Here is a 71,559-nt window from a genome sequence, read left to right as displayed (position 1 = left end):
ACTGCACGTTGTGCTGCTTTCTGTCAGTCAGTATCACACTGATGATCACCATGGCTCCGGTTCAGCAAAAAAATAAAAAGTTCGACTTGAAATTCAAACTTTCTGTCGTAAAATATGCAGAGGAAAACTCGGGAGAGGCATCTGCTAGACGTTTCGTTGTCGACCAGAAGAGAGTGAGAGAAACGGAGCTTCAGCGTCTGTCTGAGGAGGACAGCAACAGGGCCAGGCTGCCTGCTGGAGGGAGGAAGAAGGCGAGCGAGGAGCCTGAGATAAACATGCGGGGATGAGCAATCGGCAAACGGGCACGCCACGAGAGTTTGCAGTGAGTGCTGGTCGGCTGAATCGTTTCCTCCGCCGCAACAACTTCACTTGCAGAAGACAACTATTGCCCAGAAGGATGCCGGAGAATTCACAGAGAAGCTGGAGAAGTTTGTGACATTTTCATCCCGGATTTTTGAGAGGGAGGAATTAATCGCCTGTCCCAAATTGCCGATTGGTCTCACAACACGTTCTTCCTGGCATTACTGAACAGCATACGAACAAAAAAAAAAAGAAATATAAGAACATTTTCGCATCTACAGCTAACGTCTTCAACAACCGCTACGTGACCAACACGCTACCTCCTTGGCAGCAAAGCACCGCGACGCTGCTTTACTTCCGTGTTTCGCCGGATTTGTGTATATGAGCTGACGAGCCCTGGTGAGAAAATACAGTGCAGAAGCCACACAATGATTATAAATCCCTATGAATCATATAACTACCCGGTCGCTTGCTTCTTAGGAACAAGTCTTTTGTATTATGCTGGATGAGAGGAGCCGCTTCACTGTGTGAGCCCCCTGAGTTAGAGAACTCCGGTAAGCGTGGCTGCTACATCCTAAGAGGCTAGGCCTCGTTGTTAGCTTGTTGATGTAGCTTGTTGTGTGAAAAACCCTTCTATTGAGATACTTTTCTTAAACCACTCGGAGTTACAGGAGTGTTTCCTAATGTTTGAACCCACCGTGGTACTCTCTGTATCATTGTGAACCATGTAAACTGACCTTAAAAAGATCGCTAGCTAAGTTAGCGCGATGCTAACGCTAATTGTGAGCGGTGCCGCTACTAGCGCTAGCGGCAGCTCAGGCATTACCTGTAAGGTGTAACGTCAGTGCTAACGGGTAGCTGGGTAAGCTAACGTGCTGCTACTGCGATTTATGAGAGAAAGAGACAGTGGATGATGATATTTGTGTTGATTAGATGCCAGGTTGTGATAATTGTTTTCTGATAACTGAGATATGTATAATGTGTTTATTGCACTGAAGTTGTTTAAATATTCATGTTGGTTAAAAAAGATTTCGTACTGTTCATTTATGGTTAAGGTTAAAAGAAGAAATGAGTTGCAGTTGAAAATATGAATAGTGATTAAACTGTTCAGAAATATAAATAGTGCTTTAGGAAGATAAATAAGTGCATTTATGTTAAATTTAAGTTCATGGTGTATCTGTCATGGTAAAAATACTTATACTGTACTGTAAAAGTATACAGACTCATTTAAATTGATTTGAATACTGTATATCCTGCATCTGGGTATAGATATGGAAGCTATTTAGAGTGAAACGTGAAAGCAGAATTATGTCATGTGATTGAATAGAGATTAATGGTTATGTTTCTACACTCTATGTGTAGATTGTTTTTTTATTTGCCAGAATAGGAACTGATTCAGATTCCGAGCCCGTGGAGGTTCGGTGGCGAGCTAGGAAGGATGAGCGACTCGGGCGGAGTGGAGAGCAGTGTGGCCAGCTGTGAGACTTACTCCGAAGAACCCATGACATCATCCCATTTCACTTGTTGACACAGATAAGAAAATAATACAGAATGGAACTGAACTCTTAACTTCTAATACAGAAGAAAGGACACTTTTATTTGAACTTTTCCTTTTTATTTTCTTTATAATTCTTTTGATGAAAGAGCTCTATTTGTTTGTATCCTTTTTTTCTTTTCATACATTGCCAGAACTAAGCATGTGAATGGCAATAAATTGTCAACTTTCAACTTCACGTTCCCTCATTTGAATAATTCAGAGGTCCAACGGTCCAAACCTAGAAAGAGTGTAAGTGTCATTAGTGTGTTCTTCTAGTCAGGCTAAGGGCGCTACACAAGTCAAATTAATTATAACAATTTGACCCAGCCTTATTTAGTGGTCGAATAGGTCACACTATTATGCTTTCCAGCACAATGAAAATAAACACACACACACACAATGACCTCTAATACTCGAAGACACTCACACACACATCTTCAAAACTATAGATGTTTAAACCTGATTTCATCTCAACTTCTGATCAACCTACATGGCGCTTTACACATATACAAACACACAACCACACATATGGACACACACACGTGCACAAAGCGACAGATGTGTAAACTTGATTTCATCGCAACGTCTGATCTGCCTACATGCGGCTACAACCACGCACACCATGACCACTAACTCTCTCTCTCTCTCTCTCTCTCTCTCTCTCTCTCTCTCTCTCTCTCTCTCTCTCTCTCTCTCTCTCTCTCTCTCTCTCACACACATACACACAAAGCTACAGACGTGTAAACCTGATCAACCTACATGGGCTATAGACACACAAGCATAAAGACCTCTAACACTCACTCACACGCTCTCTCACACACACACATTCACAAAACTACAGATCTACAGATGTGTAAACCTGATGTCATCACAACCTCTGATCTATACATGGAGCTACACACACACAATTACAAAGCAACAGATTTGTAAACCTGATTGCATCACAATTTCAGATCTACCTACATACACACGCACACACGTGTACACACCCACAACTACAAAGCTACAAATGTGTAAGCCTGATTTCATCACAAACTGGTCTACTTACATGGGACTACACACACACTAATGTGCATGCACAAACACACACACAAACACACGCTTGCATGCATGCACACACACACAGACTCATACACACATACATATGTGCACGCACACACACAGTTTCTCTGTTTGTTTTTCTCTTTGCGATTCATATTTATTTGTCATCTCTTATTAATAAATTATATTGCATCAGTCAATTTTGACCTGGGTATATCCTGGCTAATGGTTATCCAAAATGATTAGTTAATTTTGCGTATATTATTAAAAAACATGGTATAATTTCATATAAATGAGGATTTATTGTTCATAAATTAAGCATAATAAAAAGAATAAGAGGTGCAAAAGAAGTTTAAAATATGTGTTAATGAGGTCAATGAAGTTGGTTAAAAATATGTAACAAAGATTGGTTTGATAATTTTACACTATAGTCAAAGTAATTCATAATTCTTTTTACTCAAAAATGGGTATAATTTCATGGAAATTAGGCATATTATACCATACATTGCACAAATGAATGTAAAATTTGTGGTAAAGTGTTGGAAACAAGTTGACTAAAAGGTGTAACAGAATTGTGTTTTTTTTTTATAGTTCATGCTTTATAAAATAGTCGAACAGATGTGACTATTTGCTCCCATTCAAAAAAATGAAATGGTTTTAAAAAAAATCCTATCTAAACTTTGACATATACCAGTCTGTGATATTCCATCGACTTTTGTGCCTGTGATCATAACCATAGTGAAAATAATTCAGAATATCTGCTTATTTTTACTCAAAAATTAGGTGTAACTTTATGTAAATGAGGTCTATCATACCATAAATTACACAAATAAGTGTAAAATATATGTTAGATATGTAAGATATATGTTCACCAAAAAGGGAAAACACAAAAATTTGGTCATCATTTTATACCTCATGCATTATTAGCAGTCAAAACAGACCGGGTCAATTTGACCAGAACATTATACATTATACATTATACAAGATCAATTAAATTATTGTGTTACAGTAGCTAGTTACAGCATGGAGTTGGATATAATAAAGGAGCAAAATTCACATTAAATAGAATCTAAAAAAACATGAGCGCTCTGTACACTATCACTAAATATGGAGATTTGTCTTTTTCTAGATAGTTGTTTTACGTAATGCGGTTGACAGGACTGATTATCAGAGGGGCAGAGTTTTTGCCCCCCTGATTAGAGGAGGGGCAGAAGAATGGGAGGAGTCTCTCAGTGAAGCAGCAGCCAGTAAAGGCGTAGATAAGATTGGCAGCATTCACATCATAGAAGGAGACCAGACCCTCCTCATAATCCACAAACACCCCCACCTTCTCAGGATTTGACTTCAAATACAAACGGAATGCAGGCGCGTGGTACTCATTTTCATTCTTCAAAACAAGAGTCCAGAAACCATTCTGAGGTTTATTAGCGACTGGCCCCTTCTTATTGAATGACTCGTTGGCAACTCCTAAAATCCACCCAGTCTTCCCTTTAACCTGAACCTCAAAGTAAAATCTCCCTGTAGAAATGACCTGCTTCCCCAAGACAGAGGGACTACCAGAAAGACTCTTCTTGGCATCACCATGTTGTACCTGTTTCCCATCTGCAGACAGGATGAGTTGGGGATTTGCTGTATCAGGATCAAGAGTCACATCCACTGCAAACTGCTGGGCAGTTTTGAGATCAGTCTTTGGTAGCAGTTTCTTCAATTCAATTTTGAGCATCTCCACCAATGGAGCAAGAGCTGCCCTCACATTTCCCTCATATGACAGAGAACGGACTCTGACGTCTGTCCAGTCCTTGGTGGGTGGAGCAGCATTCAGGGACGGGAGGTTTTGGAGGACGTGGAGGTGGTCTTCAGAGAGTGAGAGCTGCTCCAGCTCAGCACTTTTCTTCTTCAGCTCAGTGATTTCTTGTTCCAACCTTTTGATAAAGCCTTCAGCTTGTTTCTCTATCAGTTCGTGCTTTGATTTAATCACCTTAATGACTTCGGCCTGCTTTCGCTCAATAGCATCTCTCAGGCTAGTCAACACCTGAACACCATCTGTGATCTGTCTGTCTGCATTTTCCCTGCTGACCTTGACAGAATGTTTGAACTCTTCAATCTTCAGTTGTCTCTGCTGGATCATCTGCTGAAGTTCTGCCTTTCTTCCTTCACATTCGTCTTTCAGAGGAACAACTTCATGTTGTTTGTGGTCTGAAATAGTGCAGAGCATGCAGACACATGTCTGGTCATCTTTGCAGAACAGCTCTAGCAGTTTATCATGCTGCATACACATCCTGCCTTCCAGGTTCTCCACAGGGTCGATCAGCTGATGTCTTTTCAGGACTGACACTGTCAGATGAGTCTGTAGGTGAGTCTCACAGTAGGACACCAGACACACCAGGCAGGACTTCAGGGCCTTCAGTTTGGTTCCAGTGCAGACGTCACAGGGAACTTCTCCTGGTTTGGCAGCTTGTTGCTCTGAGCTGCTGCTGGCTCTCTGTTGCTCTGACTCTCTAAAGCAAGAAACCATCTCAGTGATGAAAGTGTTGACCTGTAACACAGGTCTTCTTTTGAAATGTTTTTTACAGTTGGGACACTCACAAGGGAAATTAATATCCCAGTGTTGAGTGATGCAGTTTTTGCAGAAGTTGTGTCCACATGGTGTGCTGACAGGATCGGTGAACACATGCTGACAGATGGTGCACAGAAACTGATCCTCAGAGAACAGACTGCTGGCAGCTGACATATTCACTGAAAACAAAAGTGAAAGTGTGAAGAAGCAGAACGTTCATTATTTTTTCATTTTTCTAAAGTATCACCTTATGATTACCAAAATGTTAGGAGATCATTTTGTATCAGAGTATATTTCGCCTAAGTGCACGTTTTATTTGACAAGTTTCTTTCATTAAATGACATAAGAAGCACACATCAAAGTGGACAGCTCGTGTAAATGTTACTGTGAGGCCAGCAGCTGACATATTCACCAAAAACAAAAGGGAAAGTGTGAAGAAGCAGAACGACAGAATGTTTTCTAATAAACATCAAAGAATCATTACCAGAATGTCAGGAGACAGTTTTGTATTTTATGCTTACATTTTATATATGTGAGAGTTTCATTTTACAGTTATTTAAATGTAAAAAAAACAACAACAAAAAAAACACGCCCTGATTGAAAACAGCTCCAATGTGTCTTAATGCAGGTATCATAACCACATCAGATATGATCTGCTGTACTCACCGCTGTTTGGCAGAGACAGTTGTAAAAAATGAGATGAACTGAGTTTGATTCTCACTGTTAAGAGAGAAACAACAAGGTGTGTCTCAGCTGCAACACTCTTCTTACTTGAATGATTTCTCACTCCCAGTTAAGGAATCTGATGTTGGAGCTCACCTGTTTTTCCACTTTTGCTCCACCTCTAGTTTCAGTTCTTGATTCTGATTGGCTGCAAAGTGTAATAATCCTGATATGCAGAAACATCTGGATTTACTCAGTTGGCGGATTCAGATGTTTTCTCATGTCTCTCAATGTGCTGTTCTCACCAGGGTTTAACAGAGACTGCTGTTTAGCTGAAAAAAGACAGGATGAACTGAATTTGTCTCAGTGATGTGTCTGAACTGCATCTCTCTCTTACTCTGACAAAGTTTCAGATTCATTTATCTGTCTTGTTGCTGTTGCTCAATCTCTCAAGATATGTTTAACAGGGAGTGTAGTATTATAAAGTATAAGTAATTAAACTAACTACTACTGTAGTTGCTCGATACTTTTTAAAGTCCTCTTTGTTTTAAAATGGGAGTCTATAGCAGGAAAGAGAAAAGACACTGAAGTCTCTGGGATCCAAGAACAACCTGTATTTTTTAGTAAACATATCTCTCCCACAGCAGACTATTATGTGTATGGTTGATTGATCATGCTTGTTTTGTAGTTTGTTTGTTTTTGTAAATATGGACCATAAAAGCACCATGAATACTGAAATGTTAAAAGTCTCAAGGTTGGTTTGTTTTTCAAGGGACAGTTCACTCCAAGATTAAAACTCAGTCATCATTTCATCCTGAGTCAGGTGAAGTTTTATAGTCTACCTAAGATTTCTAAATCACACACACAAATGATCACAATGATGTGAGTCATAATAATCTCTCTGTATACTGACCTCTGTGGCTGAAGAGCTGTTAGAAGAGGTCTGAAGCAGGTTTACCTGAGATAGGGTGACCTCTAGTGGACGTTTTCTGCAGCACATAGATATTATTAATGTTATCAGCTGTGTTCTGGTGGAGGTCGCTGCAACATGACTGCATTTATTCTCTTTAAATAAGTGTCAACATGTATTTGCAATATAATATTTAGTGTTAGTTGTGATTTAGCTCAACAGAACAGCAGCACTGTTACTTATTGTTGTCATGAAACTTAGAAGTTAATCACAGAGCTGAACATTAAATTTGTTGTCAAATGTTACTATAATAGTTTAAATCCAACTTTTTAAATGTGAATGTTTTCTGGTTTCTTTCCCCCTTGATGACAGAAAACTGAAAAAAAACTTTTAGCAGTTCATCCTTCTGGGCCATTTTTTTAATGTATTCTCAAATTTTCTATGTTTCATCCTGGACCGTGGCCTTGACGCTCACTAGCCCTCGGCCTCCCTCTTTCCGCTTAGTGTATAGTCCCAGGGTGCTGGACTTGGGGTGGAACCCTCCGTGCACGGTGAGGAGCTTTCTAGTCTTGATATCTGTGGCTTCTATCTCCTCCTTTGGCCAGCTTATGATACCAGCGGGATATCTGATGACTGGTAGTGCGTACATGTTGATGGCTCTGATCTTGTTCTTACCATTCAGCTGACTTTTCAGGACCTGCCTTACTCTCTGGAGGTATTTGGCTGTGGTTGACTTCCTTGAGGCCTCTTCATGGTTTCCATTAGCCTGTGGGATGCCAAGGTTTTTTGGAGCTGTCTTGGATATCACCTATGTTGCCCTCTTGTAGGTCAATCTCCTCAGTCCTGATCATCTTGCCTCTCTTTGAGACCATCCGGCCACACTTGTCCAATCCGAATGACATCCCTATGTCATCGCTGTAGATCCTGGTGGTGTGGATCAGTGAGTCTATTTCTCGCTCGCTCCTGGCATACAGCGTAATGTCATCCATGTAGAGCAGGTGGCTGATTGTTGCCCCACTACGGAATCGGTACCCGTAGCCGCTCTTCGTGATGATCTGACTGAGGGGGTTAAGGCCTATGCAGAACAGCAGTGGAAATAGCGCATCTCCTTGGTATATGCCACACTTGATGTTGACTTGGGCAATCAGCTTTGAATTGGCCTCTAGGGTTGTCTTCCACAATTCCATCAAGTTCTGGATGAAGGCCCTTAGGTTCCTGTTGATCTTATACAGTTCCAGATGTTCTAGTATCCATGTGTGCGGCATTGAGTTGTAGGCTTTCTTGTAGTCAATCCAGGCAGTGCACAGGTTGGTCTGTCTCTTCCTGGATATAGCCATTTTAAAACATTTCGATTATTTTCCTGTGGATAGAAACCATGAAATGTATTTTGACTCAATGGGTCACATGTAAAGAAATTTAATGACAAAATACAGATTTTTAATTTCAACATAAAATGTATAATAATATAAATACAAAATGTGAAGAAAGAGGTGTGTCCTCGTCATCTAGAGCAGGGGTTCTCAACCTTTTGCAAGCTGGGCCCCCCCTAAGCTGGTTCATTGCAGTTGCCCCCCCCAATAATATGAAGTACTTTTACTGTGTACTTTTCGAGTAATTCTGTGTCAAAATCCTTAACAGAGAAAAAGAATAAGGACATTTCGCCCAACTTTTATGTGTTATTAAAAAACGTATTTTCTATTAGTAGACCAAGATTCATATACTGCTGAACTAAGTACTCCCTATTGTGTAACTATAATTAAGTACTTCTACTGTGTACTATTTAAGTAATCCTCTGACAAAATCCTTATCCTCGTATGCTTCATGGGTCTGACTGAGAGACTGCAGTCTGACCCACACAGTCACCACCAGCCGCTCATCAGAGCGGCTTCAGTACGATTACTGTAAATGTTATTCACAATCAACGACGCACCTTTCCTTATCTCATAATTACTAGATCTTTTCTCATAATTACGAGATTTTTTTCTCATAATTACGAGATCCTGATCTCGTAATTACGAGATCTTTTCTCGTAATTACGAGATCTTTTCTCGTAATTACGAGATAAGGTGGCTAATTTTTTTTTATCCAGTGAATGCAATGCGCTTCCGTACCACAGGCCCTGTTTTGGTGAATGAAATATCTGGAGGCGGGTCGGTAAGGTGACGCTGAGTGGCCTTGATGCCTGTCAGTCATGATGAGTCACGTCTCGTCACCTCTCTGATGTGTCTGCAGCTGAGCACTGTGATCTATGTCTCTCTCCCCGGCCGGGAGCGTTATCATACCGTAAAATACCAAATAATAGCAGGGGCATTTCTTTGTTTCAATCACTGAACAGACCAGGCGGCACTTTGGGACAGGCATTTAATTCCTTCCTCACAAAAATACGGGATGAAAATGTCACAAACTTCGCCAGCTTCTCGGTGAATTCTCTGGCATCCTTCTGCAAGTGAAGTTGTTGCGGCGGAGGAAACGATTCAGCCAACCAGCACTCGCTGCAAACTCCTCGTCTCTGCTGTCACTCACGGTGGCGTACATTTATTTCGCCCTGATCATTTTGCGGGACACTCTCTCGTGTCGTGCCCGTTTGCTGATAACTCATCCCCGCATGTTTATCTCAGGCTCCTCGCTAGCCTTCTTCCTCCCTCCAGCAGGCAGCCTGGTCCTGTTGCTGTCCTCCTCGGACAGACGCTGCAGCTCAGTTTGATTTTTTCGCCCATCTCTCGCTCTCTTGGGGCCGACAGAGAAACATGTAGCGGCTGCTTCTCCCGAGTTTTCCTCTGCATATTTTACGACAGAAAGTTTGAATTTCAAGTCGTACTTTTTATTTTTTGCTGCATCGGAGCCATGGAGATCATTAATGTGATACTGACTGACAGAAAGCAAGCACAATATGTGAAGAAGGCAAAGAAGCAAAACGTGCAGTGTCAGTGGACACGTCTTCTTCCTTGATTTAAAAAAATAAAAATAATTTGACCCAGCATTTATTTGGTTATTTATCAAAATATCAAAAATCTTTTTTTTTTTCCCAGATTTTTTTTTCCTCCCATCCCGTAGCCTACTCGCGCCCCCCCGGGAGAGTGTCCGCGCCCCCCCAGGGGGGCGGGCCCCACCGGTTAAGAACCACTGATCTAGAATATTAGTACAATTCGTCACTGGTATGAAATAACTGGGTCACATGACAATTATTTCTGAAAAATATTTCTGTAAAATCAATTCATCACACATTAGCAACAAAATGTGTTATAGGAAACCAATTGTGTTCAACTTTTAACAATAATTGTAATATTTGTGGTTAATTTATCTTTTTTCATTTATTATTATACAATCTCGTCACTGTTTGTTGCCCCTCACTGGATTTAAACATACCACTAGATATAGTCTTACAAAATCTGTTTATTTCAGTATAAAAACAGCATAAAAACTAGTTTACGTGAATAACAACAGAGAGACAACAATCCCACTTTTTCCACTCTTCAATATTTTTTTTTACAAACATATTAGTAATTTGGAAACCAGTATAAAACAGATATCAAGAGGCAAAGCATGCGTGTATTCTCCACATATGTTGTGACAGATTTTCGTTGTTGTTCTGTTGTTCTGTCGACTGAAGGTCATTTTACAAACTCTCTAAAATATTAAAATGAGAAGTTAGAGATCAAAACAGAGACATAAATATCTGCTGCAAAATAAAGTCAAAAAAAGGTTGCCTGCTGTGTTAAAGCAATTTACATAACTGTCATAAAATCATAAAAACTCAAATCACATGAAATTATACAAACAACTTAAGGTTAGGCCTGTGACTATTGGACTGCTATTTTGATATTTACAGTCAGTGTAACACTTGATTAAACTACATTATACAGATCAATTAAATTATTGCTTTACAGTGGTTAGTTGCAGCGTGGAGTTCAATATAATAAAGAAGCAAAAATCCACATGAAATGGAATCTAAACAAAACAAAAGCGCTCTGTATGCCATCACTAAATATGGAGATTTGTCTTTTTCTTGATAGTTATTTTACGTAGTACGGTTGACAGGACAGATGATCAGAGGGGCGAAGTTTTTGCCACCCTGATTAAAGGAGGGGCAGAAGACAGGCAGGAGTTTCTCAGTGAAGCAGCAGCCAGTAAAGGCGTAGATAAGATTGGCAGCATCCACATCATAAAACAAGACCAGACCCTCCTCATAATCCACAAACACCCCCACCTTCTCTGGATTTGACTTTGAATCGAGACGTAATGCAGCAGCCCAGTACTCATTTTCTTTCCTCAAAGCAAGAGTCCAGAAACCATTCTGAGGATCAATATCGAGTGGCCCCTTCCTATTGATTGACTCTTTGGCAACTCCTATAAACCACTGAGTCTTCCCTTTAACCTGAACCTCAAAATAAAATTGTCCTGTAGAAATGACCTGCTTCCCTACAACACACAGACCAGTAGAAAACCTCTTTCGGTTATCTTGGAGCTTCTTCTTGACATCAGCATGATGAACCTGTTTACCATCTTCAGACAGGATGAGTTGGGGATGTGCTGTATCAGGATCAAGAGTCACATCCTCTGCAAACTTCTGGGCAGTTTTGAGCTCAGTCTTTGGTAGCAGTTTCTTCAATTCAGTTATGAGCTCATCTACCAATGGAGCAGAAGCCACCCTGAAAATACCCTCATAAGATGGAGAACGGACTCTGACCTCCGACCAGTCCTTGGTGGGTGGAGCAGCATTCAGGGACGGGAGGTTTTGGAGGAGGTGGAGGTGGTCTTCAGAGAGTGAGAGCTGCTGTAGCTCAGCACTTTTCTTCTTCAGCTCACAGAGTTCTTGTTCCAGCTCTTTGATGAAGCCTTCAGCTTGTTTCTCTATCAGCGTGTGCTTCGATTTAATCACCTCACTGGCTAAGGTCTGCTTTCTATCAATAGCATCTCTCAGCTTAGTCAACACCTGAACACCTTCTGCTATTTCCCTGTCTGCATTTTCCCTGCTGACCTTGACAGAATGTTTGAACTCTTCAATCTTCAGTTGTCTCTGCTGGATCATCTGCTGACGTTCAGCCTCTGTCTCCTCCAGTTCTGCCTTTCTCCCTTCACATTCTTCTTTCAGAGCAACAACTTTATGTTGTTTGTGGTCTGAAATAGTGCAGATCATGCAGACACATGTCTGGTCATCTTTGCAGAACAGCTCCAGCAGTTTATGATGCTTCTTACACATCCTGCCTTCCAGGTTCTCCACAGGGTCGATCAGCTGATGTCTTTTCAGGCCTGACACTGTCAGATGATGCTGTAGGTGAGTCTCACAGTAGGACACCAGACACACCATGCAGGACTTCAGGGCCTTCAGTTTGGTTCCAGTGCAGACGTCACAGGGAACTTCTCCTGGTTTGGCAGCTTGTTGCTTAAAGCTGCTGCTGGCTCTCTGTCGAGCTACCTCTTTAAAGTGAGAAACCATCTCAGTGATTAAACTATTGACCTGCAACACAGGTCTTTTTTTGAAGCGTTTTTTACAGTTGGGACACTCACAAGGGACATTAATATCCCAGTGTTCAGAGATGCAGTTTTTGCAGAAGGTGTGTCCACATGGTGTGCTGACAGGATCGGTGAACACATTCTTACAGATGGAGCACAGAAACTGATCCTTGGGGAACAGGCTTCTGGCAGCTGACATATTCACTGAAAACAAAAGTGAAAGAGTGTGAGGAAGCAAAACGTTAATTAAATAATTATCTAAAAGTATCAAATTACAGGTTGCCACAGGGACCCAGTTGGTGGAGAGGCTGTGTCCTCGCTGCAGAGGCCCAGGGCACGAGTCTGACCTCTGGCCCTTTGCTGCATGTCATCCTCCCTCTCTCTCATCCCATCTTTTTTCAACTCACAAGCTGTCCTATCTAATAAAACCATGAAAATGAATGCCAAAAGAATACTTCAAAAAATATTATGATAACTTAATGTTAGCAGACAAATAAGTGAAAGTTTCATTTGACAAGTTTCTTTTCATTAACTAACAAAAGCAGCACACATTGACTGAGGACAGCTCATGTAAATGTTACTGTGAGGCCGGCAGCTGACATTTCCAGGGAAAACAAAAGTGAAAGTGTGAAGAAACAGAACGACAGAATCTTTCATTGTTAAACATCAAAGAATCATTACCAGAATCTCAGGAGACAGTTTTGTATGATATGCTTTCATTTTACATTTGTCAAAGTTTCATTTGGCAAGTTATTTAACTGTGAAAAATACAAAGGAAAATAAAAACACGCCTTGATTGAAAACAGCTCCAGTATGTGTTAATGCTGGTATTATAACCACATCTGATATAATCTGCTGTACTCACCGCTGTTTGGCAGAGACTTTTGTAAAAGATGAGATGAACTGAGTTTGATTCTCGCTGTTCAGAGAGAAACAACAAGGTGTGTCTCAGCTGCAACACTCTTCTTACTCAAATGATTTCTCAGTTCTTGTTGAGGAATCTGACGTTAAAGCTCACCTGATTTTCCTGTGTTGCTCCGCCTCTTTTTCCAGCTCTGTTCCTGACTGTTTGTTTCCTCCCTCGGGTTCATAACAGTGACGTATTCATGACACATGGATAAAATATTAGGGAAGTACTGAAGCTGTCTATGTGCACTGAGAGCAATTTGGAGATCATTTAATTTCAAAATGTTCTGCAGTGAGAATCTACAGCAGTCAACTGTAAATACATTTATAAAAAGACAACAGAAGAGGCCAGTTTAAGACATCCAGAGAATATTGCACTTTTGGATTTACACCATGGTCTCAGTGAATACTTGATTCTGATAGGCTGCAGGGTGTTAGAGCTTGTGATGGGTCAACACCATGAGAGGCGCTGTTTTACATATTTGAGGAGAGTCAGGAGCAATAGGGAAACAGCTGTTCATACACAGCATAGAGACAACAATGGAACAAGGAGTGTCTCTTTATGGTGATCGAAATTTGAATAGCAAGGCTTTTTTTTTCAAATCCTCTTTCAGTTCTTTCTATGCTTTTGTTTTATGACAGTGTTTGTGGTTGATCTATCTATTTTTATTCATTATTATTCAATAATATCACTGTGATATTATTTCTTATTGTCTTGTATAGATGTTGTATCTGTGTTGGATTTAAAGGAAAACACTAGATGTAGTCTTACAAAATCTGTTTATTTCAGTATAAAATAGCATAAAAACTAGTTTACCTCATTAACAACAAATATCAAGAGGCAAAAAATAAGTGTATTCACCACATATTTTGTGACAGATTTTCATGGTTGTTGTTCTGTTGTTCTGTCGACTACAAGTCATTTTACAAACTCTATAAAATATTCAAATGAAAAGTTAGAGATCAGAGCAGAGACATGAATGTCTCCTGCAAAAGTCAAACAAAGGTTGCCTGCTGTTGTATATCAATTTACATTATGATCATGAAACCATAAAAACTCAACTTACATAAAAATATACAAGCAACTTAAGGTTAGGTCTGTGACTATCGGACTGCTTTTTTGATATTTACAGACAGTTTAACACTTAAATCAACTTCGTTATACAAGATCAATTAGTTATTTGCAGCATGGAGTTCAATATAATAAAGAAGCAAAAATCCACATGAAATAGAATCTAAACAAAACAAAGCACTCTGTACACTATCACTAAATATGGAGATTTGTTACATCCAAAAAGTTGTGAGTCTTTGTCTTGATAGTTCTTCTACTTGGTAGGATTGACAGGACAGATGATCAGAGGGGCAGAGTTTTTAACCCACTGATTAAAACAGGGGCAGAAGAATGGGAGGAGTCTCTCAGTGAAGCAGCAGCCACTAAAGGCGTGGACAAGATTGGCAGCATCCACATCATAGAACAAGACCAGACCCTCCTCATAATCCACAATCACCCCCACCTTTTCAGGCTATTTGTTTGGAAATATATGGACTGGGCCAGCGTTTTCATTGCCGAAACCAAGAATCCAGAAACCATTCTGAGGATTGATACTGATTTCCCCCTTCCTATTGATTGACTTTCTGGCAACTCCTCAAGTCCACTCAGCCTTCCCCTTAAGACAAACCTAGTGGAAAATCTCTCCGGGTTATCTTTGAGATTCTTCTTCAGAAGACCATAACGTATTTGTTTACCATCTTCAGACAGGATGAGTTCGGGATGTGCTGTATCAGGATCAAGAGTCACATCCACTGCAAACTGCTGGACCGTCTTCAGCTCAGTCTTTGGGAAAAGCTTCCTCATCTCATCTCTGAGTACCTCCTTTAATGGAGCAAGAGCTGACGTCATATTTCCCTCATAAGATGGAGAGCGGACTCTGACCTCTGTCCAGTCTTTGAGGGGTGGAGCAGCATTCAGGGACTGGGAGGTTTTGGAGGAGGTGGAGGTGGTCTTCAGAGAGTGAGAGCTGCTCCAGCTCAGCACTTTTCTTCTTCAGCCCAGAAAGTTCTTGTTCCAGCTCTTTGATGAAGCCTTCAGCTTGTTCCTCTATCAGTGTGTGCTTTGATTCAATCACCTTAATGGCTTCAGACTGCTTTCTATCAATAGCATTTCTCAGGCTAGTCAACACCTGAACACCTTCTGCTATTTCCCTGTCTGCATTTTCCCTGCTGACCTTGACAGAATGTTTGATCTCTTCAATCTTCAGTTGTCTCTGCTGGATCATCTGCTGAAGTTCAGCCTCTGTCTCCTCCAGTTCTGCCTTTCTTCCTTCACATTCTTCTTTCAGAGGAACAACTTCATGTTGTTTGTGGTCTGAAATAGTGCAGATCATGCAGACACATGTCTGGTCATCTTTGCAGAACAGCTCCAGCAGTTTATAATGCTGCATACACATCCTGCCTTCCAGGTTCTCCACAGGGTCAATCAGCTGATGTCTTTTCAGGCCTGACACTGTCAGATGAGGCTGTAGGTGAGTCTCACAGTAGGACACCAGACACACCAGGCAGGACTTCAGGGCCTTCAGTTTGGTTCCAGTGCAGACGTCACAGGGAACTTCTCCTGGTTTGGCAGCTTGTTGCTCTGAGCTGCTGCTGGCTCTCTGTTGCTCTGACTCTCTCAAGTGAGAAACCATCTTAGAGATTAAACTATTGACCTGCAGCACAGGTCTTATGTTGAAAAGCTTTTTACAGTTGGGACACTCACAATGGGCTCTACTATCCCAGTGTTCAGAGATGCAGTTTTTGCAGAAGTTGTGTCCACATGGTGTGCTGACAGGATCAGTGAAAACATTTTGACAGATGAAGCACAGAAGCTGATCCTCAGAGAACAGGCGGCTGACAGCTGACATATTCACTGAAAACAAAAGTGAAAGTGTGACAAAGCAGAACGACAGAATCATTTTTTATTAAACATCATAAAATCGTTATCAGAATGTCAGGAGACAGTTTTGTATTATATAATTTCATTTTACATCCTTGAAAGTTTCATTTGACAAGTTATTCAAAAATGGAGGCAGCTGTAGCTCAGTGGGTAGAGCTGGTTGACTAGTGATCAGAAGATCGCTGGTTTGAATCCCGGCTCCCCGGGGCGGAACTGATGTACATGTCGAAGTATCCTTGAGCAAGATACTGAACCCCAAAGTTGCTCCTGATGTGCAGTTAGCACCTTGCAGCCACTGCCATCAGTAAGGGTCCTGCGACGAGCTAGCGACTCATTCAGCGTGTACCCTGGCCCAGCCCTTCGAGTAAACTGGATTTGGCCCCAGTAAGCCCCGCAACCCCTTAAAGAGAAACTCTCGCCAAAAAGCAACCAAGGCTTTATTTGGGACTGAATATGAGTCAAACCTTCGTGTAAAAGCATAATTATGATGAAAGAGGCACTTTTAAGATTTATTGTAGTTTCGGTTTTGGCCACGTTAATTTTGAACGGGAGTGCATGGGGCATGATACGCTAGCATCAAAATCGCTATTTTTAGAACACTAAGAAGGCTCGACACAACATGAAACTTTGCTCGTAGCTTCACCAGGGTCTCTACACATGAACACGAGCATTGAGAACATTGTTTGTGTACACAGAGTTTATGAAAAAGAAGGTTTTTGAACTACTCACGTTAGCTGCTGCATCTGCTGCGCGTCGCCGTCATGGCAGACAAAAAGTAGCAATTTTTATGCTAGCGTATCATGCCCCTAGCACTCCCGTTCAAAATTAACGTGCCCAAAACCGAAACTACAATAAATCTTAAAAGTGCCTCTCTCATCGTAATTATGCTTTTACACGTTTAAGGTTTAACTCATATTCAATCCCAAATAAAGCCGTGGTCCTTGGAGTTTCGCTTTAAGGGGAAAAAAGCGGATTAGCGGAAAGAGAACGGAAAGTTATTCAAATGTAGTAAAAAAAAAAAGAAAGATGAAAAAAGACACACCCTGATTGAAACAGGTGCACGTCTTGCTGGTCTTATAAACGCTTCTGAAATTATCGGCTGTACTCGCCGCTATTTGGCAGAGACTGTTATAAAAGATGAGATGAACTGAGTTTGATTCTCGCTGTTCAGAGAGAAACAACAAGGTGTGTCTCAGCTGCAACACTCTTCTTACTCGAATGATTTCTCAATCCCAGTTAAGGAATCTGATGTTGGAGCTATCCTGATTTTCCAAATAATCAAATAATCATTACCAGAATGTTAGGAGACAGATTTGTATTATATGCTCACATTTTACAGTTATTTCAATGTAAAAAAAATGTTAAAAGGAGAAAATAAAAACACACCATGACTGAAAACAGGTGTGTGTGTGTGTGTGATAATGTTGGTATTATAAAGACATCTGATATAATCTGCTGTACTCACCTGTGTTTGGCAGAGACGGTTTGATTCTCGCTGTTCAGAGAGAAACAACAAGGTGTGTCTAACCTGCAACACTCTTCTTACTCAAATGATTTCTCAGTTCCTGTTGAGTAATCTGATGTTGGAGCTCACCTGATTTTCCTATTTTGCTCCGCCTCTTGTTCCAGCTCTGTTCCTGAGTGTTTGTTTCCTCCCTCTGGTTAACAATGGTGACATATTTGTGACAATATTGCATTTTTAGATTTTGGTCTCAGTGAATACTTGATTCTGATAGGCTGCAGGGTGTTAGAGCTTGTAAAGGGTCAACGCCATGAGACGCGCTGTTTTACATATTTGAGGAGAGTCAGGAAACAGCTGTTCATACACAGCATAGAAACAACAATGGAACAAGGAGTGTCTCTTTATGGTGATCGAAATTTGAATAGCAAATAGCTTTTTTTTCCAAATCCTCTTTCAGTTCTTTCTATGCTTTTGTTTTATGAAAGTGTTGGTGCTTGATCTATCTATTTTTATTCATTGTTATTCCATACCTGTCAACATTGGGATTTGAAAATAAGGGAAATCCTCTGCGAATCATCTGTGGGGGGTAGTACTGCCCGGGTCCCCCCCCACCCACCCACACACACACACACACACACACATACACACACACACACACACACACACACACACACACACACCCGAAACAAAAAAAACTACAACTAAGATGATCTGTAACTGTATACATTAAGTGTTTGGTAAAGGCTATGGTGATTGAGTGTGTGAGAGAGAGATAGGTAACAATAAGTACAGTAATACCATAGCTGACAAGAAGTATTACCATTTTCTTCATCAGAGCAGTGACGCTGGCCTTTGTATGTAGCTGGTCATGGGCTGATAATGGACCTGACTCCACATGCATCTCACTGGTTCCTTCTCCTGCTCTTTCTCTCTCCTCTCCTCCTGTCTCTGTCCCTTCAACCTCTTCATCTCTCTCTCCTGTCACATCCTCTGTTGAATTTTTAAAGTGAAAAGTCTAAGTATACTACTGAGTCATGATTACTATAATGTGACTAATATTTTAATGCCATGTTTAGTCACATTATTACTTATCCATCCAAACATCCAAATAATATCATTGATGGATAATTCATACTGTGACTGAACATGGCCTTAAAATATTCTGATTCACTGCATGTCCTTTCATTTTTAGCCTAGGCTACATTTGCAGTAGGTTAGAGGTTAGCATATCTGTTGCATCTGTCGGCTAGTTCACTATTTTTCTCATTCTCTTAGCTTATTACAATTCTCACCTTTCCTCCTCCTTGCCTGATCATCCTCTGCCTTTCTTGCTGCAACAAATGCATGGATTAGAGCAAAATATCTTTTGACTGAAAAGTTTTTTGGAGCTGTTGCCAAGTCATATTCCCAATTTGTAATTTGTGAAACATGTTACGGGGCACGTTACTTGACATGTGCAAAAAAAGATAAGATAAGATTTACAGCCTCACCACACACCATGTCCTCTAATGCAAACATCAGGTTTAAATATTTGACCAACGGTGTTTTACAGGAAGAGGGTCTGGACAGCTGTTCTATTCACACTTAAAATGTTTTTTGTCTTTTCAATGTAATGTTCAATCAATGAAATCAAACTGGGCCTTTTTTTTGCCAAGCTTCTCTCAAGTTTTACTCTTTCAAATAATCAACCATCTACAGAACTTTTCAGTATGCTATTTTTCTACTTCTTCTTCTTCTCATCATCATTATCATTAATTATTAGGGGGCCGAGGGTACACGTATGCAAAAAAACTCAACTTACATAAAAATATACAAACAACTTAAGGTTAGGCCTGTTATTATTGGACTGCTATTTTAATATTTACAGACAGTTTAACACTTAATTAAACTACATTATACAAGATCAATAAATTATTGTGTTACGGTAGTTAGTTATGGTGTGGAGTTGGATATAATAAAGAAGCAAAAATCTAAATTAAAAAGAATCTAAACAAAACATAAGCGCTCTGTACGCTATCACTAAATGTGGAGATTTGTTATATCCAAAAAATAGTAAGTCTTTTTCTAGAAAGTTATTCTACTCAGTACGGTTGACAGGACAGATGTTCAGAGTGGCGGAGTGTTTGCCACCCTGATAAGAGGAGAGGCAGAATAATGGGAGCAGTGTCTAAGTGAAGCAGCAGCCAGTAAAGGCGTAGATAAGATAGGCAGCATCCACATCATAAAACAAGACCAAACACTCCTCATAATCCACAAACACCCCCACCTTCTCAGGCTGTGACTTTGAATACAGATGGCGTGCAGAAGCGTAGCACTCATTTGCATTCACCAAACCAAGAGTCCAGTAACCATTCTGAGGATCAATACTTAGTGGCCCCTTCCTATTGATTGACTCATTGGTAACTCCTATAACCCACTGAGTCTTCCCTTTAACCTGAACCTCAAAATAAAATCTTCCTGTAAAAATGACCTGCTTCCCAACGACGCTCAGAGCAGTAGAAAACCTCTTTGGGGTATCTGGGAGCTTCTTCCTGACATCATTGCATTTGGGATGACATACTTGTTCACCATCTCCAGACAGAAGGAGTTTGGGATGTGCTGTATCAGGATCAAGAGTCACATCCACTGCAAAATGCTGGGCAGTTTTGAGATCAGTCTTTGGTAGCAGTTTCTCCAATTCAATTATGAGTATCTCTGCCAACAACTCAAGAGCTGCCCTCACATTTCCCTCATATGATAGAGAACGGACTCTGAGGCTTTACATTTGTTCTATATGTTATAATGCAAGATTTCAGCATTGAGCTCTACAATCAGGATACATTCAGGATTTTGTACAGCCAAACTTACCAAAAATGTCTTGTTGATCAACATTATAAAGTTTCAGTAACCATGGTAACTCAAGGAGCCAGAGGGGAGGGAGAGACGCTGAATGAAACCGTTTACACAGATACACTGCAGACAAAGTCCAGACTACAGTTGTTATTTCACACATGTAGTACTCAACAGGAGACTCTCCGTGTCAGACGAGTTCTCACGTGTTGACTAAACTCCTAAACTAATTGATAACGTAGCTCCGATTCATTCAGTGGCAATTCTAAAAATAGACCTCCAGTCACGTCGCAACAGTGTTTACTTTCCGTTTTAATGAAACGAAACTTAAGGACTCGAATCCTGCTTGAATCCTGAATCTCACGAATCTTCATGCGTACTTGGGGAGCTACAACTACTGCACTGCCACCTGCTGGGCCGGAGGGGAAACATGGAGATTTAAGGGAAAATATGTTAACGGAAGACGGCGGGACAGATGATTAAAATAACGGAATTTCCCGGGGAAAACGGGAGGGTTGACAGGTATGTATTATTCAATAATATCACTGCTTGTGATATTGTTTCTTATTGTGTTGTATAGATGTTGTATCTGTGTTGGATTTAACCAAAACACTAGATATAGTCTTACAAAATCTGTTTATTTCAGTAAAAACAGCAAAGAAAACTAGCGTCAATCATTAACAACAGAAATCCCACTTTTTCCACTCTTTGATATTTTTTTTTTTACAAACATATTAGTGATAAGAAAACCAGTATATAACAGATATCAAGAGGAAAAGCATGCGTGTATTCTCCACATATGTTGTGACAGATTTTCATGGTTGTTGTTCTGTCGACTGCAAGTCAATTTACAAACTCTCTAAAATATTCAAATGAGAAGTGAGAGATCACAACTGAGACATGAATGTCTCCTGCAAAAGTAAAGCAAATAATGGCTAGCTGCAGTTTTATGTCAGTTTACATTATTGTCATGAAATCATAAAAACTCAACTTACATAAAAATATACAAACAACTGCAGGTTAGGCCTGTTACTATTGGACTGCTATTTCAATATTCACAGACAGTTTAACACTTAATTAAACTTCATTATACAAGATCAATTAAATGATTGTGTTACAGTAGTTAGTTACGGTGTGGAGTTGGATATAATAAAGAAGAAAAAATCTACATTAAATAGAATCTAAACAATACATAAGCGCTCTGTACACTGTCACTAAATATGGAGATTTGTTACATCCGAAAAATAGAAAGTCTTTCTCTAGAAAGTTATTCTACTCAGCGGGCCCGGTTCTAGGCATGGGCACGGGGGAGGGCAATGCCCCCCCCCAAATGCTTCGGCTGCCCCACCAAACCAACCCCGCTTCATTCCGAGCAAAAAAAAAAAAAGTATATTGAAATATATAATATTGATACGTACTCCCATAAATGCTGCTCAGAGTAATCACAGTCCATGGCTCTTCTGCCAACAGAGCCAGTGTCTCTCTCTCTTGTACCGTGCATACAGTCAGTAGCAGCTTCTCTCAGTTAGCATCACATTAGATACTAAGGGCACTCCAGGCTTGTCAGTTGTTAGCATGTCGGCTAGCAACTGCTAGTAGTAGCCAGTCCCATCAGCGGCTGCTGCCGAGGTTGTGCCTGTCCCGCTCCGTGGCATGGGAAGCATCACACGGGCAGGCTACGTACTGGTTGTGAAGCGGGTTTCAACTTTAAACCCTTGCCAGCCCCGCTATTAGTCCTGGTGGCCCACGAGCCTCACCCACCCCCGCCGACAGGAATAAACAACACACGTTAGTGAGAGGGGACTCCATAACCTGTAAACTCATGTTAGCGCCGCCGGCCACTGTTTAACGTGAACGTTACTTCCTGGTGCCAGAGCCTCCAACAGCGGCTAATCTGAGGCTGCTGGCATCTGGCAGCTAGAAACAGGGAACCCAGGCAGGCACACACAACTTTCTAAAGCGCAAGAAAGTGGTGCACAATAATATAGCATCAACCAATCAGACAAGATTTATTTATTTATTTCTATAGCGCTGTTTATAGCGTCTATAGCGCAAAATTGCTTTGTCACAGATTATAAAAAAGGTACATTTTGCCCCACCACCAAATTTCCCAACCTCCCTTCATATCTACCACGATGAATTTGGGAAATTTGCTGGCGGGGCAAAATGTATGTGACAGACTGACAATCTTAAACATGTGCAGCAGCCAGTGGAAACCACAAGCTCTTATGGGCCGGCTGACTTTTCACTCCCTGTGTTTTTCATCGGCTGAATGACAATTTAGTCTCTTCAATTCCTTCACATCTGCTGAAACAACTATCTGATCGCTATTTATTTACCACATAAAAGTCTCTATACCACAGTCATGGTTACCCTCTACAGTCACTAATTTTTACATCAGTCTGCATACTTTTGAAGCGAATTTCTAATTCAGATGTTTAAAAATGTGCATGGTTTGAAATAATACAAATCTACCTTCATTTTTGTATTTGATTATTTGTTTGCAAAAGTTAAAAATGAAGCAGTGCCTTCTGGGAATTTCAAGACTGAATCGAGTGGACCGTGTCTGCATGGTTGTTGGAAGTTGGAGATTGAAAATTGGAAGCTGACTGAGATTAAGCTAGCAAAAAAATTAATTGAGGCATCAAGCGACACAAGGGGTGAGCGGAGAAAAGAGAGAGAGAAATCTGAGAGCACTGTAGGCTGACGGTGAAAAATGCAGCAAACCGACTGATTTGTTTTTAAAATCAAGTGCAGCTTCATCTAAAAGAGGTAAACATGGATATCGAATGATGGCAAGACATTTTTATCATGGAACGGCTGGCTCTGATTATTTAGTTTTTTTTTTATGCATTGGGGTTGTGCATTGATATGTCCATGTTTTGGTGCAGTTGTTTATAGCATCACTGGGGATCAAAAGTATGTGTTCTTTCCGTGCGTCAAAAGTTCTATCTGCCAGTTGTGCAATATTTAGGTTTAGATTCCATTTAATATTAGATAACTAATTATAATTGGGCATTGATAAAGCTGTCCTACATCGGGGAGGTGGAGGTGGGCTTAAAATGTAAAATGCAAATTACATTGTAGCTTCAAATTCAAATAGAAACTAGAGTACGGTTGACAGGACAGATGTTCAGAGTGGCGGAGTGTTTGCCACCCTGATTAGAGGAGAGGCAGAATAATGGGAGCAGTGTCTCAGTGAAGGAGCAGCCAGTAAAGGCATAGATAAGATTGGCAGCATTCACATCATAAAACAGGACCAGACCCTCCTCATAATCCACAAACACCCCTACCTTATCAGTCTGTGACTTTGAATACAGACGGTGTGCAGGAGCGTAGTACTCATTTTCATTCCCCAAACCAAGAGTCCAGTAACCATTCTGAGGTTCAATATTGAGTGGCCCCTTCCTATTGATTGACTCATTGGTAACCCCTATAACCCACTGAGTCTTCCCTTTAACCTGAACCTCAAAATAAAATCTTCCTGTAAAAATGACCTGCTTCCCTACGACGCACAGAGCAGTAGAAAACCTCTTTGGGGTATCTGGGAGCTTCTTCTTGACATCATTGTATTTGGGATGACATACTTGTTCACCATCTCCAGACAGAAGGAGTTCGGGATGTGCTGTATCAGGATCAAGAGTCACATCCACTGCAAACTGCTGGGCAGTTTTGAGATCAGTCTTTGGTAGCAGTTTCTCCAATTCAATTATGAGTATCTCTGCCAACGACTCAAGAGCTGCCCTCACATTTCCCTCATATGATAGAGAACGGACTCTGACCTCCGTCCAGTCCTTGGTGGGTGGAGCAGCATTCAGGGACCGCAGGTTTTGGAGGACGTGGAGGTGGTCTTCAGAGAGTGAGAGCTGCTCCAGCTCAGCACATTTCTTCTTCAGCTCAGAAAGTTCTTGATCCAGCCCTTTGATGAAGCCTTCAGCTTGTTTCTCTATCAGTGTGTGCTTTGATTTAATCACTTTAATGGCTTCAGCCTGCCTTCTCTCAATAGCATCTCTCAGGCTAGTCAAGACGTGAACACCTTCTGCTATTTCCCTGTCTGCATTTTCCCTGCTGACCTTGACAGAATCATTGAACTCTACAGTCTTCAGTTGTCTCTGCTGGATCATCTGCTGAAGTTCAGCCTCTGTCTTACCCAGTTCTGCCTTTCTCCCTTCACATTCTTCTTTCAGAGGAACAACTTCATGTTGTTTGTGGTCTGAAATAGTGCAGAGCATGCAGACACATGTCTGGTCATCTTTGCAGAACAGCTCCAGCTGTTTATCATGCTTCATACACATCCTGCCTTCCAGGTTCTCCACAGGGGCGATCAGCTGATGTCTTTTCAGGCCTGACACTGTCAGATGAGGCTGTAGGTGAGTCTCACAGTAGGACACCAGACACACCAGGCAGGACTTCAGGGCCTTCAGTTTGGTTCCAGTGCAGACATCGCAGGGAACTTCTCCTGGTTTGGCAGTTTGTTGCTCTAACTCTTTAAAGCGAGAAGCCATCTCAGAGATTAAAGTATTGACCTGCAGCACAGGTCTTTTTTTGAAACGTTCTTTACAGTTGGGACAATCACAATGGGCTCTACAATCCCAGTGTTTAGAGATGCAGTTTTTGCAGAAGTTGTGTCCACATGGTGTGCTGACAGGATCGGTGAACACATCCAGACAGATGGAGCACGTAAACTGATCCTCAGAGAACAGACTGCTGGCAGCCGACATATTCACTGAAAACAAAAGTGAAAATGTGAGGAAGCAGAATCTTAATTAAATAATTATTCAAAACTATCAAACTACAGAGTGCCACAGTAACTCAGTTGGTGGAGTGTCATCCCCACTCTCTCTCATCCGGTCTGTTGTCGCCTCTCAGGCTGTCCTATCAAATCAAGCCATAAAAATGGCCAAAAGAATACACTAAAAACGACTGATTACTAAATGTTAAGAGAACAAATAAGTAAAAGTTATTTTTCATTAACTGACAATAGAAGCTCACATTGACTAAGGACAGCTCATGTTAAAGTTTCTGTAAAGCAGGTGACAATTCCACTGAAGACAAAAGTGGAAGTGTGAAAAAAGAGAACTACAGAATCTTTTATTATCAAACATCAAGAATTATTAACAGGATGTCAGGAGACAGTTTTGTATCATATGCTTACATTTTACATTTGTGAAAGTTTCATTTAACAAGTTATTTAAATGTAAAAAATAAAAAAAACAAAGAAAAAGGTCAATCCCTAATTGAAAACAGGTGTGTGTGTGTGTGATAACGCTGGTATAATAAACACATCAGATACCATCTACTGTACTCACCGCTGTTTGGCAGGGACTGTTATAAAAGATGAGATGGACTGAATTTGATTCTTGCTGTTCAGAGAGAAACAACACGGCTTCAACACTCTTCTTACTCGGATGAATTCCCAGTTCTTGGTGAGCAGTCTGACGTTGGGGCTCACCTGATTCGACTATTTTGCTCCGCCTATTGTTTCAGCTCTGTTCCTGATTCTTTGTTTCCTCCCTCAAGTTAATGATAGTGACATTTTTGTGGTACATGAAAAAATGATTTGGGAAGCAAAGTATCGATGCTATCTATGTGCACTGAGAGCAATTTGGAGATTATTTCATTTTAAAATGTTCTTCAGTGAGAATCTACAGCAGTCAACAGTAAATACATTTATAAAAAGACAACAGAAGAGGGCCAGTTTAAGACATCCAGCAAATATTGCATTTTTGGATTTACACCATGGTCTCAGTGAATACTTGATTCTGATAGGCTGCAGGGTGTTAGAGCTTGTGATGGGTCAACACCATGAGAGGCGCTGTTTTACATATTTGAGGAGAGTCAGGAGCAATAGGGAAACAGCTGTTCATACACAGCATAGAGACAACAATGGAACAAGGAGTGTCTCTTTATGGTGATCGAAATTTGAATAGCAAGGCTTTTTTTTCAAATCCTCTTTCAGTTCTTTCTATGCTTTTGTTTTATGACAGTGTTTGTGGTTGATCTATCTATTTTTATTCATTATTATTCAATAATATCACTGTTTGTGATATTGTTTCTTATTGTCTTGTATAGATGTTGTATCTGTGTTGGATTTAAAGGAAAACACTAGATGTAGTCGTACAAAATCTGTTTATTTCAGTATAAAATAGCATAAAAACTAGTTTCCCTCATTAACAACAGAGAGACAACAATCCTACTCTTTCCACTCTTCAACATTTTCTTCACAAACATATTAGTAATAAGAAAACCAGTATATAACAGATATCAAGAGGCAAAGCATGCGTGTATTCTCCACATATGTTGTGACAGATTTTCATGGCTGATGTTCTGTTGTTCTGTCGACTGCATGTCAATTTACAAACTTTCTAAAATATTCAAATGAGAAGTTAGAGATCACAACTGAGACATAATGTCTCCTGCAAAAGAAATGCAAAGAAAGGTTGCCTGCTGTTTTATATCAATTTACAATATTGTCATGAAATCATAAAAACTCAACTTACATAAAAATATACAAACAACTTTAGGTTAGGCCTGTGACTATTGGACTGTTATTTTGATATTTACAGACAGTTTAACACTTAATTAAACTACATTATACAAGATTAATTAAATGATTGTGTTACAGTAGTTGGTAACAGCGTGGAGTTGGATATAATAAAGAAGCAAAAATCCACGTTAAATAGAATCTAAACAAAACATAAACGCTCTGTACACTATCAGTAAATATGGAGATTTGTTGAATCCAACAACTACTGAGTCTTTTTCTTGATAGTTCTTCTACTTGGTAGGATTGACAGGACAGATGATCATGGGGGCAGAGTTTTTAACCCACTGATTAAAACAGGGGCAGAAGAATGGGAGGAGACTCTCAGTGAAGCAGCAGCCAGTAAAGGCGTGGATAAGATAGGCAGCATCCACATCATAGAAGGAGACCAGACCCTCCTCATAATCCACAAACACCCCCATCTTCTCAATCTTTTCGTTTGGGGGTATACGGACTGGGCCAGCGTTTTCATTGCCAAAACCAATAGTCCAGAAACCATTCTGAGGATCAATACTGATTTCCCCCTTCCTATTAATTGAGTTTCTGGCAACTCCTAAAGCCCACTCAGCCTTCCCCTTAACCTGAATCTCAAAATAAATTCTTCCTAAATATTTAATTGGGATGTATTTACCTAAAACACACAAGCTTGTGGAAAATCTTTCTGGGTTATCTTGGAGATTCTTCTCCAGAAGACCATACCGTATTTGTTTACCATCTTCAGACAGGATGAGTTGGGGATTTGCTGTATCAGGATCAAGAGTCACATCCACTGCATACTGCTGGACCGTCTTGAGCTCAGCCTTCGGGAAAAGCTTCCTCATCTCATCTTTGAGTACCTCCTTTAACGGAGCAAGAGCTGACCTCATATTTCCCTCATAAGATGGAGAACGGACTCTAACCTCTGTCCAGTCTTTGAGGGGTGGAGCAGCATTCAGAGACGGGAGGTTTTGGAGGAGGAGGAGGTGGTCTTCAGAGAGTGAGCGCTGCTCCAGCTCAGCACTTTTCTTCTTAAGCTCACAGAGTTCTTTTTCCAGCTCTTTGATGAAACCTTCAGCTTGTTTCTCTACCAGTGTGTGCTTTGATTGAATCACCATAATGGCTTCAGACTGCTTTCTATCAATAGCGTCTCTCAGCCTAGTCAACACCTGAACACCTTCTGCTATTTCCCTGTCTGCATTTTCCCTGCTGACCTTGACAGATTGTTTGAACTCTTCAATCTTCAGTTGTCTCTTCTGGATCATCTGCTGAAGTTCAGCCTCTGTCTCCTCCAGTTCTGCCTTTCTTTCTTCACATTCTTCTTTCAGAGGAACAACTTCATGTTGTTTGTGGTCTGAAATAGTGCAGAGCATGCAGACACATCTCTGGTCATCTTTGCAAAACAGCTCCAGCTGTTTATAATGCTGCATACACATCCTGCCTTCCAGGTTCTCCACAGGGTCAATCAGCTGATGCCTTTTCAGGCCTGTCACTGTCAGATGAGGCTGTAGGTGAGTCTCACAGTAGGACACCAGACACACCAGGCAGGACTTCAGGGCCTTCAGTTTGGTTCCAGTGCAGACATCACAGGGAACTTCTCCTGGTTTGGCAGCTTGTTGCTCTGAGCTGCTGCTGGCTCTCTGTTGCTCTGACTCTCTCAAGTGAGAAACCATCTTAGAGATTAAGCCATTGACCTGCAGCTCAGGACTTACGTTGAAAAGCTTTTTACAGTTGGGACAATCAAGATAGGCTCTACTATCCCAGTGTTGAGTGATGCAGTTTTGGCAGAAGTTGTGTCCACATGGTGTGCTGACAGGATCGGTGAACACATGCTGACAGATGGGGCACAGGAACTGATCCTCAGAGAGCAGACTGCTGGCAGCTGACATATTCACTGAAAACAAAAGTTAAATTGTGAAGAAGCAGAATGACAGAATCATTTCTTATTAAACATCATAGAGTCATTACCAGAATGTCAGGAGACAGTTTTGTATTATATGCTTTAAATTAACATTCTTGAAAGTTATTCAAAAGTAATTAAGTAAGAAAGGTGAAAAAAGACACGCCCTGATTGAAAACAGGTGCGTGATAATGCTGGTCTTATAAACGCTTCTGATATAATCTGCTGTACTCACCGCTGTTTGGCAGAGACTGTTATAAAAGATGAGATGAACTGAGTTTGATTCTCGCTGTTCAGAGAGAAACAACAAGGTGTGTCTCAGCTGCAACACTCTTCTTACTCGAATGATTTCTCAATCCCACTTAAGGAATCTGATGTTGGAGCTCACCTGTTTCCCACTTTTGCTCCACCTTTAGGTTCAGTTCTTGATTCTGATAGGCTGCAGGGTGTAATAATCCTGATATGCAGAAACCTCTGGATTTACTCAGTTGGCCGATTCTGATATTCAGTCATGTCTCTCAATGTGCTGTTCTCACCAGGGTTTAACAGAGACTGCTGTTTAGCTGAAAACAGACAGGATTAACAGAATTCATGTCTCAGTGATGTGTCTGAACTGCATCTCTCTCTCTTACTCTGACAAAGTTTCAGATTCATTTATCGGTCTTGTTGCTGTTGCTCAATCTCTCAAGATATGTTTAATAGGGAGCAAAGTATAAGTAGTTAAACAGTAACTAGTGATGTAATTGCGTTTAAATATGGACCATAAAAGCACCATGAATATTGAAATGGTAAAAGTCTCAAGGTTGGTTTGTTTTTCAATGAACAGTTCACTCCAAAATGAAATGTCCTCCCTGAAATCTCCTCTCTGATGAAAGTCAGGTGAAGTTTCGTAGTCCACAAAACATTTCTGGAGCTTCACTGTAAAACAGCATTCTCCTAAACAACTAAGTATCTCAAGACTTGTTTAAAAAGTTAAGTCTAAGTCTCCACAACCCTGATATCACATCAGGTTCACAGTTTAAAAGTTTTACAATCCTAAATCACACACACAAGACATAATGATCATAATGATGTGAGTGAGTCAAAATAATCTCACTGTATACTGACCTCTGTGGCCTAAGAGCTGTTAGAAGAGGTCCGAAGCAGGTTTACCTGAGATAGGGTGACCTCTAGTATGTCCTCATTATCTAGAGCAGTGGTGTCAAACTGATCCAGTAAAGGGCCGTGTGGCTGCAGGTTTTCATTCCAACCAAGCAAGAACACACCTGATCCAAATCAGGTGTGTTCTTGCTTGGTTGGAATGAAACACACCTGATTTGGATCAGGTGTGTTCTTGTGTTGTATTAATACAATTCAATACCATAAACATGCATTAACTGGAATGCAGTGTAGTAACAATCAGACAATGGTCTCTTAAAGTTGACTTGGGCTGAAACACGTGGTAGAAACAGCTTAAGTACAAAACTTCTGTTTCACAGGGCTGGTAGCACGCTGTGGCTCTCTCTCTCTCTGGCTCTACTTCGTACTCAGGCTGAAAAGCGAGGCAGTAACAGCAAGATATAAACTTCTTTGTGTCACATGGCCAGTGGCACGCTGTGATTAACACGAGGAACACTTAAATTGTCATCAACTGCTTGGCTACAATGCATTGAATATGGAATATTCAAATGCTGAACTGAATTCTCAGAATTTCTACAGCACGTTCATCTTGAATTGATAGCGGCATTAGCAAATAGCTCAAAGTGGCAGTTAATAACCTAAATGATTTTGGTTGATCAAATGGGTTATACATTTGATTGATAAATCAATTCTCATCACACTGCAATTGTTTGTAAGTACAAATCAACATCTACTCCTGTAGTAGATTAGTGGTTCAATATAAAGACTTTTGGCTAAGGGGTTCAAGATGCCGACAGTACACTGCCTCACACGGGGCACCATTTATGTTGGACTTGCATTACACGAGGCACAATAAAGTAATGTTTATGCAACAATAAGATTTAGGTTAAAGGTTAAATATGGCTATCAATGATAATTTATGATTATATGGGATAATGTTAATTATGATAAATAATATGATCAAATTTACATTAGATCACCTCGGGGCACCACCCTTGAAGAAGGGAAAAGATAGCAATTTTACTTAATTGGTCTCATATAGAGGTACTCAATTGTTTATAACTCTGATTAATAATTAACTTAACAACTACAACCAAATGTACCATACCAGCTGTAATGGTTGAAGGATTCTGGAGTTCTTGAGAGTGTAGTGGTTAGTAACATTCACTCTTGTACGATATTAAATAGACAGCAAGAAGGTTCAAAAGCCTTTATTCAACACAAAGATGTGTGTGTTTGTGTGTGTGTGTGTGTGTGTGGGGGGGGGGGGGGGCAGAAGAAGAGATCTTGAGGGCAGGCAGCCCCATGGGGGAGATGGAGAGGAATGGGGAATTCTGGGACAATGAGTTCATTTCAGAAGCCATTTTGAAATCCACAATGAATGACTTCTTCTGTGGGTCCCAACAGAGAGTTTTAATACAAATCGTCACTGGTCTGATGTCACTGGGTCAAATGATAATTATTTCCTATTCAAATATTTCTGTAAAATCAATTTATCACACATTAGCAACAAAATGTGTCATAGGAAAACATTTGTGTATAATTTTTAGCGATAATTTTAATGATTGTGTTTAATCTATCTATTTTTTATTAATTATCATATAATCTCATCACTGTTTGTTGCCCCTCATTGTGTTGTATCTGTGTTGGATTTAAAAACAACACTAGATGTCGTCTTAAAAAATCTGTTTATTTCATTATAAACACAGCATAAAAACTAGATTACATTTTTAACAATAGAGAAATTAAAATGTCACTTTTTCCAGTCTTTAATATTTCCCTAATAAGACATATTAGTAATAAGAAAACCAGTATTACAAATATCAAGAGGCAAAAGATGCGCGTATTCACAACATGTTGTGACAGATTTTCATGGTTGTTGTTCTGTTGTTCTGTCTTTACTCCTGAAAGTATACAGATTTTATATATATAACAGAGACATAAACGTCTCCTGCAAAAGAAACTCAAACAAATGACTGCTATTTTAAATTGCAGGGTGGAGTTGGATAAAATCAAGATGCAAAAATCTGCATTAAATAGAATCTGAACTGAACACAAATGCTCAGTATGTTATAACTAAATATGAAGATTTATCTTTTTCTTGATGATTATTTTACATAGTACGGTTGACAGGGCAGATGATCAGAGGGGCGGAGTTTTTGCCGCCCTGATTAGAGGAGGGGCAAAAGAATGGGAGGAGTCTCTCAGTGAAGGAGCAGCCAGTAAAGGCGTGGATAAGATGGGATGCATCCACATCATAAAACAAGACCAGACCCTCCTCATAATCCACAAACACCCCCACCTTCTCAGGCTGTGACTTTGAGTTGAGACGGCATGCTGGGGCATAGTACTCATTTTCTTTCCTCAAACCAAGAGTCCAGTAACCATTCTGAGGAACAATATAGAGTAGCCCCTTCCTATTGATTGACTCTTTGGCAACCCCTATAACCCACTGAGTCTTCCCTTTAACCTGAACCTCAAAGTAAAATCTTCCTGTAGAAATGACCTGCTTCCCTACAACACACAGACCAGTAGAAAACCTCTTTGGGTTATCTGGAAGCTTCTTGTTGACATCACCATACTTGGGATGACAAACTTGTTCACCATCTCCAGACAGAAGGAGTTGGCAATGTGCTGTATCAGGATCAAGAGTCACATCCACTGCAGACTGCCGGGCAGTTCTAAGTTCAGTCTTTGGGAGCAGTTTCTTTAATTCAATTATGAGCATCTCCACCAACGGAGCAGAAGCTGACCTCATATTCCCCTCATAAGATGGAGAACGGACTCTGACCTCTGTCCAGTCTTTGGTCGGTGGAGCAGCTTTCAGGGATGGAAGGTTTTGAAGGAGGCGCAGGTGGTCTTCAGAGAGTGAGAGCTGCTCCAGCTCAGCACTTTTCTTCTTCAGCTCACAGAGTTCTTGTTCCAGCTCTTTGATGAAGCCTACAGCTTGTTTCTCTATCAGTGTGTGCTTCGATTGAATCCACTTAATGGCTTCGGTCTGATTTCTCTCAATAGCGTCTCTCAGCCTAGTCAACACCTGAACACCTCGTGCAATTTCCCTGTCTGCATTTTCCCTGCTGACCTTGACAGATTGTTTGATCTCTTCAATCTTCAGTTGTCTCTGCTGGATCATCTGCTGAAGTTCAGCCTCTGTCTTAGCCAGTTCTGCCTTTCTTCCTTCACATTCGTCTTTCAGAGGAACAACTTCATGTTGTTTATGGTCTGAAAAAGAGCAGAACATGCAGACACATCTCTGGTCAACTTTGCAGAACAACTCCAGCAGTTTATCATGCTTCATACACATCCTGCCTTCCAGGTTCTCCACAGGGTCGATCAGCTGATGTCTTTTCAGGACTGACACTGTCAGATGAGGCTGTAGGTGAGTCTCACAGTAGGACACCAGACACACCAGGCAGGACTTCAGGGCCTTCAGTTTGGTTTCAGTGCAGACGTCACAGGGAACTTCTCTTGGATTGGCAGCTTGTTGCTCTGAGCTGCTGCTGGCTCTCTGTTGAGCTGACTCTTTAATGTGAGAAACCATCTCAGTGATTAAGCTATTGACCTGCAGAACAGGTCTTATGTTGAAAAGCTTTTTACAGTTGGGACACTCGCAATGGGCTCTACAATCCCAGTGTTCAGAGATGCAGTTTTTGCAGAAGTTGTGTCCACATGGTGTGCTGACAGGATCGGTGAACACATCCTGACAGATGGGGCACAGGAACTGATCCTCAGAGAGCAGACTGCTGGTAGCTGACATATTCACTGAAAACAAAAGTGAAATTGTGAAGAAGCAGAATCTCAATTAAATAATTATTTTAAAATATCAAACTGGTGGAGAGTTATCCCCCCTCTCTCACCCCGTCTGTTGTCAACTCTCAAGCTGTCCTATTATATCGAGCCATAAAAAAGGCCAAAAGAATACTCTAAAAATGACCATGATTACTGAATGTTAAGAGACGAATAAGTTATTTTTTGCATTAACTGACAAAAGAAGCACACATTGACTAAGGACAGCTCATGTATATGTTACTGTGAGGCCAGCAGCTGACATATTCACGGAAGACAAAAGTGAAAGTGTGAAGAAACAGAATGACAAAATCTTTTTTTCATCATCATCATCAAAGAAACATTACCAAAATGTCAGGAGACAGTTTTGTATCATATGCGCACGTTTTATATTTGTGAGAGTTTCATTTAACAAGTTATTTAAATGTAAAAAAGAAAAAAGAAGAAAAAAAATGACACACCCTAATTGGAAAGAGGTGTGTGTGTGTGTGTGTGTGTGTGTGTTTGTGTGAGTGATAATACTGGTATTATAAACACATTAGATATAATCTGCTGTACTTACCGCTGTTTGGCAGGGACTGTTATAAAAGATGAGATGAACTGAGTTTGATTCTCGCTGTTCAGAGAGAAACAACAAGGTGTTTCTCAGCTGCAACACTCTTCTTACTCAGATGATTTCTCAGTTCTTGTTGAGTAATCTGATGTTGGATCTCACCTGATTTTCCTATTTTGCTCCGCCTCTTGTTCCATTTCTGTTCCTGACTGTTTGTTTCCTCCCTGAAGTTAATTATAGTAACATATTTGTTGCACATGAAAAAAATATCAGGGAAGCAAAGTACCGAACCTGTCTATGTGCACTGAGAGCTAATTGGAGATTATTTCATTTCAAAATGTTCTGCAATGAGAGTCTACAGCAGTCAACAGTAAATACATTTATAAAAAGACAACAGAAGAGGCCAGTTTAAGACATCCAGAGAATATTGCAACCTTGGGTTTACACCGTGGTCTCAGTCAATACTTGATTCTGATACACTGAGGGGTGATAATTAAGTCCTGATATGCAGAAACAGTGGCGGTTCTAGACCAGTTTTAATAGGGGGGCCAGGTTGGGGCCGGCTTTTTTGTTAGGGGGCACATACAACCCGGAAAAAAGGATAAATCCCTCATTCAGACAAAGCAGTGTTTACAATTTCAGCAATTGTGATTGGGTAGTAAACTGCTGAGACACTTTATTTCTACCTTTCCCTTCAGAACAATATCATTGCAAGAAATCTGTCATTGTATTATTAATGCAGACTCCCTGTTAGGGGGGCCACAGGTGGGTCCAGACTCAGAGTTACAGGAGCACTGGCCCCTATTGGCCTCCCCCCTAGAACTGCCCCTGTGCAGAAACCTCTGGAACTAATCAGGTAGCCGAGTCTGATTTTCTCTCATGCCTGTCAATGTGCTGCACACACCAGGGTTTGACAAAGACTGTAGACTATAGTCTCTTACCCTGACACACTTCGAGATTAATGTATCTGTCTTGTTGTTATTGCTCAATCTCTCAAGATATGTTTAATAGGGAGCAAAGTATAAGTACTTAAACAGTAACTTGTGCTGTAGTTGCTCGATACTTTTTAAAGTCCTCTTTGTTTTAAAATGGGAGTCTAAAGTAGGAAGGTATTTGACATCCAAGAACAAACTCTATTTTTTAGTAAATTCATTTTTCCCACAGCAGACTGTGGATGGTTGATTGATCATACTTGCTTGTTTTTGTAAATATGGACAATAAAAGCACCATGAATTCTGAAAAGGTAAAAGTCTCAAGGTTGGTTTGTTTTTCAAGGAACAGTTCACTCCAAGATTAAAACTCAGTCATCATGTCCTCCCACCATGGTGATGAAAGTCAGGTGAAGTTTTTTAATCCACAAAAGATTTCTGAAGCTTCACAGTAAAACAGTGTTCTCCTAAACAGTTGAAGTAACTGGAGACTTGATTTAAAATGTTAAATCCAAGTCTTCACAACCCCAAGATCACATCAGGTTCACATTTATCAAGTTTTACAATCTTAAATCACACACAAGAAATTATCACAATGATGTGAGTCATGATAATCTCACTGTATACTGACCTCCGTGGCTGAAGAGCTGTTAGAAGAGGTCTGAAGCTGGTTTACCTGAGATAGGGTGACCTCTAGTGGACGAGTTATACAGAACACAGTCCTTTTTCATGTTATCAGCTGTGCTCTGGTGGAGGTTGCTGCAACATGACTGCATTGATTTTCTTCAAATAAGTGTCAACATGTATTTGCATTATAATATTTAGTGTAAATTGTGATTCAGCTCAACAGAACAGCAGCACTGTTAATTAAAGTTGCCATTAAACTTACAAGTTGTTCACAGAGCTGAAGAGTAAATTAGTTGTCAAGTGTTACAATAATAGTTTGAATCCAGCTTTTTAAATGTGAATATTTTCTGGTTTATTTCCTCCTTGATGACAGAGAACTGAAAAACCTTTTTCATTTAAAAATATAAATATATATGGAAGCGACCTGGAGGTTATTTAAAAAATGTCTATGATAAAAAAATTAAAAAAAAATATGATAATATAACAAATAAAAAATGTGAGGAGCACTAAATTATTAAATTAAATATTAAACTAAGTGTGATGATATTATGTGACTTTGATTTTGACTCAATTGATCAAACGATTTGGAATCTATTGAAAAAAAACGCAGATTTTTCCATTTTTATTTTATCAATTAAACATTAATATAAAATCTGAAAAGCATTCAGTTCATTACAAAGAGGTATGGCCTCGTCATCCAGAATATTAATACAATTTCACACTGGTCTGATGTCATTGGGTCCCATAACAATTATTTGCTATTCAGATATTTCTGTAAAATCAATTTATCACACATTAGCAACAAAATATGTTATAGGAAACCAATTGTGTATCATTTTTTTGTTTGTGGTTAATCTATCTATTTTTATTTATTATCATTCAATCATATCACTGTTTGTTACCCCTGATTGTGTTGTATAGATGTTGTATCTGTGTTGGATTAAGAGAAAACACTAGATGTAGTCTTACAAAATCTGTTTATTTATATATGTATTTCCTTGTTAACGACAGAGAGGTACAACAATCCTGCTTTTTACACTCTTCAATATTTCCTTTACAAACATATTAGTAATAACAAAACCAGTATATAAAAGATATCAAGAGGCAAAGCATGCGTGTTTGAAACACTCAATATTAAAAAGAGAACTTAGAGATCCACCGTGTAACAAAAGTCACCTACAAAAGATTTTAAAAAGACATCATCAAGTGTTGCTCTATAAAATGTCAAAATAATCAATGAAATTTAAAAAGAAGATGCAAATGGCAACATTGATATGATTTTAAAATATGTTACTTAAATCCCAGAAGATGACATTTGGACAACTTGTAAAAATAGAGGTCAACATAAAAAGAATGCAAAACAGCTCAAGGTTAGGCCTGTGACTACGAGACAGATGTTTGGATAATTCCAGACAATGTAACACTTAATTAAACAACATTATACAAGATCAATTAATTTGCTGTGTTACAGTAGTAAGTTGCAAAAGGGTGTCATATTATAAAAATGCAACAATCTGCATTAAATAGAATGTAAACCAAACACTGTACTTTATCACTAAATATGGAGATTTGTTACATCCAAATAGAAGTGAGCTTTTTTGGTGATAGCTGTTTTACGTAGTACGGTTGACAGGGCAGATGATCAGAGGGGTGGAGTTTTTGCCATGCTGATTAGAGGAGGGGCAGAAGAATGGGAGGAGTCTCTCAGTGAAGCAGCAGTCAGTAAAGGAGTGGATAAGATTGGCAGCATCCACATCATAAAACAAGACCAGACCCTCCTCATAATCCACAAACACCCCCACCTTCTCAGGCTGTGACTTTGAATACAGACGGCGTGTAGCAGCCCAGTACTCATTTTCATTCCTCAAACCAAGAGTCCAGTAACCATTCTGAGCATCAATACTGAGTCGCCCCTTCCTATTGATTGACTCATTGGTAACTCCTATAACCCACTGAGTCTTCCCTTTAACCTGAACCTCAAAGTAAAATCTTCCTGTAGAAATGACCTGCTTCCCTACGACGCACAGAATAATAGAAAACCTCTCTGGGTTATCTGGGATATTCTTCCTGACATCAGCATGATGTACCTGTTTACCATCACCAGACAGGATGAGTTCGGGATGTGCTGTATCAGGATCAAGAGTCACATCCACTGCAAACTGCTGGGCAGTTCTGAGCTCAGTCTTTGGTAGCAGTTTCTTCAAATCAATTATGAGCATCTCCACCAACGGAGCAGAAGCAGCCCTGAAAATACCCTCATAAGATGGAGCACGGACTCTGACCTCCGACCAGTCCTTGGTGGGTGGAGCAGCTTTCAGGGACGGGAGGTTTTGGAGGAGGTGGAGGTGGTCTTCAGAGAGTGAGAGCTGCTCCAGCTCAGCACTTTTCTTCTTCAGCTCAGTGATTTCTTGTTCCAGCTCTTTGATGAAGCCTTCAGCTTGTTTCTCTATCAGTGTGTGCTTTGATTGAATCACCTTAATGGCTTCAGACTGCATTCTCTTAATATCATCTCTCAGGCTAGTCAAGACCTGAACACCTTCTGCTATTTCCCTGTCTGCATTTTCCCTGCTGACTTTGACAGAATGTTTGAACACTTCAATCTTCAGTTGTCTCTTCTGGATCATCTGCTGAAGTTCAGCCTCTGCCTCCTCCAGTTCTGCCTTTCTTCCTTCACATTCCACTTTCAGAGGAACAACTTCATGTTGTTTGTGGTCTGAAATAGTGCAGAGCATGCAGACACATGTCTGATCATCTTTGCAGAACAGCTCCAGCAGTTTATCATGCTTCATACACATCCTGCCTTCCAGGTTCTCCACAGGGTCGATCAGCTGATGTCTTTTCAGGCCTGACACTGTCAGATGAGGCTCCAGGTGAGTCTCACAGTAGGACACCAGACACACCAGGCAGGACTTCAGGGCCTTCAGTTTGGTTCCAGTGCAGACGTCACAGGGAACTTCTCCTGGTTTGGCAGCTTGTTGCTCTGAGCTGCTGCTGGCTCTCTGTTGAGCTAACTCTTTAAAGCGAGAAACCATCTCAGAGATGAAAGTATTGACCTGCAGCACAGGTCTTCTTTTGAAACGTTTCTTACAGTTGGGACACTCACGATGAGCTCTATTACTCCAGTGCTGAGTGATGCAGTTTTTGCAGAAGTTGTGTCCGCATGGTGTGGTGACAGGATCTGTGAACACATCCAGACAGATGGAGCACAGAAACTGATCCTCAGAGAGCAGGCTGCTGGCAGCTGACATATTCACTGAAAACAAAAGTGAAAGTGTGAAGAAGAAAAATGCCATTTTATTTATTTATTTTTTATCAAGCAGCAAAATATGATTACCAAAAGTTAGAAGACAATTTTGTATCAAATAGCAAAATTTTACAAAAGTGAAAGTTTTACTGACAAGTTATTTTCATAAAATGACAAAAGAAGGACACATTGACTAAGGACAGTTTATGTAAATGTTACTGTGAGGCCGGCAGCTGACATTTCCATTGAAGACAAAAGTGAAAGTGTGAAGAAACAGAACGACAGAATCTTTTATTATTCAACATCAAAGAATCATTACCAGAATGTCAGGAGACAGTTTTGTATCATATGCTTACATTTTATATTAGTGAAAGTTTCATTTGACAAGTTATTTAAATGTACAAAAAGTAAAAAGAAAAAAAAAGAAACAAGCCCTAATTCAAAACAGGTGTGTGTGCGCGTGTGTGTGTGTGAGTGAGACAATGCCGGTATTATAAACACATCTGATATAATCTGCTGTACTCACCGCTGTTTGGCAGAGACGGCTATAAAAGATGAGATGAACTGAGTTTGATTCTCGCTGTTCAGAGAGAAACAACAAGGTGTGTCTCAGCTGCAACACTCTTCTTACACGGATGATTTCTCAGTTCTTGGTGAGGAGTCTGATGTTGGAGCTCACCTGATTTTCCTATGTTGCTCCGCCTCTTGTTCCAGCTCTGCTCCTGACTCTTTGTTTCCTCCCTCAGGTTCATTATAATGAATTATTTGTGACACATCGAAAAGTAATAGGGAAGCAAAGTACTGAAGCTGTCTATGTGCACTGAGAGCTATTTGGAGACTTTTTCATTTTAAAATGTTCTGCAGTGAGAATCTACAGCAGTCAACAGTAAATACATTTATGAAAAGACAACAGAAGAGGCCAGTTTAAGACATCCACAGGTTATTGTATTTTTGGATTTACACCATGGTCTCAGAGAATTCTTGAATCTGATAGGCTGCAGGGTGTTAGAGCTTGTGAAAGATCAACGCTGTGAGGGACGCTGTTTCACATATTTGAGGAGAGTCAGGAACAATAGGAAAACAGCTGTTTATACACAGCATAGAGACAACAATGAAACAAGGAGTGTCCCTTCATTGTAATAGAAAATTGTATGGCAAGGCTTTTTTCTTCAAATTCTCTTTCAGTGCTTTCTATGCTGTTGTTATGAAAGTGTTGGTGGTTAATCTATCTATTTTTATACAATATGATTCAATCATATCACTGTTTGTTGCCCCTTATTGTGTTGTATAGATGTTGTATCTGTGTTGGATTTAAAGAAAACACTAGATATAGTCTTACAAAATCGGTTTATTTCAGTATAAAAACAATATCAGTGCTAGTTTCCCTCATTAACGACAGAGAGACAACAATTCTTCTTTTTCCACCCTTCAACATTTCCTTTCATAACATATCAGTAATAAGAAAACCAGTATATGACAGATATCAAGAGGAAAAGCATGCGTGTATTCACCACATATATTGTGAGAGATTTTCATGGTTCTGTTGTTCTGTCGACTGCAAGTCATTTTACAAACTCTCTAAAATATTCAAATGACAAGTTAGAGATCACAACTGAGACATACATTTCTCCTGCAAAAGATTGCCATTGAGAAAATGTCCTCATCTCACACTTAATGAAATATGAAAACATAAAACAATATTATTTTACAATTGATAGTAGAACAAATGAAGGCAAACAAAGGTTGCCTGCTGTTTTATATCATTTTACATTGTTTTCATGAAATCATGAGAATCACCTTACATAATAAAATACAAAAGAACTTCAGGTTAGGCTTGTGACTATTGGACCATTTCACGTTGCAGCATGGAGTTGGATAAAATCAAGATGCAAAAATCCACATTAAATAGAATCTGAACAAAAAAATTTGGAGATTTGTCTTTTTCTTGATAGTTATTTTATGTAGTATGGTTGACTGGGGCAGCTGTAGCTCAGCGGGTAGAGCAGGTCGACCAGTTGCACCCGATGTGCAGTCTGTAAGGGTGTACCCTGCCCTTGCCGAGAGTGACAACTGGGATTGGCACCAGTAACCCCCGCAACCACTTAAAAAAGAGGATAAATTAGTTACATCCCTATCGGAGAAACCGGAGAATAAGAACAAGCAGTTGACAGAGATGAGGGATAATGAGATGAGGGATGGTTGACAGGACAGATGTTCAGAGGGGCGGAGTTTTTGCCACCCTGATTAAAGGAGGGGCAGAATAATGGGAGGAGTCTCTCAGTGAAGCAGCAGCCAGTAAAGGCGTAGATAAGATTGGCAGCATCCACATCATAAAACAAAACCAGACCCTCCTCAAAATCCACAAACACCCCCACCTTCTCAGGCTGTGACTTTGAATACAGACGGTATGCAGCAGCATAGTACTCATTGTCTCTCCTCAAACCAGGAGTCCAGTAACCATTCTGAGGATCAATATTGAGTGGCCCCTTCCTATTGATTGACTCTTTGGCAACTCCTATAACCCACTGAGTCTTCCCTTTAACCTGAACCTCAAAGTAAAATCTTCCTGTAGAAATGACCTGCTTCCCTACGACGCACAGAGCAGTAGAAAACCTCTTTGGGTTATCTGGGAGCTTCTTCCTGACATTACCATGATGTACCTTTTTCCCATCTGCAGACAGGATGAGTTCGGGATGTGCTGTATCAGGATCAAGATTCACATCCTCTGCAAACTGCTGGGCAGTTTTTAGCTCAGTCTTTGGTAGCAGTTTCTTCAATTCAATTTTGAACATCTCCAGCAACGGAGCAGAAGCAGCCCTAAAAATACCTTCATAAGATGGAGAACGGACTCTGACCTCTGTCCAGTTCATGGTGGGTGGAGCAGCATTCAGGGACGGGAGCTTTTGGAGGAGGTGGAGGTGGTCTTCAGAGAGTGAGAGCTGCTGTAGCTCAGCACTTTTCTTCTTCAGCTCAATGATTTCTTGTTCCAGCTCTTTGATGAAGCCTTCAGCTTGTTTCTCTATCAGTGTGTGCTTTGATTTAATCGCCTTAACAGCTTCGGCCTGCTTTCTCTTAATAGCATCTCTCAGCTTAGTCAACACCTGAACAACTTCGGCTATTTCCCTGTCTGCATTTTCCCTGCTGACCTTGACAGATTGTTTGAACTCTTCAATCTTCAGTTGTCTCTGCTGGATCATCCACTGAAGTTCAGCCTCTGTCTCCTCCAGTTCTGCCTTTCTTTCTTCACATTCATCTTTCAGAGGAACAACTTCATGTTGTTTGTGGTCTGAAATAGTGCAGAGCATGCAGACACATCTCTGGTCATCTTTGCAGAACAGCTCCAGCAGTTTATCATGCTTCATACACATCCTGCCTTCCAGGTTCTCCTCAAACCAAGAGTCCAGTAACCATTCTGAGCATCAATACTGAGTCGCCCCTTCCTCACGATGAGCTCTATTACTCCAGTGCTGAGTGATGCAGTTTTTGCAGAAGTTGTGTCCGCATGGTGTGGTGACAGGATCTGTGAACACATCCAGACAGATGGAGCACAGAAACTGATCCTCAGAGAGCAGGCTGCTGGCAGCTGACATATTCACTGAAAACAAAAGTGAAAGTGTGAAGAAGAAAAATGCCATTTTATTTATTTATTTTTTATCAAGCAGCAAAATATGATTACCAAAAGTTAGAAGACAATTTTGTATCAAATAGCAAAATTTTACAAAAGTGAAAGTTTTACTGACAAGTTATTTTCATAAAATGACAAAAGAAGGACACATTGACTAAGGACAGTTTATGTAAATGTTACTGTGAGGCCGGCAGCTGACATTTCCATTGAAGACAAAAGTGAAAGTGTGAAGAAACAGAACGACAGAATCTTTTATTATTCAACATCAAAGAATCATTACCAGAATGTCAGGAGACAGTTTTGTATCATATGCTTACATTTTATATTAGTGAAAGTTTCATTTGACAAGTTATTTAAATGTACAAAAAGTAAAAAGAAAAAAAAAGAAACAAGCCCTAATTCAAAACAGGTGTGTGTGCGCGTGTGTGTGCACGCGCGTGTGTGTGTGTGTGAGTGAGACAATGCCGGTATTATAAACACATCTGATATAATCTGCTGTACTCACCGCTGTTTGGCAGAGACGGCTATAAAAGATGAGATGAACTGAGTTTGATTCTCGCTGTTCAGAGAGAAACAACAAGGTGTGTCTCAGCTGCAACACTCTTCTTACACGGATGATTTCTCAGTTCTTGGTGAGGAGTCTGATGTTGGAGCTCACCTGATTTTCCTATGTTGCTCCGCCTCTTGTTCCAGCTCTGCTCCTGACTCTTTGTTTCCTCCCTCAGGTTCATTATAATGAATTATTTGTGACACATCGAAAAGTAATAGGGAAGCAAAGTACTGAAGCTGTCTATGTGCACTGAGAGCTATTTGGAGACTTTTTCATTTTAAAATGTTCTGCAGTGAGAATCTACAGCAGTCAACAGTAAATACATTTATGAAAAGACAACAGAAGAGGCCAGTTTAAGACATCCACAGGTTATTGTATTTTTGGATTTACACCATGGTCTCAGAGAATTCTTGAATCTGATAGGCTGCAGGGTGTTAGAGCTTGTGAAAGATCAACGCTGTGAGGGACGCTGTTTCACATATTTGAGGAGAGTCAGGAACAATAGGAAAACAGCTGTTTATACACAGCATAGAGACAACAATGAAACAAGGAGTGTCCCTTCATTGTAATAGAAAATTGTATGGCAAGGCTTTTTTCTTCAAATTCTCTTTCAGTGCTTTCTATGCTGTTGTTATGAAAGTGTTGGTGGTTAATCTATCTATTTTTATACAATATGATTCAATCATATCACTGTTTGTTGCCCCTTATTGTGTTGTATAGATGTTGTATCTGTGTTGGATTTAAAGAAAACACTAGATATAGTCTTACAAAATCGGTTTATTTCAGTATAAAAACAATATCAGTGCTAGTTTCCCCCATTAACGACAGAGAGACAACAATTCTTCTTTTTCCACCCTTCAACATTTCCTTTCATAACATATCAGTAATAAGAAAACCAGTATATGACAGATATCAAGAGGAAAAGCATGCGTGTATTCACCACATATATTGTGAGAGATTTTCATGGTTCTGTTGTTCTGTCGACTGCAAGTCATTTTACAAACTCTCTAAAATATTCAAATGACAAGTTAGAGATCACAACTGAGACATACATTTCTCCTGCAAAAGATTGCCATTGAGAAAATGTCCTCATCTCACACTTAATGAAATATGAAAACATAAAACAATATTATTTTACAATTGATAGTAGAACAAATGAAGGCAAACAAAGGTTGCCTGCTGTTTTATATCATTTTACATTGTTTTCATGAAATCATGAGAATCACCTTACATAATAAAATACAAAAGAACTTCAGGTTAGGCTTGTGACTATTGGACCATTTCACGTTGCAGCATGGAGTTGGATAAAATCAAGATGCAAAAATCCACATTAAATAGAATCTGAACAAAAAAATTTGGAGATTTGTCTTTTTCTTGATAGTTATTTTATGTAGTATGGTTGACTGGGGCAGCTGTAGCTCAGCGGGTAGAGCAGGTCGACCAGTTGCACCCGATGTGCAGTCTGTAAGGGTGTACCCTGCCCTTGCCGAGAGTGACAACTGGGATTGGCACCAGTAACCCCCGCAACCACTTAAAAAAGAGGATAAATTAGTTACATCCCTATCGGAGAAACCGGAGAATAAGAACAAGCAGTTGACAGAGATGAGGGATAATGAGATGAGGGATGGTTGACAGGACAGATGTTCAGAGGGGCGGAGTTTTTGCCACCCTGATTAAAGGAGGGGCAGAATAATGGGAGGAGTCTCTCAGTGAAGCAGCAGCCAGTAAAGGCGTAGATAAGATTGGCAGCATCCACATCATAAAACAAAACCAGACCCTCCTCAAAATCCACAAACACCCCCACCTTCTCAGGCTGTGACTTTGAATACAGACGGTATGCAGCAGCATAGTACTCATTTTCTCTCCTCAAACCAAGAGTCCAGTAACCATTCTGAGGATCAATATTGAGTGGCCCCTTCCTATTGATTGACTCTTTGGCAACTCCTATAACCCACTGAGTCTTCCCTTTAACCTGAACCTCAAAGTAAAATCTTCCTGTAGAAATGACCTGCTTCCCTACGACGCACAGAGCAGTAGAAAACCTCTTTGGGTTATCTGGGAGCTTCTTCCTGACATTACCATGATGTACCTTTTTCCCATCTGCAGACAGGATGAGTTCGGGATGTGCTGTATCAGGATCAAGATTCACATCCTCTGCAAACTGCTGGGCAGTTTTTAGCTCAGTCTTTGGTAGCAGTTTCTTCAATTCAATTTTGAACATCTCCAGCAACGGAGCAGAAGCAGCCCTAAAAATACCTTCATAAGATGGAGAACGGACTCTGACCTCTGTCCAGTTCATGGTGGGTGGAGCAGCATTCAGGGACGGGAGCTTTTGGAGGAGGTGGAGGTGGTCTTCAGAGAGTGAGAGCTGCTGTAGCTCAGCACTTTTCTTCTTCAGCTCAATGATTTCTTGTTCCAGCTCTTTGATGAAGCCTTCAGCTTGTTTCTCTATCAGTGTGTGCTTTGATTTAATCGCCTTAACAGCTTCGGCCTGCTTTCTCTTAATAGCATCTCTCAGCTTAGTCAACACCTGAACACCTTCGGCTATTTCCCTGTCTGCATTTTCCCTGCTGACCTTGACAGATTGTTTGAACTCTTCAATCTTCAGTTGTCTCTGCTGGATCATCCACTGAAGTTCAGCCTCTGTCTCCTCCAGTTCTGCCTTTCTTTCTTCACATTCATCTTTCAGAGGAACAACTTCATGTTGTTTGTGGTCTGAAATAGTGCAGAGCATGCAGACACATCTCTGGTCATCTTTGCAGAACAGCTCCAGCAGTTTATCATGCTTCATACACATCCTGCCTTCCAGGTTCTCCACAGGGTTGATCAGCTGATGTCTTTTCAGGCCTGACACTGTCAGATGAGGCTGTAGGTGAGTCTCACAGTAGGACACCAGACACACCAGGCAGGACTTCAGGGCCTTCAGTTTGGTTCCAGTGCAGACGTCACAGGGAACTTCTCCTGGATTGGCAGCTTGTTGCTCTGAGCTGCTGCTGGCTCTCTGTTGCTCTGACTCTCTAAAGCAAGAAACCATCTCAGTGATGAAAGTATTGACCTGCAACACAGGTCTTCTTTTGAAACGTTTTTTACAGTTGGGACACTCACAAGGGACATTAATATCCCAGTGTTCAGAGATGCAGTTTTTGCAGAAGTTGTGTCCACATGGTGTGCTGACAGGATCGGTGAACACATCCAGACAGATGGAGCACAGAAACTGATCCTCAGAGAGCAGACTACTGGCAGCTGACATATTCACTGAAAACAAAAGTGAAAGTGTGAAGAAGCAGAATCTCAATTAAATAATTACTCAAAACTATCAAACTACAGAATGCCACAGTAACTCATTTGGTGGAGAGTCATTCCCCCTCTCTCTCATCCTGTCTCTTGTCAACTCTCAAGCTGTCCTATTAAATTAAGCCATAAAAAAGGCAAAAAGAATACTTTAAAAATGACTACGATTGTTAAATGTTAAGAAACAAATGAGTGAAAGTTCTTTTTTCATTAACTGATAAAAGAAGCACACATTGATTAAGGACAGTTCTTGTAAATGTTACTGTGAGGCCGGCAGCTGACATTTCCACGAAAGACAAGAGTGAAATTGTGAAGAAGCAGAACGACAGAATCATTTTTTCATCATCATCATCAAAGAATCATAACCAGAATGTCAGGAGACAGTTTTGTATCATATGCTTACAGTTTATATTCGTGACAGTTTCATTTTATTATTTTGTTATTTAAATGTAAAAAAAAAAAAAAGAAAAAAGACACGCCCTAATTGAAAACAGCTCCAGTATGTGTTAATGCTGGTATTATAAACATATTAGATATAATCTGCTGTACTCACCACTGTTTGGCAGAGACTGTTATAAAAGATGAGATGAACTGAGGTTGATTCTCGCTGTTCAGAGAGAAACAACAAGGTGTGTCTCAGCTGCAACACTCTTCTTACTCGAATGGTTTCTCAATCCCAGTTAAGGAATCTGATGTTGGAGCTCACCTGTTTCCCACTTTTGCTCCACCTCTATCTTGATTCTGATAGGCTGGAAAGTGTAATAATCCTGATATGCAGAAACATCTGGAACTACTTAGTTGGCCGAGTCTGATGTTCTCTCATGTCTCCTAATGTGCTGTACTCACCAGGGTTTGTCGGAGATTGATGTTTAGCTGAAAAAAGACCAGATGAACTAAATTCATGTCTCAGTGATGTGTCTTAACTGCAGCTCTCTGTCTTACTCTGACAAAGTTTCAGATTCATTTATCGGTCTTGTTGCTGTTGCATAATCTCTCAAGTTATGTTTAATAGGGGGCAAAGTATAAGTAGTTAAACAGTAACTACTATTGTAATTGCCTGATACTTTTTAATGTCCTTTTTGTTTTAAAATCAAAATCTATAGCAGGAAAGAGAAAAACACTAAAGTTTCTGACATCCAAGGAAAAAACTATTTTTTTTAGTCAATATATTTTTCCCACAGCAGACTTTTATGTGTATAGTTTATAGATTGTACTTGTTTTTGTAGTTTGTTTTTGGTAATATGGACCATAAAGGCACCATGAATATTGAAATGGCAAAAGTCTCACAGTTGTTTTTTAATTTTTTTTCAGGCAACAGTTTACTCCAAAATGAAATCTCAGTCATCATCTCTTCCCTCCATGCTGATGAATGTCAGGTTAAGTTTCATTATCCACCAAAGATTTCAAAATCACACACACAAGAATTTTTTACAATGATGTGAGTCATAATAATCTCACTGTATACTGACCTCTGTGGCCTGAGCTGTTAGAAGAGCTCTTAAGCAGGTTTACCTGAGATAGGGTGAACTCTATTGGACAATTTCTACATCAGACTGACATTATTTTAATGTTATCAGTTGTGCTCTGTTGGAGGTCTGTGCAGCATGACTGCATTTATTTTCTTTAAATAAGTGCCAATATGTATTTGCATACATACATATTTAAATATTGATTTTGCATATTTGCAAAACAGCAGCACTGTTAAAGTTGGAATAAACTTACAAGTTAATCACAGAGCTGAGCAGTAAAGTAGTTGTGACAATAATAGTTGGAATCCAACTTTTTAAAGGTGAACGTTTTCTGGTTTCTTTTCTTCTTGATGACAGAAAACTTAAACAAGGTTTTTATTTATAAATATAAATAAATATATGGAAGCAACCCGGAAGCTATTTTTGTTGTATATTAGAGTTTTCCACATATTTAATTTCTATATAAATATATATTAATATTTGTTTTTAATGCTTGGAGCACTACATAATTACATTAAATATTATACTAAGTGTGATTATATAATGTGGCTTTGATTTCGACTCAATTGATCAAGCGAATTGGAAGCTATAGACAAGAAATGCGAATTCTTTCAAATATATTTTAAAAACGATGTAAAATATGACAGGCACTTTAACTCAAGTCAAAGAGATATATCCTGGTCATCCAGAGTATTCATCCAATTCACAACCTCAACTGTGCACTAACTGGAATGCAGTTAGTGCACAGTTAATCACAGCGGCCCGCGGGCACACTGTGATTAACACAAGGAACACTTAAATTGTCATCAACAGCCTGGCTACAATGCATTGAATATGGGATATTCAAATGCGGAACTGAAATTTCTCAGAATTTCTACAGAGCACGTTCAACTTGAATCAATAGCAACATTAGCAAATATCTCAAAGTGGCAGTTAATAACCTAAAATATTTTGGTTGATCAAATAGGTTATAAATTTGATTGATAAATCAACTCATCACACTGCAATTGTTTGTAAGTACAAACAAACATCTACTCCTGTAGTAAACTAGCGGTAAAATGTAAAGACTTTTGGCTTGATGTGAATCTTACATTTTAGCACTGTCAAAATTCTGCTGAAATTAATATTGCACATTCATAATCATTGCCAACCGTACACTGCCTCACACGGGGCACCATTTATGTTGGACCTCGCATTACACAAGGCACAAGTAAGTAATGTTTATGCAACAATTAAAGGGAGATTTAGGTTAAATTTGGCTATCAATGATAATTAATGATTATATGGGATAATTATTAATTATGATAAATAATATGATCCAATTTACATTAGATCGACTCAAGGCACCACCCTTGAGGAAGGGAAAAAAGAGCAATTTTACTAAATCAGTCTCATAAAAAGGTACTCAACTGTTTATAACTCTGATTAATGTTTCACTTAATAACTACAATCAAATTTACCCTAACAGCTGTAATGGTTGAAGGATTTTGGAGTTTTTTACAGTGTAGAGGTTGGCAACATTCACTCTTGTACAATATTAAATAGACAGCAAGAAGGTTCAAAGTCTTTATTCAACACAAAGGTGTGTGTGTGTGTGTGTGTGTCTGGCAGAACAAAAACAATGGTGGTCACTGATATCACATGTGGGTGTGATATGCTCCAGGCTCAAGGGATGTGTGTGTGTGATTTGATGCCAGGGTATAGGAGATGGGTAGTTGCATCTAGAGACCCTGACCCCTAATTTCCACTGGATACGTGTCCGTTGCGTTACGTCTCTGCCACGCCAGCGGAGCTGATATGTTTCACTGTAGTCTATGTGTTCATTTCCACCAGGTCCACTGCGCTGTGTGTCTGCTCCATCCCAGCTCCAGCAATCCAGAGCCTTCCGGAGCAGATACACAGGACTTCTATTTCTGGCGGATGCCGGAGCACGACGCAGCAATTCAGTTTAATGTAGTCTGTGTGAAGCATAATAACGTCAAATTAGCCATCTAGAAAATCATACTACCAATAACTTGACCTGAGGTCACAATAACAGTAGAGAAACACATTGAACACAAATGCATTACATCAACCAGAGTTTAAAGTCCTGCGCTTAGCCGTGCTATGCTATGCTATCTAAGCCCAGTTCAACGTTACCAGTCTTCATAGAAAAAGGTGCTGGTAGTTGCAGGAAAATGTTGGGATTCCAATGTTGAATGCTGTTCTTGCTGTGCAAGGTTTGATGAAAGTGGGCAGAGGAGGAAACTGTTTGCTCATCTCTTTTGCAAGGATAGCAGCTCAGTGCTAACTTGCTTGGTGTTCCTCAGATTGTGTAGTTAGCTGGCAAGCTTTGCGTCGCAGCTGCTGGCGCTAACTGATCTGGAATACTGCAGTGAAGAGAAGTTCTTTGGGTCTGCTGCAAATGCAGCTTGCGGCTCTCCACATCTTGTTGGGCCAAGAAGAAGAAATCTTGAGGGCAGGCAGCACCGACAGAGAGGAGCCCATGAAGATCAGAAATCGAAGGAGTAGAGGTTGTCTTGTGAGAGAGAGAGAACAAGGAAGGCGCTGGGGTTTTGACTATCTGATCAGCAGGGGGTGTGAGGAATAGGGGATTATGGGACAGAGTTCAGATCAGAGGCCATTTTGAAATCCACAATGAATGACTTTATCTGTTGGTCCCAACACAGAGTATTAATACAATTCATCACTGGTCTGAGGTCACTGGGTCACATGACAATTATTTCCTATTCAAATATTTCTGTAAAATCAATTAATCACACATTAGCAACAAATGTGTTATAGGAAACCAATTGTGTTTAATTTTGAACAATAATTTTAATGTTTGTGGTTAATCTATCTTTTTTTTATTAATTATTATATAATCTCATCACTGTTTGTTGCCCTCTATTGTGTTGTATAGATGTTGTTTCTGCATCGGATTTGAAAAAAAAAACACTAGATGTAGTCTTACAAAATCTTTATTTCAGTATCAACACAGCATATAAGCTATTTTACCTCGTAAACAATGGAGAAACAACAATCTCACTTTTCCAATCTTTAATATTTCCCTTACAAACATATTAGTGATAAAAAAAAAAGAAATTGTGCATTCACTACATTTGTTGTGACAGATTTTCGTGGTCCTTGTTCTGTTCTGTCGACTGCAAGTCATTTTACAAACTCTGTAAAATATTCAAATGAGAAGTTAGAGATCAGAACAGAGACATAAATGTCTCCTGCAAAAGTCAAACAAAGGTTGCCTGCTGTTTTACATCAACAACTTCAGGTTAGGCCTGTGACTGTTGGACTGCTCTTCTAAGTTGCAGCGTGGAGTTGGATATAATCAAGATGCAAAAATCCACAATAAATAGAATCTGAATAAAACACAAAAAGTGCTCAGTACTTTATAACTAAATATGGAGATTTGTCTTTTCCTTGATAGTTATTTCACGTAGTACGGTTGACAGGACAGATGATCAGAGGGGTGGAGTTTTTGCCTTGCTCATTAGAGTAGGGGCAGAAGAATAGGAGGAGTCTCTCAGTGAAGCAGCAGCCAGTAAAGGCGTAGATAAGATTGGCAGTATCCACATCATAAAACAAGACCAGACCCTCCTCATAATCCACAAACACCCCCACCCTCTCTGGATTTGACTTCAAACAGAAACGGAATGCAGCAGCGTAGTGCTCATTTTCTTTCCTTAAACTCAGAGACCAGAAACCATTCTGAGGATCAATATAGAGTGGCCCCTTCCTATTGATTGACTCTTTGGCAACTCCTACAACCCACTGAGTCTTTGCTTTAACCTGAACCTCAAAGTAAAATCTTCCTGTAGAAATGACCTGCTTCCCAACAACACACAGATACGTTGAAAACCTCTCTGGGTTATCTGGGACAATATTCCGTGAAACACCATGATGTACCTGTTTCCCATCTGCAGACAGGATGAGTGTTGGAAATGCTGTATCAGGATCAAGAGTCACATCCACTGCAAACTGCTGGGCAGTTCTGAGCTCAGTCTTTGGGAGCAGTTTCTTCAATTCAATTATGAGCATTTCCATCAACGGACAAAGACCTCCCCTCACATTTCCCTCATATGATAGAGAACGGACTCTGACGTCTGTCCAGTCCTTGGTGGACGGAGCAGCATTCAGGGATGGGAGCATTTGGAGGACGTGGAGGTGGTCTTCAGAGAGTGAGAGCTGCTCTAGCTCAGCACTTTTTTTCTTCAGCTCAGAGAGTTCTTGTTCCAGCTCTTTGATGAAGCCTTCAGCTTGTTTCTCTATCAGTGTGTGCTTCGATTTAATCACCTCAATGACTTCGGCCTGCTTTCTCTCAATAGCATCTCTCAGCCTAATCAACACCTGAACACCTTCTGCTATTTCCCTGTCTGCATTTTCCCTGCTGTCCTTGACAGATTGTTTGATCTCTTCAATCTTCAGTTGTCTCTGCTGGATCATCTGCTGAAGTTCAGCCTCTGTCTTACCCAGTTCTGCCTTTCTTTCGTCACATTCTTCTTTCAGAGGAACAACTTCATGTTGTTTGTGGTCTGAAATAGTGCAGAGCATGCAGACACACGTCTGGTCATCTTTGCAGAACAGCTCCAGCAGTTTATCATGCTGCATACACATCCTGCCTTCCAGGTTCTCCACAGGGTCGATCAGCTGATGTCTTTTCAGGCCTGACACTGTCAGATGATGCTGTAGGTGAGTCTCACAGTAGGACACCAGACACACCATGCAGGACTTCAGGGCCTTCAGTTTGGTACCAGTGCAGACATCACAGGGAACTTCTCCTGGTTTGGCAGCTTGTTGCTCTGAGCTGCTGCTGGCTCTCTGTTGAGCTGACTCTTTAATGTGAGAAACCATCTTAGAGTTGAAACTATGCAGCACAGGTCTTCTTTTGAAACGTTTTTTATAGCTGGGACACTCACAATGTGCTTTTGTATCCCAGCGTTTAGAGATGCAGTTTTTGTAGATGTTGTGTCCACATGGTGTGCTGACAGGATCGGTGAACATATCCACACAGATGGAGCACAGAAACTGATCCTTGGGGAACAGGCTGTTGGCAGCTGACATATTCACTGAAAACAAAAGTGAAATTGTGAAGAAGCAGAATCTCTATTAAATAATTATTTAAAACTATCAAAAAAAACATATAAAATGAAGGAATACTTCAAAAATGACAATGATTACTGAATTTTAGCAGACAAATACGTGAAAGTTTGAAAGTTCGAAAAATTGGACAAGTTTCTTTCATTAAATGACAAAAGAAGCACACATTGACTAAGGACAGCTCATGTAAATGTTACTGTGAGGCCGGCAGGTGACATATTCACGGAAAACAAAAGTGAAAGTGTGAAGAAGCAGAATCTCAATTAAACAATTATTTTAAACTATCAAACTACAGAGTGCCACAGTAAATCGTTGACTCTCAATTTGTCCAATTAAATTAAGCCATAGAAAGGCCAAAAGAATACTTTAAATATGACCATGATTATTAAATGTTATGAGACAAATGAGTGAATGTACTTCTTTTCATTAACTGACAAAAGAAGTACACATTGACTAAGGACAGCTCATGTAAATGTTACTGTGAGGCCGGCAGCTGACATATTCACAGAAAACAAAAATGAAAGTGGAAGAAGCAGATAGACAGAGTAATTTATTATTAAACATCAAAGAATCATTACCAGAATGTCAGGAGACAGTTTTGTACCATATGCTTACAGTTTATATTCGTGACAGTTTCATTTTACAGTTATTTAAATGTAAAAAAAAAAAAAGACACACCCTGATTGAAAACAGCTCCAGAATGTGTTAATGCTGGTATTATAAACATATTAGATATAATCTGCTGTACTCACCGGTGTTTGGCAGAGACTGTTATAAAAGATGAGATGAACTGAGGTTGTTTCTCGCTGTTCAGAGAGAAACAACAAGGTGTGTCTCAGCTGCAACACTCGTCTTACTCTGATGATTTCTCGGTTCTTGTTGAGGAATCTGATGTTGGATCTCACCTGTTTTTCCTATGTTACTCCGCCTCTTGTTCCAGCTCCGTTCCTGACTGTTTGTTTCCTCCCTCAGGTTAATGATAGTGACATAATTGCGGTGCATGAAAAAAACATCAGGGAAGCAGAGGACTGAAGCTGTGTATGTGCACTGACAGCTATTTGGAGACTATTTCATTTTAAAATGTTCTGCAATGAGAGTCTACAGTAAATAGATTTATAAAAAGACAACAGAGGAGGCCAGTTTAAGACATCCAGAGAATATGGCATCATTGGGATTACACCATGGTCTCAGTGAATACTTGATACTGATGCAGGGTACTAATTAAATCCTGATATGCAGAAACCTCTGGAACTACTCAGGTGTCCAAGTCTCATTTTCTCTCATGTCTGTCAAAGTGCTGCACTCACCAGGGTTTGACAGAGAATGCTGTTTAGCTGGAAAAAGACCAGATGAACTGAATTCATGTCTCGGTGATGTGTCTGAACTGCATCTCTCTCTCTTACTCCGACAAAGTTTCAGATTCATTTATCTGTCTTGTTGCTGTTGCTCCATCTCTCAAGATATGTTTAATAGGGAGCAAAGTATAAGTAGTTAAACACTAACTAGTGATGTAATTTCTCGATATTTTTAAAGTCCTCTTTGTTTAAAATGAGAGTCTATAGCAGAAAAGAGAAAAGACACAGAAGTCTTTGACATCCAAGAACAAACTGTATTTTTTAGTGAATATATTTTTTCCACAGCAGACTTGTTTGTTTGTTTGTTTGTTTTTGTAAATATGGACCATAAAAGCAACATGACCACTGAAATGGTAAAAGTCTCAAGGTTGGTTTGCTTTTCAGGGAACTGTTCACCCCAAGATTAAAACTCAGTCATGTCCTCCCTCCACACTGATGAAAGTCAGGTGAAGTTTCATAGACCGCCAAAGATTTCTGCAGCTTCACAGTAAAACAGTGTTCTCCGAAATTACTGAAATATTGTTTTAAAAACGATAAATCCAAGATCACCTCAAGTTTACAGGTATAAAGTTTTACAACCCTAAATCACACACACAAGAAATTACCACAATGATATGAGTCATAATAATCTCTCTGTATACTGACCTCTGTGGTCGAAGAGCTGTTCAGAGGTCTGAAGCAGGTTTACCTGAGATAGGGTGACCTCTAGTGGACGATTTCTGCAGGACATAGACATTATTTTAATGTTATCAGCTGTGCTCTGGTGGAGGTCGCTGAAACATGACTGCATTTATTTTCTTTAAATAAGTGTCAACATGTATTTGCATTATAATATTTAGTGTAAGTTATGATTTAGCTCAACAGAACAGCAGCACTGTGAATTAAAGTTGGAATAAACTTACAAGTTAATCACAGAGCTGAACAGTAAATTAGTTATCAAGTGTTACAATTGCCCTTTTTAGATAGAAAAGGTGGCACATTTGCTCCAAGGTAAGGGCGACAATGTGCCGGCCCATGTTTCTAAAACGGAGGCGTAATATTCCTCCTTTTCCAAAAGCCGCCTCTGAGGTAGGCGTAAACATGTGATGCTCGAAGTTGGGCAGTGAACATTGACAATGAATTTGTCTTCAAAATAAGAGCTTTACATTGCACCCCATCAGGGCATGTGAGCGGAGCGTGCGAAATATAGTTGGAGCGCAGAGCGGGTTTTAATCCAAAGGCCAGAGCGATGGTTCCATTTCGCTCCGTTCCGTTCGATACCTCTCTCCACAAGTCTAGGGCATGCACAAGTCCACACAGACTCACGTGTGCCGTCAAGGGTTAGCCTACATCAGAGGTCATTTGTTGAGAGATGGAGTTTGTAAAATATTTCGAAAAGCAAGCAGACAGGTCATATAGGTGCAACGTCAGGAATTGCTCCCTCTTTTAAATTTGAGCAAGCGTGGAGCGATTTCACCAGAGCTTAATGAAATTTTAGGTGAGCGGAGAGCAGTCTTTGAGCGGAGCTGTCTGGTATAACTTTGAGTGATGGAGCGAAGCGGCGAACACCCACATAAGCGGGGAGCGGAAATTCTCGCCGCACAGCTCCGATCACATGCTCTGCACCCCATTGGAGTTTAGAATTGGGTTCTTAGCAGGGGGGTTTTAAATTGAATGTAGCAACCGTTCCTAGCTTGCCGACATAACAACAAGCTAACACAACCAAACAGCTACAGAGACCGAGGAGACGCTGCATCTCCTGGATCTCAGCGGCTGTCCAGCTGCTCATCTTAATGTCCGTGGATGAAATGATGGACTGACTGCTGTGATCAGCTGTTCCTTGGTTTTAAAACTCCCCGACTCTGGGTCGCACAACAGTGCAGGTCATCAACACCTCCGCCCCTCTCACGCAGGAGCCGGCACATTGACACTTCGTTTTTAGATAGCAGTCGAGGCGGAAATAAGTGTACCCTCTGAGGTGGAAAATCGGCGGATCAAAACAGACCCCCAATTTGCCGCCCTCTGTCTAAAACCACGGACCGAGCCGCCAAAAGGACGGGCAAATTGGCGGCTTGGTGCTCTGTCTTAAACGGCTAATGATAGTTTGAATCCAACTTTTTAAATGTGAATGTTTTCTGGTTTCTTTCCTTCTTGATGACAGAAAACTGAAAAAAACGTTTTCATTTAAAGAAATAAACATATATATAGAGGCGACCTGGAAGCTATTTAAAAATAAAATAGCTTTTAAAAAAGATTATTTTCTAAATATATAAAACCATAAAATGTATTTTGAGTCAATGGCTCGCATGTAAAGGAATTTACTGAAAAAAAAATACAGATTTTTTATTTCTATATAAAACATATAATATATATGTATATTTTAAATGCGTGGAGTACTAAATAATTATATCAATTAATAATTAAACTAAGTGTGATGATATAATGTGGCTTTGATTTCAACTCAATTGATCAATCGAATTCGCCGCTATAGACAAGAAATGCACATTTCTTTCATATATATTTCAAAAACATTAATATAAAATATGACAGGCACTTTAATTCAATACAAAGAGGTATGTCCTTGTCATCCAGAGTATTAATACAATTCAAAACCTTAAACATGCACTAACTGGAATGCAGGGTAGTAACAATCAGACGATTGTCTCTTAAAGTTGACTTAGGCTGAAACACGTGGTAGAAACAGCTAAAGTACAAAACTTCTGTTTCACGGGGCTGGTAGCATGCTGTGGCTCTCTCTCTCTGGCTCTACTTGGTACTCAGGCTGAAAAGCGAGGCAGTAACAGCAAGATATAAACTTATTTGTGTCACAGGGCCGGTGGCACGCTGTGATTAACACGAAGAACACTTAAACTGTCATCAACAGCTTTGCTACAATGCATTGAATACAGGATATTCAAATGCTGAGCTGGATTCTCAGAATTTCTACAGAGCACTTCCAACTTGAATTGATAGTGGCATTAGCAAATAGGTCAAAGTGGCAATTAATAACCTAAAAGATTTTGGTTAATCAAGTGGGTTATAAATTTGATTAATAAATCAATTCTCATCACACTGCAATTGTTTGTAAGTACAAACCAACATCTACTCCTGTAGTAAACTAGTGGTTCAATATTAAGACTTTTGGCTAAAGGGTTCAAGATGCCAACAGTACACTGCCTCACACAGGCCACCATTTATGTTGGACATTGCATTACATAAGGCACAATTAAGTCATATTTATGCAACAATAAAAGAAAGATGCTGTAATAGTTGAAGGATTTGGGAGTTCTTGAAAGTGTAGAGGTTGGCAACATTCACGCTTGTACGATATTAAATAGACAGCAAGAATGTTCAAAAATCTTTATTCAACACAAAGGTGTGTGTGTGGGGGGGGGGGGGGGGGGGGGGGGGGTGCTTGTTGGGCCCAGAAGAAGAGATCTTGAGGGCAGGCAGCCTCGTGGGGGAGATGGAGAGGAGCCCTTGAAGATCAGAAGTCGAAGGAGTAGAGGGTGACGAGTGAGAGAGAGAGAAATAGGAGGTGGCTGGAGTTTTGACTATCTGACCAATAGTAGCTCAAACCTGAATTGTGCAGGTGTGAGGAATGGGGAATTCTGGGACACTGAGTTCTGTTCAGAGGCCATTTTGAAATCCACAATGAATGACTTCGTCTGTGGGTCCCAACACAGAGTATTAATACAATTCGTCACTGGTCTGAGATCACTGGGTCACATGACAATTATTTCGTACTCAAATATTTCTGTAAAATCAATTAATCACACATTAGCAACAAAATATGTTATAGGAAACCAATTGTGTATCATTTTTAACAATAATTTTAATGTTTGTGGTTAATCTACCTATTTTTATTAATTATTTTATAATCTCATCACTGTTTGTTGCCCCTCATTGTGTTGTATTGATGTTGTATCTGTGTTGGATTTAAAAACAACACTAGATGTAGTCTTACAAAATCTGTTAATTTCATTATAAACATAACATAAAAACTAGTTTACCTCGTTAACAACAGAGAAACTACAATCTCGCTTTTTCCACTCTATAATATTCCCCTTACAAACATATAAGTGATAAGAAAACCAGTATATAACAAATATCAAGAGGCAAAAGATGCATGTATTCACCACATATGTTGTGACAGATTTTCATGGTTGTTGTTCTGTCGACTGAAGGTCATTTTACTCTATGAAGTATACAGATTTTATATATATAACAGAGACATACATGTCTCCTGCAAAAGAAAGTCAAACAAAGGTTGACTGCCGTTTTATATCAATTTACATTATTGTCATAAAATCATGAAAATTCAACTTACATAAAAATATACAAAACAACTTAAGGTTAGGCCTGTGACTATTGGACTGCTATTTTAAGTTGCAGCGTGGAGTTCAATAAATTCAAGATGCAAAAATCCACATTAAATAGAATCTGAACAAAACACAAGTGCTCAACATGTTATAGCTAAATATGGAGATTTCTCTTTTTCTTGATAGTTATTTTATGTAGTACGGTTGACAGGGCAGATGATCAGAGGGGCGGAGTTTTTGCCAGCCTGATTAGAGGAGGGGCAGAAGAATGGGAGGAGTCTCTCAGTGAAGGAGCAGCCAGTAAAGGCGTGGATAAGATTGGCAGCATCCACATCATAAAACAAGACCAGACCCTCCTCATAATCCACAAACACCCCCACCTTCTCAGGCTGTGACTTTGAGTTGAGACGGCATGCTGGAGCATAGTACTTATTTTCTTTCCTCAAACCAAGAGTCCAGTAACCATTCTGAGGATCAATATAGAGTAGCCCCTTCCTATTGATTGACTCTTTGGCAACTCCTATAACCCACTGAGTCTTCCCTTTAACCTGAACCTCAAAGTAAAATCTTCCTGTGGAAATGACCTGCTTCCCTACAACACACAGACCAGTAGAAAACCTCTTTGGGTTATCTGGAAGCTTCTTCTCGAAATCACCATACTTGGGATGACAAACTTGTTCACCATCTCCAGACAGAAGGAGTTGGCAATGTGCTGTATCAGGATCAAGAGTCACATCCACTGCAGACTGCTGGGCAGTTCTAAGCTCAGTCTTTGGGAGCAGTTTCTTTAATTCAATTATGAGCATCTCCACCAACGGAGCAGAAGCTGACCTCATATTCCCCTCATAAGATGGAGAACGGACTCTGACCTCTGTCCAGTCTTTGGTCGGTGGAGCAGCTTTCAGGGACTGCAGGTTTTGAAGGAGGCGCAGGTGGTCTTCAGAGAGTGAGAGCTGCTCCAGCTCAGCACTTTTCTTCTTCAGCTCACAGAGTTCTTGTTCCAGCTCTTTGATGAACCCTTCAGCTTGTTTCTCTATCAGTGTGTGCTTTGATGTAATCACCTTAATGGCTTCAGCCTGCTTTCTCTCAATAGCATCTCTCAGCCTAGTCAAGACCTGAACACCTCGTGCTATTTCCCTGTCTGCATTTTCCTTGCTGACCTTGACAGATTGTTTGATCTCTTCAATCTTCAGTTGTCTCTGCTGGATCATCTGCTGAAGTTCAGCCTCTGTCTCCTCCAGTTCTGCCTTTCTGCCTTCACATTCTTCTTTCAGAGGAACAACTTCATGTTGTTTGTGGTCTGAAATAGTGCAGAGCATGCAGACACATGTCTGGTCGTCTTTGCAGAACAGCTCCAGCAGTTTATCATGCTTCATACACATCCTGCCTTCCAGGTTCTCCACAGGGTCGATCAGCTGATGTCTTTTCAGGCCTGACACTGTCAGATGAGGCTGTAAGTGAGTCTCACAGTAGGACACCAGACACACCAGGCAGGACTTCAGGGCCTTCAGTTTGGTTCCAGTGCAGATGTCACAGGGAACTTCTCTTGGATTGGCAGCTTGTTGCTCTGAGCTGCTGCTGGCTCTCTGTTGAGCTGACTCTTTAATGCGAGAAACTATCTCAGAGATTAAACTATTGACCTGCAGCACAGGTCTTCTCTTGAAACGTTTTTTACAGTTGGGACACTTACAAGGGACATTAATATCCCAGTGTTCAGAGATGCAATTTTTGCAGAAGTTGTGTCCACATGGTGTGCTGACAGGATCAGTGAACACATGCTGACAGATGGAGCACAGAAGCTGATCCTTGGGGAAAGGGCTTCTGGCAACTGACATATTCACTGAAAACAAAAGTGAAAGTGTGAAGAAGCAAAACGTTAATTAAATAATTATTTAAAAGTATCAAACTACAGGGTGCCACAATAACTCAGTTGGTGGAGAGGCTGTGTCCTCGCTGCAGCAGCCCAGGGCACAAGTCTGACCTCTGGCCCTTTGCTGTGTGTCTTCCTCCCTCTCTCTCATCCTGTCTGTTGTCAACTCACAAGTTGTCCTATTAAATTTAGCCATAAAACGACCAAAAGAATACTTTAAAAATGACTATGATCATTAAATGTTAACAAATGAGTGAAAGTTTTTTTTTTCATTAACTGACAATAGAAGCACACATTGACTGAGGACAGCTCATGTAAATGTTACTGTGAGGAAGCTGACATGTTCATGGAAAACAAAAGTGAAAGTGTGAAGAAACAGAACGACAGAATATTTTCTATTAAACATCAAATAATCATTACCAGAATGTTAGGAGACAGTTTTGTATCATAAGCTCACATTTAACAGTTATTTCAATGTAAAAATTTAAATATATAAACACATCAGATATAATCTGCTGTACTCACCTGTGTTTGGCAAAAGATGAGATGAACTGAGTTTGATTCTCGCTATTCAGAGAGAAACAACAAGGTGTGTCTCAGCTGCAACACTCTTCTTACTCGGATGAATTCTCAGTTCTTGTTGAGGAGTCTGATGTTGGAGCTCACCTGATTTTCCTATTTTGCTCCGCCTCTTGTTCCAGCTCTGTTCCTGACTGTTTGTTTCCTCCCTCAAGTTAATGATAGTGATGTATTTGTGACACGTAGAAAAATTATCAGGGAAGCAAAGTGTCGATGCTCTCTATGTGCTCTGAGAGATATTTGGAGACTATTTCATTTGAAATTGTTCTGCAATGAAAGTCTACAGCAGTTAATAGTAAATACATTTACAAAAAGACAAAAGAAGAGGCCAGTTTAAGACATTCAGAGAATAATTTTCTCATGTCTCTCAATGTGCTGTACTCACCAGGGTTTGACAGAGACAGTTGTTTAGTCTCTTACTCCGTCAAACTTTCAGATTAATTTATCTGTCTTGTTGCTGTTGCTCCATCTCTCAATAAATGTTTAATAGGGAGCAAAGTATAAGTATTTAAACAGTAACTAGTGTTGTAATTGCTCAATACTTTTTAAATGTCCTCTTTGTTTTAAAATTGGAGGCTATAGCAGGAAAGAGAAAAGACACAAGTCTTTGACATCCAAGAACAGAGAATTTTTCCCACAGCAGACTATTATGTGGATGGTTGATTGATCATACTTCTTGTTTGTTTTTGTAAATATGGACCATAAAAGAACCATGAATACTGAAATGGTAAAAGTCTCAAGGTTGGTTTGTTTTTCAAGGAACAGTTCACTCCAAATGAAATCTGAGTCATCATCTCCTCCCTCCATGCTGATGAAAATCAGGTGAGGTTTTATAGTCCACAAAACATTTCTGAAGCTTCACATCCAGGGTCTGAAATTAACTTTTTGACTCACCAGCCAAGTGGACTGGTAGATAAAAAAATCCACCGGCCAATCATATCTTTTACCGGCCGAAATAATAAATTGCCTTTTTGTGTTACATATACATTAATTTCCATACATTTCATTGAGATAATCTATTATGTTGAATACAAACTTAAAAAAGAGGCCAGAGCAAAGTTGAAGCGTAATTATTAGGGGGCCAAGCCTGAGGGGCCAAGGGAACGCCTATGTAGGCAGACGCGTTTCCTAGGACCAGCGGTGCAAGGAACCCTATTGTAATTGTAAAGATTTTTATTTTTCTCCCGCTAAAAGTGGTGATGCAGGCTTAACCATGCAAGGGAGGGCGGTGTAATTTGGAGGGTTGGTGCAGACACCTGCACGTACCTCAGACACAAAAAAATACATATATCCACCTGCAGGGGGCGCTATAACCTAGGCCCACACGTTTTTGCCTATAACTCCCACACCGTATGTCGCACATTCAAAAACCTTTTATCCCCAGATTCCCTGAATGGAGCTGAATCACTTTGCAATGGCCACGCTCACTTTCACCTAGAACGTTTTTTCGTAAAATCGTAAAAACTGGAAAACCTACTTTTTCGAACTCCTGCCTGAAACTTGGCACGTACACTCTTCAGCTGGAACACCAGCGCAGTATTCTCGAGTTGTGGCTCTGCATGGACTGCATCCACTTCAGAGCTCGATGGTCAGTTTGAAGGATGAACTCTAGCCCGAGAAGATAGTACCTCAGGGAGTCCACAGCCCACTTGATAGCGAGTCCCTCTTTCTCGATGGTTGAGTACTTTCTTTCCCTGTCAAAGAGCGTCCGGCTCAGAAACAAGATGGGCTTCTCCTCTCCAGGTTCTCCTTGGGCCAAGACCGCACCCAAGCCAACATCAGAGGCGTCCACTTGAACAAGAAACTTCTTAGTGAAGTCGGGGCTCTGCAAGACAGTTCCTTTAGCTTATTAAATGCCTCCTCACATTCTTCAGTCCAGGGAAGATGGGAAGAATTAGTCTTCCGTGTGAGATTCGTTATTGGAGTAGCTAATGTGGCGAAATGGGGCACAAATCTTCGGTACCATCCTATGAGGCCAAGGAAAGACCATACTTGCCTTTTGGTTTGTGGTCTGGGTATCCTTCGGATTGTCTCCAACTTCTCCACCAGCGGCTTGATCTCTCCATGCCCGATGCAGTACCCCAGGTACGTCACCTCCTCCTGGTCCCAGGAGCACTTCTTCTGGTTGATGGTTAATCCAGCTTTCTGAAGACTCCGGAGGACCTGCTCAAGGTGACAGAGATGCTCCTGCCAAGACTAATTGTAGATTATTACATCATCAAGGTATGTAGCTGCATACTGGCCACAATCAGCTAAAATGATGTCCATGAGTCTTTGAAAGGTAGCAGGCGCCCCATGCAGACCGAATGGCATTACTGTATACTGATACAAGCCGGTAGGTGTTCTGAAGGCTGTATATGGTCTACTAGGAGTGGTAAGTGGGACCTGCCAGTACCCCTTGCATAGATCTAATGTGGTCATGTATTTAGCTCTCCCTAATCTTTCAAGCAGTTCATCAATTCTGGGCATTGGATAGGAGTCAAAACAGGAAACACTATTCAACTTACGAAAATCTGTGCAGAATCGGAGACTTCCATCTTTCTTCGGAACCAGAAGAACAGGACTGGACCATTCACTTTTTGAGGGCTCTATGACACCCATCTCTAACATGGTCGCGACCTCCTCCTTCAATGGCTCCACCATTCTCTCAGGAACACTGTAAGGTCTCTGTCGGATGGGTGTAGAATACTTCAACACAATGTCAATGACTGATTATCTTTGTGTGACCTGGTCTCTCCTGGAAGAGCAAAGGGAAGGACGCCTGTACATGGGTCAGCTGAGCTTGTTGCTCCCTACTCAGATGCTCAGGTAGCTCCATGGCAGCTCTTTGAGGTCGAGCTGGATCCATGTCCGACTCCTCATATCCGTCCTCTGCTACTCGCACCATCATCACTGGTTTTGCCGCTTGAGTCAGACCTCTCTCCTTGAACTCTCTCAACAGGTTGATGTGCAGAATCTGCCTCTGACGCTTCTTATCTGGGCACAAGATTTCAAAAGTTACTGGTCCAACTTTTCTAGTGACAACATAGGGACCTTGCCATTTAGCAAGCAAGTTACAGGTGCCTGAAGGCAGCAGTACCAACACCTTCTGCCCTGGTTTCAGTTCTCTGTCTCTAGCATGGATGTCATACCACACCTTTTGCTTGGTTTGGGCCTCCCGTAGGTGCTCGTGGGCCAGATGTCTCATCTTCTCCAACTTGTCCCGCATTTGGAGGATGTAGGAGGCAATACTGCACTGGGCTTACTCACCAGCCACCCAACTCTCCTTGAGTACGTCCAGGGGCCCCCTAACCTGCCTGCCATAAACTCTTCTTCTCTGAATGCTTTAGTAACAGACGTTCAACTTCAGGCTCTCGCTCCTGTTGCCGCTCCTCCAACGCTTGGGCCCCAACAGCCAGCCCTGGTTCCTGCTCCTCCTCTTCCCCCAGCTCAGCGGCCTTCTCCTCCCCTTGCTCCTCACCCCACTTTGCTAGTGGGTTTTTGCGGGAAATTCGGCCACGCCCTCATCCAGACATCTCAGGTTTTTACTGACTATCTCTCCTTGGAGACTTCACACATCCCACCACTGCCACCATTTGTTACCCAGTGGGAGTGTAGCTCGAGTGAAAGTCAGAAAAATTCTCCTCAGGATGTTAGTGATGGGAACGGCAGTTCTTTTTACTGTACTGAATCTCTAGAATCCGTTCATTAAAATGATTCGTTCAAAAGATTCGTTCACCGAATCGTTCAGTGCTCTCCAACTCCCTGAACTGATAAGCAGCCAAACGATCCGTCATTCAGTTCATGATTCAGCCCTGAGGTTCAAGTTCACTTACTGAGGGACGGTGCATTCAGGGACTATAGTACACAATCATTCGCGGGAGACACAGCGCTGCTTTGAGGTATACATGCACTAAAATTATTACACGGTGAAAGTGTCCTCTGTGCACAGTAAAATCATTTAACATGATGCTACACAGATGTTAGCAACACAGCGCTAGTTTTAGCAGTACGGTTACTGAACATGAATCAACTCCTCTGCCCTGAGTGAGTGACTGACTGACACAGCGCCACTTTCGGCACAGTACGTGAACGAGAATCACCTCCTCAGCTACGCGAATCATGAGTGAGTGACAGCGCGAACGTGATTCACGTCCTGGCAGCCCTCGTTCGCGAACGACCTGTTGAGGACGTGAATCACGTTCGCGCTGTCACTTGAATCAGCGTGAACGTGAATCACAACCTGCTGAAGACGTGAATTACGTTACCTGCTGAGAATCACATTTGCGAACGTGAGTGACTTTTACTGTGCAGTAAAATCACTTAACATAATGCTACACAGATGTTAGCAACACAGCGCTAATTTTAGCAGTATGGTTACTGAACGTGAATCAACTCCTGAGTGAGTGACACAGCGCCACTTTCAGCACAGTACGTGAATGAGAATCACGTCCTCAGCGACAGTTCTGTGTATGCAGTAGGTTCGCGAATCATGAATGAATCACAGCGCTAACGTGAATCACTTCCTCACAGTTCTCTGTGTGAGTCGCAGCAGTTCCACTCCCCGCCGGCATGCTAGCGGCTGAGCTCAACTGAAATGAGAAAGGAACGAATCAGTTCTTGAAGTGATTTCGTTCACTTCGTTCACTTAAAAGATTTGTTCGTTTGAACGACACGTTCGCGATCGACACAACACTACAGGATGTCAGGAACAGGCAGGAGGCAGGTGTGCAGAACAAAATCATGTTTAATTGTTACCAGGCCTGGACAAAAGCAAAAATACCAACTGAGGCAAAATGGCTGAAAAGAACAATACACAAACAACTTAAAGGGGAGAGCTGGCTGGTCTTCCTCCCCACATGGCAAAAAAGAGCTCTTCTGAACTTTGGCCTTCCTATATAACCTGTAGAGGCCCCGCCCCTTCATTAACCTACCACCCCAGGTGCTCCCAATATTCAACTCAGTGCAGGCCCCTCCTTCAGGCCCTGTCAACAGGTCTCTTCTCCTGTTGAGACAAACAGTCACATTAATGAGCGTTCCAGTCACTATCGGCTGTGCACCGCCTATTTGACTGGGAACACTTCAAAAATACAATAACTTGGGAATAAGTTACTACCCCTCTGTGACACACACGCACTGGTTGGAGTTTTCTGTCCATAAACATGTGATTCTCCCAGGACATCCTGTCCTCATATGATAAGATGTCGATGCCATTATAAACACTATGGTCTGGATAAGGGCGTTATGACGTCTGCTCTATGAGTTTAGCCATGGTTGATTGATGGTGTTAACCCGTAGGAGCAGACTTACTTTCTCAACCCATTTTCTTTCTATTCCTTATTTAGCCAGAGGGGAGAAGCTCTGCATTAACAGATAACCATGTATGCTTCCTGAGCTGTAGATGTAACTTGAAACTAGAGAAGGTTCAGAAGGAATGACTTGGCATCACACTGGGCATGTTGTTCCTCCCTGACCAAGACTGTATAAACTGCTTCAGCTTCAGTCATCGGTGTCTCTGAGTCTTCCACAACAAATTCCACAACAAGATGTACATACAAACCTATTTTTTTCCACATGCTTGTGGACTTCAGATGATAGTTTCAGCCCCTTTTTGCAACTCGCTGAACAACAATCGTGAAAATTAATAAGTGAATCTATTTCTAATGCTGGAGTGTCGATGATGGAGGAGCAGAGCAGAAAACCTTTTCATTAACCTGTTAACTTAATTTCCTCCTCGCTGTATCTGAGTGGCCCCGGGGTCCAATCAGACCCCACTTAAGAGCCACAAATGATCTAACACACACACACACACACACACACTGGCCAGCTCTTACCGTGCAAATGACACAAACTACCACACACACTCACTTACTCACTCACTCGCTCTCAGCTGGTCAGCTCTTAATGAGCACCGCTGAGTGAAAATCACACACACACACACACACACACACACGTGTTCAAAGCAGCAACTTGTTAAGATATAAATTATTCACACACACACACACACTACCTGCAAATGATCATACAGAGCCACATTAATAATGCATGAGTAGGAAAACGCTCTCTCTCCCAGCAGAGAAAGGGTTATTAGTGTTTTTAATTAATTGGTCTTCCTGCAGCCTGAGGAGGTCCATCTGATATATATATACACTGAGTGGAGGAAGAGGAGGAGGAGGAGGAGGAGGCTGGGAAGGTCAGGTAGGGAGAGATTGAAGAGATAAAGTAGGAGGAGTACGTGAAAGTAAAGAAGCACAAAGAAAGAGAGAAAGAAAATAAGAAAGGCTGCCACTCATTAATGTGAAAAACTGGATTCATTCATCAGAAAGTGAGAGTGAGGCAAAGACAGAGAAGAAGAAGACATCTCTTCCTGTAGTTTGTTGGCAGAGGGTGCGATGATGTCTGTCCACCACTGGATGGAGCTGAATGACCACTGTCCTTCTGTCGTTCACCTCCCTCTGCTCCTCTTCATGAGGAACAACACGGCTCATATGACCGAGAATGTCTGAATAATGAATGAGAGATCACCTCTGCTGACATCATGCAGTGTAATTTGTCGCCGTACGTGCTGTTTGTAGCTCGGCTTTGATGAGTGTTGATGAGGTTTAGTTCCAGTAGACAGATGATATGTTGTGATGAGTCTCCGTGACAAATCGTATCATGAAATTACATGTTGTGTCTCAAATCTGAAAAGGTTTAAAAATATCAAATAAGGCATTATGGGAAAACAAATTCTTGTCAACGCTGTGTCAACACGAAGCTCCAGAAATGTTTTGTGGTCTACGAAACTTCACCTGACTTGCCGTCGACATGGTGGTGAGGAGTTTTCTGTCAATATATGCTTCATAAATGTTTGATCAATAAACAATACACATGCACATGTGGAAGCACATCATTTTTAATTGGATAAAACAATTACAGTTTGCTCCCTTAGTGTTAATTGGGCTGTTATAGTGCTTGACTGGATGGACAAAATCACATATTGCATCACTCGACATTCGGACAGTGTTGTGGGGTGACTTCTGGTACTCTCATGATGAGATTTCTGATCAATAATCATCAGTAATGTGGATATAATGACGAAGTGGGTAAAGACAAGTATTCGGACAAGTAGAACAGTCCCACATGACATCAATATACTTCAATGAAGCCTTTAAAACCATTAACAGACGACACTTCTGATCACAATATGATGATATCCAAAATCCTAGATGATATCATCAATACATCACCCAACTGTCCTAATAGAATCATGAAAAAATGAATAATAAATGAGTCTCTGTGACCTTATAGTCCAGTAATGACTAACGACCTTCCATGATAATGTTTTCATGTTATTTACTCCTCCTTCCTCTGAAGTACGGAAACATAATGTACCCTCTGTGAAGCGAGCTGGCTCATTACGACGACCACTGTGCCTTCATTAAAAAAAAGTTAAAAACATAAGCACTGTGATGTAACTGTTAACGGGGCCTGCCGGATTTCACGTTACCGTGGCAACGAGACGTTAATATCTGGAAACGGCCGAAAAATCTAATTACGAGCCGACATTATCATTAAATAATATCAGCGCGATGACTCCGGGCCCATCGGAGGGCACTCAGTCAGAAGCCCCGCGGCTCCGTAATGATGGAATAAGTGAGTCTTTGCTCCATTGTTGGTGTCTCAAAGAGGACAGATTGATTCTCTGATTCATTCTCTGGGATACAAAAACCCCTTAATGTAGCCTTTCACACCCCCTCCACCTCCTCCACCACCTCCTCCTCCACCTCCTCTCTCCATCTTCAACATAACACCTCACTCTCATGTTCCAGGTTAACTCAATTACAGAGCAATCCTCTCCTCCCCGGCTCCTCGCACGTGAGCAGCCGAGGCCATTTCTCTAATCACTGTCATTATAACAGCCAACACAAAAAAAACAACAGCTACAGGAAGTCCGGCCTGTAACCTGGACTGTTTTCAGATTTCCACGTGTCAGATCAATCATAAGATCCGGCTCACGTTTCAGAAGGAGGAGGGGATGGTGGTGAGATCGACCGCCAAACCAGAGACCACAGATTAATAAGTACGTTTGTTGTTAGTGTGAAACCGCTGGAGATTTTTCAGATGCCTTGACAGTTTTAATCGCTGTTTGTGTTGACAGGTATTTAAAGCCAAAACAGTCAAGTTTAGTTTTGTTCTGGTGTCGCAGGAGCAGTTCTGAGTAATTTGCCATGTCGGTCTGTCGGTGAACAGATTGTTCTGTCAGCATGATAGTGAGCCGTCACTAAACTTCACTTGTGTAGTTGAGATCGAAATGGAGGCCAAGTTTGAAGATGGACGTGATCCAAGCAAGGGAGCAGGAAATAGGAAGGTAGGAAGCAGGAAAGAAGCCGTTCGCCCTCACTCTTCAGCCCCGACCCACATTTGTTTTACGTTGCAGATCGCTGTAACCCAGTTCCAATCACTCTGTCCTCTCTGCTCTCACCTTGTCTGTCTGAGCGTCAAAAGCGACTTTCAAAAGCTTGCACAAAACATTCGAGGTGAACTGTTCCACATTTTCTGACCTTGTAAAAAGTGACTTTGATAAACCGGCTCGTGTCTCGATCACACCCCTGTGAAGAACAGGCGGGGCGGAGTTCTGGTCCTGAGACAACAGAGAGCGAGAGAACGGCGCCTGAACGCCATTAATCGTCTCCCGCGGTGTCGGTTTCTCCTGGTTTGTGTCGGTGGGAGCAGCAGAGTGGAAAGAGAGGACGCGGCGAGGAAGTGTTGGAGTCCAAGTCCTGACAGGACGAGGAGAGTGTTACAGTGACCAGCGCTAACACGGGAACACAGACACAGATAAAAATAGACTGTAATGTAAAGACGATGTCAGAGTTTATGATTCATTGCGTCCATATCACAGGAGGATGATTTAATGAAGTCAGCGTGACATAAAACTTAATCATATACGTGTAGCGCGTCGCTCTCGGTGACAAATCTTTCAGCTCGCATTGGTTGGTTAAGATTCACTTTTTCGGTCCCCAGCTCTCATCATCGCTGTTTCCAACCACGTCACGCAGCTGTTCTCAGTGATAAATATCTGATAAACCCATCGATCAGCACCAGAAAGGTAGGCAGACAAAATGATCGACTAGCTGGTGAACACAATAGAGCATTTCAAGAGCTTCTCCACATATTACTCTCTCTCTCTCTCTCTCTGTCCTCCAGGTAGCTCTCAGTCTTAAAAAGGTCGGAGGCTCTTTCAAAAGTAAAATCGAATTAGACCAACTCGAGATCCTGGCTGATGAGTTCTCAGTCTATTAGCAGCGGCTGATTATCTGATGATCGATTCGTGCATTAAAACTACCCGTGAGTCAAAGAGAGTAAACAGGCTGGAAGCGTTTTCAAAAAGTCTGTTTTTCTGGTGTACAGCCTGTAGCTGTGAAGGAGTTCTGTGAGGTTGCTGCTCGTTACACTCATTAATACACAAACACACACATCTGGGACGAGCCCAGTGCAGCCAAAGTCGAGTGCTGTTGACCACTGAGCAGATGCACAGCAGCAGTGGGGGGTTAAGCACCTTGCTCAAGGGCACCTTGACGGTAGTTAATGAATTTGGGGGGGGAAAGGTAAAAAGCTTCGGCGTCCCAGTGTGTTCGCTGTACTCAGTCTGCATTTCCAGACAAAAAGCAGACAGTCAGGTCTAGTTTCAAGGATCCTGCATCACGGTTTTGCTCGGGGGATCTCCTGCTCCTCAAACCTGAATGTGTTTGGAAACAGCTGCCGTTAGTTTCAGGCTACAAAAACAAACTTTTAACAACAGAACGACCTGAGAGCCAATCCCACCTGCTTTGAGCCTGCACAAACGTTTCACCCTGATTGGCTCAAAGGGCAACATCCCAAGCTGCCCCTCACTTATTAATTAGGAGTCAGTCTCCACACACCTGAACACAGGTGATCTGAATCCACAGCAACCAATCCAGAGGGGTTTGAGTTCAGCTTAAATAAACAAGATACAGGTACCACAGGATGAGACTGCTACAAACATACATGCTGTGTCTCAGTTCAGGGTCTGCAGTCTTTGAAGGCGAGTCCTTCAGAGAGACCTTGTTAACCTCGTCAGACGTTGTTAAATGTGACGGTCTAGCCTTTGGAGCATTTCCTGGTTGCGTCACCAGATGTTTTACCCTTACGTCACGATTTCTGCCGCCCAGGC

General features: G+C 40.8%; 8 protein-coding genes across 8 annotated transcripts; all 8 read right to left on the bottom strand.

Moving 5' to 3' along the window:
• Positions 1-10,466: 10,466 nt before the first annotated feature.
• LOC115566040 (zinc finger protein RFP-like) lies at positions 10,467-12,208 on the bottom strand. Its single transcript, XM_030391788.1, has 2 exons — positions 11,987-12,208; positions 10,467-11,803 (listed from the first exon to the last, which is right to left on the bottom strand). Exons 1-2 carry the CDS (start codon positions 12,206-12,208, stop codon positions 11,027-11,029), a joined length of 999 nt encoding a protein of 332 aa, XP_030247648.1. The 3' UTR covers positions 10,467-11,026.
• Positions 12,209-23,686: 11,478 nt separating this feature from the next.
• On the bottom strand, positions 23,687-25,312 carry LOC115566039 (E3 ubiquitin-protein ligase TRIM39-like). Its single transcript, XM_030391787.1, has one exon. The coding sequence runs from the start codon at positions 25,310-25,312 to the stop codon at positions 23,687-23,689; it is 1,626 nt and encodes a 541-aa protein (XP_030247647.1).
• A 1,543-nt stretch (positions 25,313-26,855) lies between these two features.
• Positions 26,856-29,415, bottom strand: LOC115597449 (E3 ubiquitin-protein ligase TRIM21-like). Its single transcript, XM_030443353.1, has 3 exons — positions 29,400-29,415; positions 29,247-29,300; positions 26,856-29,005 (listed from the first exon to the last, which is right to left on the bottom strand). The coding sequence occupies exon 3, from the start codon at positions 28,998-29,000 to the stop codon at positions 27,369-27,371; it is 1,632 nt and encodes a 543-aa protein (XP_030299213.1). The 5' UTR covers positions 29,001-29,005; positions 29,247-29,300; positions 29,400-29,415; the 3' UTR covers positions 26,856-27,368.
• A 2,821-nt stretch (positions 29,416-32,236) lies between these two features.
• On the bottom strand, positions 32,237-33,887 carry LOC115597448 (E3 ubiquitin-protein ligase TRIM21-like). Its single transcript, XM_030443351.1, has one exon. It carries the CDS (start codon positions 33,885-33,887, stop codon positions 32,244-32,246), a length of 1,644 nt encoding a protein of 547 aa, XP_030299211.1. The 3' UTR covers positions 32,237-32,243.
• Positions 33,888-37,638: 3,751 nt separating this feature from the next.
• LOC115566038 (E3 ubiquitin-protein ligase TRIM21-like) lies at positions 37,639-39,273 on the bottom strand. The gene has a single exon (XM_030391786.1). The coding sequence runs from the start codon at positions 39,271-39,273 to the stop codon at positions 37,639-37,641; it is 1,635 nt and encodes a 544-aa protein (XP_030247646.1).
• Positions 39,274-41,392: 2,119 nt separating this feature from the next.
• On the bottom strand, positions 41,393-42,637 carry LOC115566037 (E3 ubiquitin-protein ligase TRIM21-like). Its single transcript, XM_030391785.1, has one exon. It carries the CDS (start codon positions 42,635-42,637, stop codon positions 41,393-41,395), a length of 1,245 nt encoding a protein of 414 aa, XP_030247645.1.
• Positions 42,638-44,267: 1,630 nt separating this feature from the next.
• On the bottom strand, positions 44,268-46,694 carry LOC115566150 (E3 ubiquitin-protein ligase TRIM21-like). The gene has a single exon (XM_030391877.1). It carries the CDS (start codon positions 46,692-46,694, stop codon positions 44,997-44,999), a length of 1,698 nt encoding a protein of 565 aa, XP_030247737.1. The 3' UTR covers positions 44,268-44,996.
• Positions 46,695-59,144: 12,450 nt separating this feature from the next.
• On the bottom strand, positions 59,145-60,789 carry LOC115566271 (E3 ubiquitin-protein ligase TRIM21-like). Its single transcript, XM_030392075.1, has one exon. It carries the CDS (start codon positions 60,787-60,789, stop codon positions 59,146-59,148), a length of 1,644 nt encoding a protein of 547 aa, XP_030247935.1. The 3' UTR covers position 59,145.
• Between the last annotated feature and the right edge of the window lie 10,770 nt (positions 60,790-71,559).

Source organism: Sparus aurata, chromosome 16 (assembly GCF_900880675.1).
Source record: "Sparus aurata chromosome 16, fSpaAur1.1, whole genome shotgun sequence".
NCBI lineage: Eukaryota > Metazoa > Chordata > Actinopteri > Spariformes > Sparidae > Sparus > Sparus aurata.
The sequence above is the reverse complement of the archived record's forward strand: the minus strand, read 5'-3'. Positions and strand labels throughout refer to the sequence as shown.

Coding starts and splice junctions, on each gene's coding strand:
- LOC115597449 (XM_030443353.1), bottom strand. CDS start 29,000: ATGTCAGCTGCCAGCAGTCTGCTCTCTGAGGATCAGTTCCTGTGCCCC.
- LOC115566271 (XM_030392075.1), bottom strand. CDS start 60,789: ATGTCAGTTGCCAGAAGCCCTTTCCCCAAGGATCAGCTTCTGTGCTCC.
- LOC115566039 (XM_030391787.1), bottom strand. CDS start 25,312: ATGTCGGCTGCCAGCAGTCTGTTCTCTGAGGATCAGTTTACGTGCTCC.
- LOC115566038 (XM_030391786.1), bottom strand. CDS start 39,273: ATGTCAGCTGCCAGCAGCCTGCTCTCTGAGGATCAGTTTCTGTGCTCC.
- LOC115566037 (XM_030391785.1), bottom strand. CDS start 42,637: ATGTGTATGAAGCATGATAAACTGCTGGAGCTGTTCTGCAAAGATGAC.
- LOC115597448 (XM_030443351.1), bottom strand. CDS start 33,887: ATGTCAGCTACCAGCAGTCTGCTCTCTGAGGATCAGTTCCTGTGCCCC.
- LOC115566040 (XM_030391788.1), bottom strand. CDS start 12,208: ATGTGTAAGAAGCATCATAAACTGCTGGAGCTGTTCTGCAAAGATGAC. Junction 11,804..11,986: donor AGTTCAAACATTCTGTCAAG/GTCAGCAGGGAA, acceptor TGTGAGCTGAAG/AAGAAAAGTGCTGAGCTACA.
- LOC115566150 (XM_030391877.1), bottom strand. CDS start 46,694: ATGTCAGCTGCCAGTAGTCTGCTCTCTGAGGATCAGTTTCTGTGCTCC.